At 42.4% G+C, this 72089-nt stretch overlaps 3 protein-coding genes and 2 pseudogenes across 9 annotated transcripts in view; 2 read left to right on the forward strand and 3 right to left on the reverse strand.

The window, feature by feature from the left end:
- The window catches only part of LOC103719511 (heat shock protein 90-5, chloroplastic-like), a 7160-nt gene extending 3944 nt beyond the window's left edge, over positions 1-3216 (reverse strand). For both annotated transcript variants that reach the window (XR_016397910.1, XM_008808791.5), the window contains exons 1-5: positions 2751-3216; positions 2391-2464; positions 453-578; positions 287-380; positions 55-138 (exon numbers count right to left, since the gene is read on the reverse strand). Coding sequence is in view for 1 of the 2 variants with exons in the window: in XM_008808791.5 (XP_008807013.3) it covers positions 55-138; positions 287-380; positions 453-578; positions 2391-2464; positions 2751-3023 (651 nt within the window). In the remaining variant the exon portion in view is untranslated. The remainder of the gene's footprint in view (positions 1-54; positions 139-286; positions 381-452; positions 579-2390; positions 2465-2750) is intronic.
- A 4976-nt stretch (positions 3217-8192) lies between these two features.
- Positions 8193-14417, reverse strand: LOC103719510 (uncharacterized). Of its 6 annotated transcripts, none has more exons than XR_015971219.2 (7): positions 13808-14417; positions 11496-11862; positions 11359-11406; positions 9084-9643; positions 8850-8933; positions 8574-8619; positions 8194-8491 (listed from the first exon to the last, which is right to left on the reverse strand). XR_015971219.2 is itself a non-coding variant. In XM_008808789.6 (7 exons), the coding sequence occupies exons 1-6, from the start codon at positions 14110-14112 to the stop codon at positions 8861-8863; spliced, it is 1260 nt and encodes a 419-aa protein (XP_008807011.2). In that variant the 5' UTR covers positions 14113-14409; the 3' UTR covers positions 8196-8646; positions 8850-8860. The 6 variants fall into 6 exon arrangements, 3 of the variants coding, with proteins under 3 accessions (XP_088563163.1, XP_088563162.1, XP_008807011.2); XR_015971218.2 differs by having other exon boundaries at positions 8194-8487; positions 8574-8646; positions 13808-14416; XR_015971217.2 differs by having other exon boundaries at positions 8574-8646; positions 13808-14416.
- A 10149-nt stretch (positions 14418-24566) lies between these two features.
- On the forward strand, positions 24567-26001 carry LOC120111426 (uncharacterized). Its single transcript, XM_039128483.2, has 3 exons — positions 24567-24710; positions 24796-24842; positions 24928-26001. Exons 1-3 carry the CDS (start codon positions 24620-24622, stop codon positions 25216-25218), a joined length of 429 nt encoding a protein of 142 aa, XP_038984411.1. The 5' UTR covers positions 24567-24619; the 3' UTR covers positions 25219-26001.
- Positions 26002-35897: 9896 nt separating this feature from the next.
- Positions 35898-38083, forward strand: LOC120107832 (UDP-glycosyltransferase 89B2 pseudogene; annotated as a pseudogene).
- Positions 38084-52155: 14072 nt separating this feature from the next.
- On the reverse strand, positions 52156-52521 carry LOC120107827 (outer envelope pore protein 24B, chloroplastic pseudogene; annotated as a pseudogene).
- Positions 52522-72089: the final 19568 nt, after the last annotated feature.

Consider the following 72089-nt stretch of genomic DNA (forward strand, 5'->3'; position numbering starts at 1 on the left):
CTAAGCGCCATCAACTACAGATCAAATATTATTCAGAAGAGAGAAGTTCTAAACCTTGTCTGCAACAAGGAAGGCCGAATAGAATCCAACACCAAACTGACCAATTAGGCCATTGTCTGCCCCAACATCCTTGTTCTCCTACACATATCCAGATACTATATTAGTGATCTAAAGATTGATGCAATAGTCAGATAAGTCTATGCATTACTAAAGTAACAAAAAAGCAATATAATACGATATCCGTGTTATAATGTTAAGTTAGATGTCATAAAGAACAAAATAGTACCTTGAGAGCCTTTAAGAATTTGGAAGTTCCACTCTGGGCAATGGTCCCAAGGCAATCGATAAGTTCTTCTTTGGTCATTCCAATACCAGTGTCACTGAAATCTCAAACATTTTAAATATGAACTTTGAATTAGAAGAAAAGGAAAACAAGGTCTTTAGCAACCTACATGATTGTAATTGTCCCGTTATCTGGATCAGGCTTTATGCGTATCTCCAACTCACCACCATCACCAAGTAGAGAAGGATCAGTCACGCTAAAAAATCTCAGCTTATCCAGTGCGTCGCTTGCATTACTAAAAGAAATGACATCAGTCAGCAGTAGTATTCAACAGCGCAAAATGTATTTTATGTAGGACGTGCCAAAGAAGAAATTCTCATCTACAGAAAGAAAATGAAGTGCTATTACACATCCTATAAAAGATAAACCGAGTGTAAAATCATAACAGCAGTATTCACTCCTGCATATGAGCAAGGTATCAGATTATGATCTGTGTTGGGTGTTGGATTTGGGAGGAGCAAAGGGAAATTCAACCATATAAAAACATTATGAACACATAAATGTGAAAAATATAAACAGAGAGATAAAGAGCCCTCCTGTCTACAAACTGCAATCTCTGCCTGAAATACTAGAACACAGAAAATAGAACGTCTTGAGCCAGTTCCATAGAGGTGAGGCATGTTGGTTTGTCATAATTTAGAGAATAATCCATGTCATCTTTTAATCCTGCAAAAACTGGTGAAATGATCATACCTTCATGAACAATGCTACAAGGATCTAGCCAGTGGGGTTGTTTACCACAAAGATTTTAGGATTTTACAGAGGTGCCTGCTCATATTAGAACAAAATGTGCATGAAAAGATATGGTACCAGTATCTGGGATCATGCATATTTACAAGGACACCCTTGCAGGAGCTTTCGGTACCTGCTCATCAGCCATTACTTTTACCTTAGCAAGTTACTTGCAGTCTTTCATACTTCTATGATCAACTTCTGTAGGGTAATTTCTAAATACTGGCAATCTACTAAACAAACCTCTGTTTGTTTAAGCATTTAGAGATGGGCAATCCACTAAAACCTTCACCGTTTCTAGTCTATTGGAGTACTATTACTTAATAGTGCATATTGCATCTCTTTGTATTTACAAGAATTTTTTGTTGCAAAGCTCTACATCTTCCTTTGGTATCAGTTTGGTTTAAGCAATAACATCTTATATGCCAATATTCCATCTTCCTCAATGAACTAATAAAACTGATAGCATTGTTTTGATCCCTTATAGTCCTTATTCTGTTTTTAGCATGTCTCATAGCACTGTTTGTCTTCTCAGAAAGCTAATTTGATTTGTCATTAATTTGTATTACAAATTTCTGAACACTGAATATGCAGACAAGATTTTACACTAGCTGGTACATTGCATGAGATGATATATATATATATATATATTTTCCTTGTGTAGGCTTGATTATCCAAATAACAATAGCTAGCATTCAGCCAAGAATTTTAACACATTTTTAACGGACAAGTGGGTGGTAGTTGCCCATGCCTTTAAGATTACAGGAATTTATGATCTGCAAAGAGTTGCCCACAACAAGATCACACTCAATATAATTTTCTGCTAAAAGAAGAAAAAAGAAAAAAAAAGATAGACAAGGAAACTGTCATCGAGAATATATTATTTCACACCGCATTTCAACCCTTTAAAGCCATCCCTTTGCTTGCATATGCAGAAAGGAAACATAGAAACAAACATTTATTTGCTTAATTCATCTACATCAGTAAGTATTCAAATTTCACTCAATTATAACCGCAAATTTTAGAAATGAAATAGACATTTAAAACATGCTTGGAAAATGTGAGAAATAGATCAAGAGTAAGTTCAAAATTATAGAGCAATTCAGCTTCTTGGAATCCACCTACGGAACAAACAATTGGGAATACCCCTTGACTGGCCTGGGATTACTGGATGCAAAGGATGCACAGAAATATATGAATGATGCTGGGCCAACTCAACTACAAAAATCAGATGAATGAAACCATATATCCCCCATACCGTCCATGCCAGATTTATGAACTACAGAAAAGACAACTGCAATTACCAATTACCAACCTTACAAGTTCGCGAAGAAATACTTCCTTGTGGCTGTACAAACTATGAACTATCAAATCCATTAGGCGGCTGACCTGCAACCACAAGAAGCGGAACCAGACGCTTGTCAAAAAATAGCATTGCGGGATAATAAGAGCCCAGCATGAACAGACAGGTCGGATTTCTTGGGAAAAAGGCCAAAACTTTTTCATTTGACAATAGAAAATATAAAAATGGAGAGAAGATGCAAACAAGATAAACGCATCCTGGAGAAGCAAAGGACCAAGAGGGAATCCAGCAAAAAAAGTCTCATCTTTCACCAATAAAACTTATCTAACAGCATGCAGGCAACTGAATATAAGAAGATAAACCAAACCGCACCTCGGCCTGGTACTCAAACTTCTCGCCAGACGCCTCCTCCGCTTCCTTCTCCGCAACCGCCGCCTCACATCGGACCACCATTCGGCACTCCCTCTTCTCCAGTTTCCATTTCAGGCCAGCAGAAGGAAACCCCTTCCTTGGGATCAGGGATTTGGGCGAAAACGAACTTCTAAACGGCACAGCTCTCCGGCCATTGGAGACCAAGGGGGGAGAAGAGAGACCGAAGGCCGAGACGGAGCAGGTGCCCAGGCTCCGGCTCGAGACGGAAGCCATGGATGCCGTGGCGACTGCGAAACCCTGGAGTTCTGGAAAGGGGCGCAGTCGAAACCCCGGATGTCTGGAAAGAAACCGATAGGGTTAGGGTTTGGGTATACGGGTTGGGAGCACCAATCCTGAGACTGAAGGGTTTAACGGGGCAAGAATGGAGAGAAAAGGGCAAAAAGAGAGGGTTCTAGAATGCGAGCACGAGTTAGGGATGCACGATCCATTTCAAATTGTACCGCGTAGAAATTTTGATGCGACAGTCCCATCTACCGTTACCCCCGGTACGTAAAAAGATCTGGTCCGTTGAATTGTGCGTCACAGCATTTTTCGGGCGGAAATTTCTATGCGCATTAACGCTAGAGGTAAGAATGAGTTTCTCCATGAATACAGGAATCAGTTCGAGGTAGATGGGACAGCTAGGGTTCAATTTAGTCAAGCTAGACCTAGCTTTAGTTCAATTTTTTTCCATCCTAAAGTCTAAGATTAAGCCTAATTTGATCTTAATTTTTTTTTGATGATCCTTATTTGTGATGAAAGACATAGATTAAACTTTATGCAACATCAATTATCTTCAAATTTCTTACCTATTTGGAGCTAATTTCAAGTGCTCGGATCAATTTATAGCCTTATGCAGCTTAGCTTGTTAAGAGAATAAAAAGAGATTATAAAAACAAAGCTTAACGGTAATATGTCACAGCCAAAGGAAGAGGCAAAGAAATAAGGAAAAACAGACCTACACTAAGACAATTTTTGGGCAAGTCTAATAGGGAGCAAGGAGTTAATTTTCTGAATGCAAACCTTCAACCATAGGTTTGATTCAGATTATGTTGTCTAGCTATCACTCGTGGTTGCCATCCCTACCTAACTCTTAGAGTTTCACGTCATTTTGTAATAACTCGAAGCATTCAAAGAAAATATTATCTTTATTAAGAAAAAATGACAAGATAGCCAGATCAGCATGTACAATTCTTCTATAAAAAAAAAAAAAATCTAATATCCGTGCCATGAAATGAAAACCTATTTGAAGTGTCATCACATATTAGATCTCCAAAGTAGAAAAGACTAAATCATTTGTGTTCGGGCATTAAAATCATCATCTAGCCCTCAAACATGGCAAAAATCACTTAGCTTACAGGGAGCAAAAATCATCCATGATCTGCTACAATTTCATATAAATTGTTACAAAATTTTTCTACAAGCATGACCAGAGAGGTTTCCTCCACTTAATAACACTAGTGTTGTACTATCTGGATTACTCCTTGCAGGTGACATTTCTACTTTGCATCATGATATTTTGATATCTCCTTCTCATTTTCTTCTACTTCTTTGTCTTAACAAAAAAAATAAACCTCTTCAAAGATAATTCCACTAATTTTGTAGCCCTCTTTTATTTGAAATAAAACCTCTTGACAGTTAAAGCAACATATGAAGCAAAGTATGCCATATCGGCTCGAATTAGACGGTACAGAGCATACGGTACCGTATCGATTTGGTACCGTTATCCGACATAGAGGGCGTACCGAATGTCGGTGCCAAAAATTTCACACCATACTGTTATTGTGCTAATGTGGCACCGGTACAAGGTCCGGTATCGAAATAGCCAACTTTGATATGAAACAAAAAAAATACTATAAAACCTAATCAATGCAGAAGATAGATCAAATAGCAATATTTACTTGAAGAAAATGGAATATTAATAGGTGCTTCAATGAAGACACAAAACTAAAATATCAAGCAAATATAAGATAAAGAGAGAGAGAGAGAGAGAAGAAACATTTGATACAATAGCTATCCAGTTTAGAGATGTGGAAGAAATATGTTCATCTAAGGATAAAGAGAAGGGTTTAAAGGGGCAGAAAATAAGGTCAATTTTGACTGGTCGGTTCTGGATGGAGGTACGCGGGGAGGTGCGGACTTTGTTATACGGGACCTGTACTCCATGGTGGTGGCAGCAGGCAGCTGCCAGTTGTTCAACACGTCGGTTCCTGAGGCAAAGCTGTAGACTGTCTGCGCGAGCCTTCGACATGCGAGGCGAGTGTTGTAGGCCAGTTCGGTTATCTTCGAGGATGATTCAGCCACAATGATCTGGGGGGTTTAGGGGGGCCTGAGGGGTGAGAGCACGGACCACCCCTTGATCCAGAATATTGGGATGATGACTAAGGATGGAATGGCCTTTCAAGCCAAGCATGTATTGAGAGAAGCCAACGGGCGGTCGACTGGGTAACTGCCTATGCGGCTCACCACTCAGGTTTTACATCTTGTGGTCAGAAGAGGGAGAGCTGCCATAGGCACTCTATGAGCTTGTATTTTTAAATTTTATTGAGTGTATTCGTACACGCACTATATGATGAACCCGCCAAAGCAAAAAAAAAAAGGGGCAAGAAAGGAGAGAAGAGGCAGAGTAAGAGAGTAATGGAATTCGAGCACGGGATGGGGATGCAAAGTCCGATCTGCCGTTACCCCTAATACGTAAAAAAATCTAGCCCATCGATATGCGCGTTCCAACATTGATCGATTATTTACACAAAAAGTTCTATCCGCATAACAGTAGATTTAAGCACAGGTTTAATATTATTATTATTATTATTATTATTATTATTATTATTATTATTATTATTATTATTATTGCTGAAACGAATGATTCATACAATTCGAGTATGGATACACCAATAAAATGAGAAAACAGCAAGTCTCGGAGTGCTCTAGGCAGCTTTCCTTTTCCGATCCACAGGGTAACTCCCAAATGACTGGCAATATAAGAGGCCACCCAGTTTGCAGCCCATTAGCCTCTTTGAACATATGCTTAGCATGAAAAACTACATTGTCACTCACCATAGCCCGAATATTCAAAAGCAGGGGTGTCCCCCTCCATCGCCACTAGGGTCATCCTAGATCCAGCTAATCATGGTGGACAAGTCGCCCTCCAATATGACTAAGCTGGCATGTAGCGCGCGCCGAGCATGTCTCAAGCCTTCCTGCACCTCTGTTTCAGAAGTTGAGGTATCAAAAATCTAGTGGCCACCAGCAGCCACTATCTCAGAATTCGGATAATAATTTTATTATTTGTCTGAAAGGAGTTTCCTATGTAAGGTTATGGCTGCCACGTCACCGAGTACAGTATCCGTGAACCAGCCATCGGAATCTTTCCAAGATACGGAGGAAAGGCGGGAGGCTGGTGCCAATTTGGAAGTTTAGCGTGGACCATGTCGGAGGTAGAGTGAAACAATTGCGTTGTTTTTATTTATTTATTTACTTTATACTGCTTGGGTGACAGATGCAGTTATGGGGAGATGAAATATAAACATATCACACATTGCATATTTATGGCTGAAGATGTTAAGAGCTTGTTTGGATTTTTCTATAAAATCAGTCTGAAAATTATATAAATTTTTTTGATTGGGCCAATACAACTAACAAAATCATAAACTAAGGACGGAGCTAAACAAAATATTCAAATAACTTTAGAGTGAACTAGCCCGAATTCCATAGCAAAAAAAAAAAATCTGCTGAGAACTCTTTTTTTCTTATGGAATTGAAGCCGACCCATTTCGAAGCTATTTTTTTGGATATTTTATGAATAGATGCATAGCCTAGCATGCCCAATTCACAAATCCTATTGAATTTTCAGTCCAATCCTATAAAAAAATCCTAATAGGCTCTAAGTATTTATTTAGCATAAATCATACAATTTTAATAAATTATTTGGGCACACCATTCTTACTTCATTAAGCAAGCCTTCTAATGGCATTTTTTTATTTTTTTAATCAAAATTTGCAATTAACATGTTGGTGATAATTTGATATGTATATAGTAGCCATGCTTACCATGTTTGGATGAGCCTTTTTTTTCAACAACTAGTAATTTTTTTATGAAGACTTGACTTGTGAAATATAATGACTCAGACTTTCACGAAGCCAGCAATGAACTGGGGCATGCTCCCAAAAAACGCACCTCTCTACTTGACCACAAGAGATCGTAAGCAACTATTACAAGTGAGCTCAAATAATTTAGTCTAAGCCTTTATACTTCCAATAGTATACTAGGTAGCTCCAACATATCTATGAATGTCAGCGAGTCACTTTTTCCCCTCAAGGCTTCTACATTGCTGAGCTATCAATCTTTCGCACTCTACTGTTGGATAGGACGAGTAGGTTTCTCTTTTCCATCCTGCTTTAGAATGGGAAGCTATATTTCCAGATTAATGGGGTAACTTTAATCAGGTGAAGCTTTTTTTTATTTCTTTTCACCATCGAACATGTCAAGTCCCCTGATGATAGTGCCATAATAATCTACATTTGCACAATAGGGCGGCATTTGATGACCTAAATAGGATCACCAGAGTGATCTTAAATCACTGGAGATTCTTACCCCAGATAATCTGATCACGATTGATCAAAGATCACCATGTTTTGTATGCTATATTCAAATATTTAAAAAACTGAGTTCCACAAGTAACAAATTGGCACTATGAATACGTTTAGCTCTCTCTCATTAGGTGCAGTATGGAATAGTATTTTGGTCCATGTAATGGTTTGCTGGCATTATACAGCAATGAGAACAAGCAACCACCGTATATCTTAGAGGACAAAGCTCTGTGGATCAGCATCAGGAAACAGTTACACGACCTGTTAAAGAGAGAATTCTGCAGGTGCTTATAATTCTATCGATCATGTTTGTTTAAAGTTAAAACAAACAACGAGGCATGCAAGGGAAAATCCCAGTCTGAATTCCACTGTAAAATTGCTGTCAATGAATCATTCATAACCGAATCCAGGAGCAATGGCATGAATCTTACCAAAAAGGAAGAAAAAACGACATGATGGAAAAAAAGCAGAAAACCAGGTGGTGAGATTGCACCCGGCACGAAAATTTTTAATTTTCAACATCTTTTACATTCTTTTGCTGCCGCCTCGTTAGAATGCCGAAGTTTTCCCAAGTGATGTTGCATATATTCTACTACTTGATGTTGAGATTAGCATACTTTACCAAGAATTGATTAACCTGGGAAATCATACTCTATCAACCTTGAATTTGGCAGACTAAGAAATGGCACCGGTTTACTTTTCAGAAAAGAGCATGGTCAAGCTCACAAAAAGGACGTGGATCTTAGTTTCCAGTGGTTTAAGCCTTTCAGGCTGTAGCTATGCATCAAACAAACATTGTTCAGCTTATTCCAACAAATTAATATTCTCTCATGTACACAAGGCTGATATAAGCAGCATGCGAAGTTTGGCCAGGAATGCTACTGGTTTCTCGCAATGGTTGCCTTTCTAGATGAGAAAGTGTGTATACACTGATAAATTAATCAGCAAGTTGATGACATAGTTACAACACAAACGAGCATTGAGATTAAAAGACAGAAAATCTACTATAAGAAATTATCATGAATGATTTGTAATTCTGATTCCCAATGTTGATGAACATGTACATGCCCGTCATAAAACAGCCACAGCTTTAAAAAATAACCTCAGGCCTGGCTGAAAACATGAAAATTTTGAAACAGACTCATCCAAAAATAGTATAAAATCAGGTTTTTGGTCCAGCTTTTAACAGCCTCACCTGCAAATAGCACTGCTGGATGCCATAACTTGTAGATATTATTTGCCTGCAGCTCACCGGCCGAATAAGTTATCTGACCAAATGGCCAGTGCATAGAATAAGAATAATCGATTGAAAATTGTTGCATGAGAAAAGAACCACCAACAAATTTATATAATGCTCGAGTTTGACCAAGTAGTAAAATTTATATGAATTTTCCACCACCAAGACAATCCACCAACCCATATATAAATTAATCAAAAAGAAAGGAAAAACAACCCAAAAACAAGCACTAACCTCTGAATGCCTCAGGGCCCGGAAGCTTTGTCTTTGAAACAGTCGATATTGCACAACCCCACCGATCTCATCATATCTCCAAAGCTGCCACCGTTGGATTACAACAGTCAAGACAGAACCAGACAACACAAAGACCACAGAACACAAGAGATGAATACATGCATATATGTATAACAGAATAGAAATTAAAAAAATGGAAGAAAATATTAGGCAGTCATTGAAGTTTTATCTGACCGATCTATGCTTTTCCTTGGTTTCTCTGGCTGGTCTGGGTTATCGTTCACCTTGTCAGCATGATCAACACTCTTTCTTGATTTTTCTCTCCTATCAGTGCTGGTTCTTGACTTTTCCCTCCGATCTGTGCTTTGCCTAGGTTTCTCTGTACGGTCAATGCTTGGCCTAGACTTCTGCTCTGTGCTCTTCCTTGGAAGATCTGAACTGTTGGTACTTGGCCTAGACATCTCCTTCTGGTCTGATCTCTTCCTGGGAAACTCTGAATTGTCAGTACTAAGCCTAGACTTCTCCCACTGGTCTATGCTTTTCCTTGAAAACTCAGAAAAGTCAGAGCTTGTCCGAGGAGCATCAGAGAAATCTGAGCTCTCAGCTGATTCATTTTTTATTGCTGGCGACTTCTCTATGGCTGATATAAATTTTCTGAGATGCCTTATGAAATCAGGATAAAGCTCCAAGTTACAATGGTTTCCTCCCTGAATCCACAGAGGCTCATACTTTTCTTTGCACAGTTCCCAAAGCTGCTTCCCATGGTAGATTTTTACAACATTATCATCAGTTCCCTGCAAAAAAAAAACACGTACTTCACAATCCTAAAGATGGGGAGAACTTCTTGGGAAGACAATTCTCTTATAGAAGAAATCTTTGCACAGAGACAACCTAAAGAAGCATGCATGCTTTATTTATTTATGTCAAAACTAATGAAGTTCCCTTTTCCCAATATGTTTCAAAGTATGCCATGCCAATGTTGCACCAAACATAGATAAATGCATATTAACATCATCTTTTGACCGAAAACCTTAATTTAAATCTGTATTTTTCATTTGCCTATTCATGTAAAAACATCAGTGTCATCATATGATGCAGAAATGACAAATATCAAAGCACTTTGTTTTTCCAAGACTCCTTTTTCCAGGCACTGCAGTTATTTTACATTAATTACCATTATGCTTCCGGGCTGGTCAATGCACATCAGAGAGTTTATAGTGAACATCCTTTTTTTAATGCAGCAAGAGTTTTAACCAAACATCATCTTTCACCGACATCATGCACCTTGCTTGGACTTGATTGATAACTTGCACTCAACGACAAAAAAGATATAATTTTTTCCACTGTTGAATGCAATTATATGATACATGACTTGAAAGTATGCCATCAAAATTTTTCTGCCAATGCACGATATGAATAGTAAATACATTAACTGTAGTGCCAGATATACAAATAAATTTTCTTTCATCTACTCCACTACCAGATAGTGAGTGTAACTACAATACCACAAAATGCAACTATAATGCTCTGATGGAAGGAACATTCACTACTATCAAGGTTAGATGGAGGCACCTCTTATCAGTCAAGAGTGAGTTGTGAATTCACCAAATAGCTGTTGCAATCACTTGGTCATAAGTATCAGACTCTCATAAACATAGTGTAATGTTAGTATGCTTTTTTTTGTCCTCATCTGAATGACACATCCAGTAAACTTCAAACTTACAAGTGATGTTGGAATTCCAATATTGGTCCAAAAAAAGAAAATTATTAGCAGAAATTTTTTTCAGTAAATTGAGAGGTGCGAGTAATACCTAAAAAATGCTTGGGCAAAAACTTGCACAATCAAAGAATATAAGTATTAATAAACATCTTCTAATGGGTAATACCGAGTTTAACTCAATGTACACCCAAAAAAAAAGAGTTTAAGACTTAGATAAGTATGTAGGCAACAAAGAACAAAATAAGAGATAGATACAAGCAAGTTGAGCTATTCAATAGCTTTCTATACTTATAACAAATGATTCATATATAATCATCCACTAGAGAATCAACATGTGCATATTACAAGTGCAAGCTCCAATCTACACGTATATGAAGCGCCATTAAAGAAAGAATAAAGTTACAAAAGCATAGCTACTATATGGAATGATAATATTAGATAATTGGAAGGAAAAATTAAGTACACATTCACACGATGAGGTTCCTCTACTTTGGTTAGGAAAGCCCAACCCAGATCAATGTGCAGTTATAGCAAAACCATGACAATTCATAAGAATCCAAGTAATCCAATAACTAACTTAGCCAAACTCCTGTAACATTGATGACATGGGGAGTAGAAGAATGACTCCAATTTACAAAGAAAGCATGTAGAGAACCCAAACTACCAAGAGAACAAAAGATTTGTAATTATTTAAATACAATGGCTAACTGAATAAACCTAAAATGTGATACGATACAATATCAATACTTTCAGATTAAATCAAGAGAAGCATCAATATAATATACTCACGTGAATAACTAAAACAGGACAATTGACATGTGGAATTTTCTCAATGTTCTGCAAACACAACAAGAGTTCACGTCAATCTACTAAAAGCAAAAAATACCATAAATTCTTTAAAACTAAGTGAAGAAAGAAATGGGAACCTTGTATATGTCAAAACAATATGTATCCTTCACAGGATACATTACTCGTAGCCCAGACAAAATGGGACTATGTAGAACAACTGCTCTTAAATGAGGCAAGCGAGTGGCTAAATCCAAAGTAGGACCACTGCCAACTGATTGTCCATATAAAATGATATCTTCTTCATGAGTTCCATATGTCTCCTTAAGGCATCTATAAGCAGCCTCAACATCTGCATAAGTATTTTGCTCGCTCGCCTGCCAGTAAAAATAATAAAAGAATAAGGTGAACTTTAGACAGGTCAGCAACAAATAAGCAAAACAAAAGGTAGATAAAGAAGTATTTCCAACCTTTCCCGATGATTGTCCATAGCCAGAGTAGTCATACCTGCAGAAAATAGACGTCTATGTTAAGAAGAATATCATACACCAAACGCACAGGATGAATTAATAGGAGAGACCAAAAAGCATTGAAGATCTCATGTAATTGGAGGCAAGTCAAAGGAAAAGAAACACCAACTTGGACATCCATAGGGCACCAAGAGCTGGGTCTCAACACCAAATTCAATTAGGGCTGTCAAATGAGTAAGTTATTCACGAGCCAGCACATATTTGGTTGAGGTCCAGCTTGTTCAATTAGCAAATGAGCCGAGATAGTATCAAATTGGCTTGCTCGAGCTTGGCTAAATTAAGATCGAATATATAAATAATTTATACATTAATTGTTTTAGTAATTATTTCTAGAAAAAATATTTATATTTATTATTATAAATTAACATAATTTATGAAAGAAAAGAAAATGTGATATATCTAGGATATTTAGCTTGAAGTATACAAAAGCACCTCACTCAGGAGAAGACTTCCATGTTATTAACGAATAAGAACAACTTAGATTCATATAAGCATCAACAAAAATCAATCTAAATTCCAAGATACCATACAACAATCAAACAAATGGACTGCCAAACACTGTAGTCAAATGCAAATGACACAAACTAAATTGAGCTCTCTAGTTAAAATTGTTCATCATATCATCAAGAAAATCATTGTTAATGTTCCTGCTGAATTTAGATGCATAAGATTCAACGAAGTATTTTTTTATTTTTGAAACATAATCATGTACTTACAATTGTGTCTATCTGATGTTGTTTTTCTTTCTTCAACAGCAAATGTTTTGACTAGTTTTCTATAATCAAAAAAAGAAGGAAAGAAAGCAAGAAATTGGATGCTGATAACCAGAAAAAAAAATCACCCAGCGAAACTTTTCAATCATGAGATTATGTGCAAGGAAATGTATAATAATTGAGATTGATGTGGACGGGCTTCCAGTTCCAGGATCCAAAGAGCATCTCGCCACCCACTCATAAGCAAGAAAACTACCAATTCATTGGTGCCACTTCATGGCTAAAACAGATTCTTCCCTCAAAACCAACACTTCCCAGTTCCTTAAGAAAGATGAAAGAAAGTAACCTGACCATGTAACCATGTGTTTGTAATCACCTTCGATTTTTGCAAAAGAATGTGCCACGCACCAGTGTAAAGGATAAAGTTAATATCCACTCTGCTGGCAAAGTTATAAACCGAGAAGCTTCTTTATCTACTCCAAATCTGCAGCTAGATTCTCACTAGTAATGACACCAACACTCTTGGAAACAAAAGAAACTCCAATCGGAAAAAAAATCTCATTAATGAATGTGTTAATATTTTTGGAACAAAGAATCCCAAATCTATCAACATCTATAGATTAATAGCAATCAAGGGTGTCCTTCCTTCCTACGAATTTCAAGAGGAGAAAAAGAAATAGAAAGAAGCACAGATGAGCACACTATTCACACCTTATTACAAAGACAACTCTTGCTCAAACTACTCAAACAAGTTCAGACAACTGCCCGACCCATAGTTTTCCCATCAGTAGCTTAAGAGTTCAAAATTGAATACAGCTATCTCAGGCAATTCTATGCTCACCGGGAAGAAATAGCACTCTAGTCTATAAGGCCTCCAAAGAGGTTTAAAGAATTTTAAGTTGAACTGGCTGCTCCCTAACAAACCAAAAAAAAACATCCGAAAAGCCTGTACCGAACTCTACAAACATCAACTTTCCGATTAGTTTTTTAGATCAATCCTACCAAAAGTTCAAACTTGAACTAAACCAAGAACCTGGAGGCTCATTCACACTCCATCAAAGATGTTATCAGAACTACCCGCTGGCTTCCTCGCGATGTTTCGACAGGCATCAAATCCGTCCTCCTTTGCATCAAAATACAAACTTTAAACCAAAAAAGCCACCCACAAAGAACGTTCAGCAAAAGAAAAGATACGAGAATACTCCTCACCCCATCAAGTTGACCCTGAGGCAACGGCTGAGCTCGACGAAGAGCTCATACATCTGTCCCAGGTCCGCCGCGTTGCCATGGGAGTAGAGGACGGTGAACTTGGCCCCAGGGTTCCTTACGTGCATGGCCACGATCTCTGTCCCCCGATTGGTCCGCAGCCTCCGGACCTCCACACCCTGCAGGCGCGGCACCTCCGTCATCACCAGCCGCCCCGTCGCCTCGTCCTCCACCGCCACCCCGTACGACGGCGGGTCTGGCGGGAAGAAGGCGAATTTTGCCGCCATCTTCGACTTCACCCCTCCCATTTCCGACCAAACCACCACCCAGCCCTTACCTCCCCTGCTCTCCTTCCGTCCAATTGGATCACGTCGCCGGGTGGAAGCCCCGCCGGAGCCCCACCGCCGGCATCGGAGCGACGGTTTGCGATGAAAGTTTCAGGGTTCGAATCTAGGGTCTAGGATTTTGATTTTGGGGGCTGGAGGAGAGGGGGCGGCGGAGGAGGAGGAGAGGAGATGGACGGAGGGAGAACTAAAGGCATTTTTTTCTTTAATTTTTGAAAAAAAAATTGAGAGAAATATTAAAAAAAAAGGAAATAATTAAAAAGGAAATTCAAAAGGGGAAAGAAAGGGAGGGAGATGACAGCGGGACGAGCTGCCGCGTAAGGAAAGGGGATCACGTGATGGGATCCGTGGATCACGTGTGCTGAGAAAATTACGGCAGCGAGGTCTGGTGGGCCTGATGAATTTCTTAGAGATAACAGGTTCCAGCAGGACCTTGGGCGTTCTGGCGATCAAAAATCTGGAAAATGGAATGTTCCGATTTTTTAACGGCTATGATAGGATTTGATGTTTTGTACCGAACAGCATTCTCCCTGATAGAGTAAATATAAAGTAGATTTTCACGGAGTCATTCACCAGAAAAAGGATGTAGTTTAATTAGGTCTATTAACAGCTAAAAAGTAGGAACAAAAAGCTTCCACCTTGGTGTTATACATTATGATTACCAAAAAGAAAGGGTGTTATACATTATAATGCTTTAGTATAACTCCAGTGTACCAAATAATAATAATAATAATAATAATAATAATACTTTAGTAAGGTGTTGTAGATGTGAATGTCTTGCTTGTATGAATCTCATGTGAAGCTACAGATGATAACGACTAATTCTTTTTGCATGATAAGTTCAAAATGCATGACGCATGAAGATAATGTTTTCAAAAATTATGCGAGGGAGACTCTCCTTGTCATATATGAAGTAATTCGCATACGAGTATGTCTTCAAAACAAAACTTAAATAGATTGAGCACAGAATGTGGCTTTGAATGGTACATAACACACACATGATGCATATATTGCAGACATTATTTCTTCTGAAAATACTAGTATATGGACAAGTTTAATGCAGATGCTAGGAAATTATTCTATACATGGTTGATGCACAAAAGATACTGTTTTAAATAAACAAATTATTGTACTTTTTACTTCCAATACACTTTCTAGCAGGGTGGGCAGAACTGTTCCGGACCGGCCGGTTCCAACTATTTCGAGACGTACCAATAGCTCATCAGTACGATTCTGGCCACGAAAACGAGACCTGTTACTAGAGCCGGAGAAGGAGAAGAAAAGAAAGAGTAGGGGTGAAGGAGAGGAAGAGTTCTGAATATTAGCAGGACCATCCCGAACCGGGTGGTTTCGACTGTTTCGAGCCATACTAGTAGCTCACCAGTACGATTTTAGCAATGGAAATGAGATCTGTTGCTGGAGCCGGAGAAGAAGAAGAAAAAAGGAGCCGGAGGGGGGGGGGGGGAGGAAGAGTTTTGGACATCGGCGGAGGCCATGATCTTGCCGATTTCACTTAAAAATTGCAAAATAAGCCACGGCTGGACCCCTATTTCATTTCATTCGAAACAGGAGAACCGACTGTGGCCTTGACTGTCGCACCTCTGCTGGCCCTCTGCCACCCTCCGCCGACCTCCTTCTCTCTCTCCCCTTCTCTTTCTTTTTCTCTCTCCGACGGTGTCGTGCCCTCTCCTCTGTTGGTATAGGCTTAGCACGTTCTGTACCAACTCATGCCGCCAGAGAATCAGTATGGTGTACGGTACCATTTTTCTGACTTTGCTTTCTAGAGAGGGATAATAAAAGTGAACCAGGAGAAATATATTTGCTAAATAAGGGAGTATCCTTATGCACGATTAAGGCTACATTGATGTAAAGCAATAAATGTGTGGTATTAAGATGAAAACTTTGAAACAATTAACTATTGGTTTGGAAAAGGATGGCGAAACCTTTTAGGCCTGACATGTTTTCAGAGAGGCCAATAAAGCCGTGGATTGAGTAGTTGCTTATCTGGCTAACCATTCGGGTAGTACTCTATGGATCCAAGAGGGAGAACTGTTTAGGGCAGTCCACAATGTTTTGTTTTCAAATTTTATTAGGTATATATATACTCATGTAGTATGATGCGTCTGTGCTAGCAGGATTTTTGTCTCCGAGAGAGTTCGATGGAGGGAGGTGGGAGGGGAGGAACAGTTGGCTGTAGGTTTTTACGTTGGTCCAGAATAGCTGGCTAGCCCTGCAGGGCAGGCATGGGACCCCCATCACCGGCTCCCTTGGTATGGGCTTGTACAGCCAAAATCAGTGCATGTTATAGACATTCCAAAATTGTCACAATCTTGTTCTAATTTTTAACCAAACATATTTATAACTATTAATAATCTATCGAGCCAAATTTAAACAATAAAAAATATAGGATGTGAAACCACAATCCGATCAGAAGAAGGAAGAATTTTCCCAACTTGCTTAACTGGAATCTCTCAAAAATTATAAAAAAATAGAAAAATTGACAAAAGTAAGATTTATGCTCCTTTTTCTTTCTTTAATGATTCCTAAACTGAGATATAGCCTTTATATATAATAGTGAACTCTGTAGTTGAATTCCTTTTGTAGTTCGACTAGGATCTGCTTTTCGAAAATAGACAGACTACTGGAAATAAGCACTAAAAAGCTAAAAATCTCATAGGTGTAGATCTCTACTCCTATATTGATCTTTTCTTCTATTGCTCCACCTGATTTTTTTTTGTAGATTTGGAGATACGTCCGGTCAATATATTTTTCAATTTTTTTTTTTAATTTAACCAACTCATCTTTGAGCCTAAATGATAGAAATTGGCCCTGATCGCTAGCTATACGCGCATCCTTTACAAGGTAGTGCCATATCATAAAGCTCAAAAGGGTACATGATTAAAAAAATTATCACAATTAAACATTATATGGTCAAGTTATGACTTCCAGAAATTCGGCATGCAATTTGGCTTTCCGATATGGTGGATTTCGCTTCTGAACCATATCTAGTTCTATCTGTAGTGGTCAAAGTGATTCACACTAGACTCTTCTTAGATCAAGTCAGGTTTCATTAATAAGAGATGTAACATCTAGACCTATATAAGTGTTTTGCAACCTTGAGAAAATTGCTTGCTTTTTTATAATTTTCTTCAAAATTTGTGCTCCATGTCAAACTTTTTTATATCTTTATCCTAATTTAATTATGCCAAAGAGTTATCCATTGTGTTTTGTATGATTGAATGATAAGAATTCTCCATTGTGTAAAGTTATCTTTGGTTGTAAATTTCTAATATGTTGTCATTTTTTTCCTTTTTCATATACTTGTTTAACTTTTTACCTGTTACTGTATTCATATTATTTCCAGTAGATTAGTCTCATAGTTTTTTGAAAAATCATTAGAAAAAGGTACTTGTTTGGCTGTGATGGTTAACGCATACCAATACTTTTGATTCATTTTGTGCATAGGAAGATTTTAAGTAGATGGCAGAGGTATGAAGATCCATGCAAATATGGAATCCAGAAAGTAACATCTAGCTAGTCTTTTTGGATAAGGTCCGGATCACTGCAACATGGGCCCATATATTTTATTTTATTCACCGCCATGGTGGCTAAACCTCTCATAAATAGAGGATAACCAAATGCACCAAAGAATAACTCCAAAGGCCATGGTCAAATGTTCCATTCATCCAGAAACCAAAAAGAGCATAACCATATACCTAAAAAAAAAGAGGAGGACAGCCATGTAACTCCTAAGGCTGTACTCATATTTTCCATATAATCAGAAACCAAAAAGAAAATTGAAGTCTTTTGTTTATAGCCTAGGATTTGAGCTTAAGAGGGTGGATTGAATTACTATTAGCTGCCAAGAGGTTGGTTTGAGCTTAAGAGGTTGGAGTTAGGAACAGGCCTCCTCAGAAATAGGAGTGGTAATTGTAGCCTCACTGCCTTGGCAAACAGTTCTATGAGATGTGACCCTGCTTGCTTGCCCAATAAAAAAAAAGAAGACATTATTGGCTGTAATAGCAAGCATTAACACATTAGAATCAAATAGGGAAAATATACATTAGATATATAATTGAGATGTTGAGCAATGTTCTGTCACCACCAGTCCCTAATAGTCAATACTAGTTGTAGAATTCTCATCCTGTTTCTATCAGGAGTAGGATGGTGATTTTGCATCTATTCACCAATTTGATTTGGATGGAGATAACTCTACAATGTTTATTTGGTTCATTTTATTTGATAAAATATATTAGAAATGCATTGTTTGTGTATTTAACCCAATTTTTGTGTTTTGTGACAACAAATGTTCAAGTCCTCTTGGTAGATTGTGCCAAAAAATCCTTGTTAATTATGTCTTCCAGCAATACTATTCCTGTCCGCCAGTAGTTGCTAATTTAGATTTTGTTGTAATTGGAATGTACTAAAGAAAAGTTTGGTATAGCATTTATTTGATTATATTTAGTATAGGAGTCATTTCTAATTGGATTTTTTTGTGGTAAAAATAATGCAATAGAAAGTTAAGTACCTTAAATCCTCCTCACAGCATCAAAGAGGATACGTACTTCCATCTTGGAGATCAGCAAAGATATTTATGTGTGGAACTCTAACGGCATTGTGAATGATGAGAAGGGTCAGAGCAGCATCTAAATATGAGACTTGGCAAAAGTTAAGCGAGACATGAAGTTAATTTAGTAGTTCTTCGTGTATACAATTTTAAGAGAAATCTATAGTGAAAATGCACTTTGCATTCATTGTTTGACTTAAAGATGGCAATTTATGATATGACCTGCCAAATTAACCTACAACTATCGTGAACTAAGCAAGTTCAAGTATGGCATAAGCAGATCTAGATTATAAGCAGGTCGACCTGACTTTATCTATTTATCAAATGGGTAGAGTTCAAGTCTTGATTCCTGACTTGTTTAACCTATTTTGTTAAGTTTAATAGTTAGGTTAGATTGAAATATTTATGACCCATTTATGATCATTTAATCCATTAAATTGTTGTCAACCCACTTATTTTGTTAAAAACCTATTTAACCTAATCTGACCGGTTTATTAAACAGGTTATAAGTGTGGGTTAGGTTATTTATTTAATAAAGAGGTCAAGTTTAGTTTTGGATATGTAACCTTTTACATTGATGAGTTAGCTTTGGGTTTTTGATCATTCCAGTCCCAACCCGACTCGTATCAGACCCAACTTTATCCATTTTCTAGCACTAGTTTAAGTCAAATATCAAATATAGGGGCATTCCAGGTCTATTCCCCTAGACTTTTGTATTTTGGTAAAATATTCTGCTACTCTTTACCAATGAAAGTGTGGATCTCATTTAGTAACTCAAGATACCAAAGAAAGAGAAAATTTTAGTTGGACTAGGTCCACCACTTATGGAGAAAGAGGTGTCCTAGCTCTCTTTTTCTTCATTTTTTTTGTTTTTTCGTGATTGCTCAGCAGTGGATCTAGTCCAACCAATAATTTTTCCCAAAGGAAGGCCTCTGCTCCAAGCCACCTCATAAATGTGATATAGTTTAGCGATCACACCCCTAACTCCTAAGTCCTAAGCAAAGGATCAAGGGTTCAAGCCTCGAGTGACCAGGCTATTCCTAAAAATTTCAAATCCTAAGGATAAGATTTCTCTTCTCTATATGAATTAAATAATAATATATAATAAAATAGAAATATTAATGGTATTGGTTTTCTCATATAAGATGCTGAGAAGGCCCTTCTTCGTGAACCAATAAGGCCGTTAAAAAGGGCATCAAGCAAGCAAGCACATTCTTACTGAGATAAGTAAAGGCTGAATTGGTTAATGAATTGTAAAGGTTTTCCCAACTGCCATGAAGAGGCCTTGATGGAAGATTATCGAAGGAAGTTAAGAATTTCTTCTTCGATGCACGCCTAGACTTCTCATGGAGCATGTTGATAGATTAGTGAAAATGGAGTCTTTTTCTTCTTCTTCTTCAAACTTTTAACCACCATCATCGTCTGCCATATCAGTTGTATTTAGATTTTTCTTAAAAAAATTGTATCTAGATCAACGTTGATGCTAGTGAAACCATGGCTCATGATCCTTCTTTAAGTATAATATTTTAGGGGCACAAATAACCTGCATCCAAATCTCTAACAAATACTTGCCTTCCTTTCCTCCCATCCTCTCCAAATATCTTATATTTCCCCCCAAACTACAAAATTACCTTCCATCCAAGAAGCTTTTCTACATGGAATTAAATACTATTTGTACATGTAAGAACTCCGCACTAGCATATAATGTATACTAAATACATTAGATTAGATACATGATATTATTATAGAAAAGGGCTATATTCCAGATTCGCCATCTCGGTACTGAATCTCGTACCGGTACTATATTAGCACTAAATCGATACGGTACGGTATGAAATTTTTACAGTGTATCGAAATGTACCGAGTGTTGATACATTTTTTGTACCGAATATTCATATTGAATCAGTATGGTATGATATAAGGTGTACTGTTTGGTTCGACCTGGGGAGCTTTGGCTGCATTAGATGGGCTGCACCAGTTACAAGTTTTGTGGTCACATTAGGGAGGAGCACGGTCCAAAAGTGGACCACCCACTTGCGTGACTCAGTTTTTCACACTCACACCTCTCAAGAAGTCTCCCACCGATGGCAGGTTGGGCAGCGCGCCCTCGTGCTCTAAACCCCTACCCCTAAATTCTAAGCTCCGGTCCCGATCACGGTTTTCTCACCTACTATTGTTAATGATACGAAGGTTGGTGATTCCAGGAGCCCAAGTCCCTTGAGCATGTTCCTCTTGTTCTTGATTTGATGATCCTGCAACTTTGGGAACTACAATCCCTTGGCGACACTAAAATTTGCAGTGAAAAGGGATACTGTATCCAATCTTGCCATTTCATTTGGCTTGTGCTGTGATTAGAATTGAATTATGTGGTTTACATGTGTAAGGTGGTGATTTAATTAAAAAGAACGTTCTTTTATTCATTGGAAGAGGTTTCCTTAGGCATCCACAGTTGATTTTGTTTAACATCCTCTTGGAAAACGTCAATTTCACAAATAAGATTTAGTTTTTAAGAGGTTTGGTTTGTAAAATTAAGTTAAGAAAACGCTAATATGCCTTACCATTAGCATCTAAGCCCCTGCATTTAATGGTAGTATATATGCTTTTATTACTGAATAAAGGTTGTCCAATTCTTAGTTTGATGTTGAGCGCGATTAAATGGTAGGCTTATTGAAACTTGCCGTGACAACTACCAATTGATTGCAGCAGCAGGCTGATTTGCTGTTTAAAATTTAAATTTGAAAATTCAAAATATGAATTAGGTGGGGGTACTTTGATTTTTAACTTTAGGATCTTTGTTGGATGATTGCATGAGAATTTAGAATTTTACCTTTTTTTATATCCTATTGTACTCTTTTTCTTTCTTGTATTTTTCATCTTTATTAAAGTTCAAATGGGTTCTTCCTCTCCTTTTTTTTTTCTTACTAAAAAAAAAATATTTAGATATTTCGCCGTCTTTTCTGTTTTCTTTTCTTTAAAAAAATAACAAGAATATCAGTAATTACTTCAAAATTTTATCTATGTCGGATACTACGGTGAAAGACCTCTCAATATAAAAAAAACATAATTTTTTTTCCATTAGAGAGCAATGCTATTAGTGGGCCTAATTTGCGCATCTTCTAAGGGTCTTTACTTCATCCCAGTGTGTTCCTTTTTATTTTTTCTTCTAGACTGGATGGTTCATATAATTCTAAAATATCCTAAAAGGTTAGAAAACAAAAATATCCTAAAAGCCAATCAGAAAGGCACTGGTATATAGGATGTTGTCCAGTCAGCTGCAATGCTCACCTCATGATAAACATGGGCCGCTTGGAAGCCATCAAAGCTTCTAGTCATACTCTAAATATTCCTGAGTTCATGGACAGCTGGTCTAGCCACCCACCAAATAACACCTGCAGAATCTCCCTCCAAGAAGATGAGGCTTGCCCCAAGCATGGGAGTGTGCTCTTTCTTTCTATTAACATTTCACAATAAAACACTTAGCTGGTCGAGCAATTACTCACCAATGGTAAGGCAATAGCAGTTAACCTATGATGCTTGGTGGTCAAATTTTGCAGAGCATTAGCTCAAGTCACGATTCATTGGCAAGCAAAACAGTGGGAAGGAAGACAAGATGAAGGTGCTGCTAAAACCGTGAAGTATCGACTGGTGACTCTAATTGACCATTGATGACCCCAAGCTTTTTAAAGTCACATTAGTCATATATTGTAGCAGTAAAAAAATACAAATCATTCATCAATACATTTTGGTAGGACCGGATCAGATGCAGAGCCTATGAATGAGTGGAAATCAATGAGAAGTCACTGAAAGTAGAAGCCCTTGAGATGACAATTTTCAAGCCAGATAATTACTTAAATCTTCTTTTCAAATAAGCCTTTGTGTAAATTTAGAATTCGAATGTGTCCGTAAATATGGGAATTTGTCAGAAATTGTACAAAGAAATCGATCCTTATAAACATTTTATCCACGTTTTCGTGATGCAAGTACCAACTACTAGATAAAATACACCTCTCTCCGCGGTACACAGCGCGAGCACCTCGAGGCCATGCTTCAAAACGAGCCCAACCAAACCCAGGATTAGTGCCGGAACATACACTGAATTATTCTTCCACTGGTCTCATGTTACCACGGCAACAATAAAGTTGATTGCATCAATTCCCAAATTAAATGTCTGGATTGCAATTCAGAGTCATAGGTGATGGCCATTACCATCTTATATTCACTTTTTAGTGAGACAACAAACACTTCGTTCCTTACCAAAGCATTCGGAATTTATTTGGTTCATAAAAAAAATTTCTTCTCATTAAAATATTTTTTTAAAAAAATTAATGTCTGGATATATGATGTATAGAAAAATAATTTTTACGTATTTGGTTGACCATAGAACGCTAAATATTCCATGATAGTTTATATTTACTTGAGCAACAATTTTTTTTAAAAATTTAATAAAATATATATCATTTTTTTATAAAAAAGAAAATTTTATCTCATTCTATCTAAAAATTTAAAGACATTTTTGGGAAAAAAAATTTAATTTTCTATATCTGATATATTTTTTTATAAAATATAAAAATTTTATTCTTATAAGAAGCTATTCTTTAAAATTTGTAATCAAATATTAGATTTTTTTTATTTTTTTATTGACCACACTTTCTTCATGTGCTCTTTGTGAATCAACCGAGTTTTCGGTCCAAGAAATCTCTAGGAGCCTATGTTCCAGTTTAGGTCTCCTTAGTCCTAATTTTAGGTGCTAGGCTTCACAAGTTTTGATATCTTCGAATCAGAGATAAATGTTTATATATTCTCTGCCTATTTCTATAGCATATCTCAATTTCACACTAATAAGTTCATCAATTTCTTAGTACACAGAAACTAATTAATTTATTGATCGCGTATATTGGATCCCGACAACATCTGACATGAAATCACGTTGCTCGTTGCTTAAAAGGATATTTATGAATCACTTCTCTCGAGGTGCAAACCAGGAGCGAATCCATGACCAAGAGTTGAAATCCTTACGTCCTAATTGCTCGGCACGAGTCTTGGGCCTGTTGATATAACTACTTCACAAAACTTTAAGCTAACGCTACATCAGAAGCTTAGTATTTCAGACTCCAGACAATTTGACTGTTCAAGAAAAAGAAGAAGAAAATAATGACTAAATTTGAACTGAGCCAATGGTATCTGGACATGTGTCAGAGTCAAAGTCAGACGAAGGTCAGGCGCTAGTTGGTCAATATGAAAGTGTACAATAATGTGCACTCTTTCTTCGCACTATAGAACAAACTAGGCAGCCAGGGTAGCCCCAGTAGTATTAGGAGTTGTGCCTAAAGAGAAGCTTGGCTTTGTTATTTTAGTTCTCTTGCACTCGCCTCAAGCCACTTGCACCCCCTCATGGCGACTAATGCAAAGAAAGGAACCCTAGACCCTGCCTTAAAGATGTGCTCAACTTATGGGGATTTGGGTCCAACAGTATGAAAGTAAAGGGTGTCCAAAACCCTAGGTTTGGCGGAATGGCAAATGCCTCTCGGCCACCAAATTCCAACGCCCTCCTCGTTGCATGCATGGCGGCAGATCAACAGGCGCAAAGTACACGTATCTTCCATTCCAAGCAATGCTAAGGACCGCATTCAACCTTTTTTCTCTGTCAAAACTTTGTAGTTTGATCCTTCCGAGTACCAAGTTTGGACCAAGGCAGAGAAAAGCGACAAGGACTAGTTTTTTTTCTCTTCTTGATGAATAAAAAAACTATATTGGAAAGGGGTAGTGTTGGAATCCTAGCTTTGACTTGCCTTTTGGAGTCTCTCCTATATAAAACCTCAGCTGCCCCCTCTCCCCTCCCTTCTCTCTTCTAATTTTTTTGTTGCTATACAAGAAACCTAGCTACCTGAAGGTTAGTAAAACGACATGGGGTGCTGTATAAGGTTCAGAAGCCTTCTTCTTGGGCTTTTGCTCTCTTTGGTTGCTCTTGGAGACTCGATTGCTGACAACCACCATGGTAAACTCTCTTCTACCTTTTATTTCCACATGAAGCAATGATAAAGCTTTTGGAAGATTAAACTAACTTCAGTTAATCCCTTTAGAGATCAGGATGGGAGCCAGCAACAATCAGGCAACTGGTGGCGAAAAGGTTGGTTTTTTGATATTATAACTCATTTAAGTATGAGTTTTTATGTTCACTTTGGGTTGGTTTCATAAGCTAAACTTGTCGACAGGTACTCCATGACAAGGTCAGGACAGTTGCCACAACCAGAAGCAAATGGCTAAGAGGAAGGAAGATGGGTGCAAAAGAGGTGGAGAAGAAACATGTGGTGGAAGCGAAGGGCCCGATGAAAACAGGTGCAAACCTTTCTGCTGGAAAATGTGATCATGGAGGGAAGAGGAAGGTGAAGTTAGAGAGTGGGTTGAGTGCTGGAAGCATCCCTTCCAGGGTCAAATTGGTTGATATGATACCTCTCAGTTCTGATTATCATGCCCCCAAAACCCACCCCCCAAAGAACAACTGAAGCCTGAAGGACAAGGCTCTTATGCCACTGACTTACAGATGAGGCTTTTTTAAGTTTTATTTTCTTTTTTTTTTCTTTTCTTAATGACAACAGGAGAGAACCCTCATAGTGTATTGTTATGAAACGGGCTTTTGATGTTTAAATGAATCTTTTTTATATATATACTGAAGTGCCTTGAAGCTTATATGATGCATTGTAGCATTCTGATATTAGTTCTGAAAAATGGAAAGCGTTAGAATTAAGATTGGAGAAACCAATTTTTATTTATTTATTTTTTGATAAAGAGAGGCTAAAAGGAGCCAGCCAGCTTTTATTGATAGAGATAAAAGAATTTGCATCTCGGAAAAGAGAACAAAATCAGTTAGAGACCCAAAGGGATGAATAACAAGAACCCCAATAGGAAGAGAGTAAGAAATATTCTTGATTTTATCTCAAATTCTCCCGCAAGCTGGTAGCTTTTTTCGGATTGCAAAGTATAGGCTACTTATTTAAAATTTTGAAGGCCAGAATAAGCAATAGATGTGATGGAGGATTGCTTGTTAAGAAAAATCTGAGCATTTCTCTCCTTCCAAACAACCACAAAAAATATACTAATTAATCATTTAAGGGGCATAGCCTATGAGAAATAATGATGCACACACACAATAGCATGGATGGTTGATTTATATTTTCCCACGAAATGGAAAGAAGTGTAATATGGGTATAATGCTTTCTAGAAATGTGGGGCATAGAGAAGGATGGTTCTCATTCTATTTGAAATATATGGTTGATTTTTTGGATGCAGGAAAGGTTAGGAACTCTTCAAAGAAGTCATTAAGGTCATCAAGAATGAACATGCATGACAACGTAGCTCACTCTCACTCACTCACAAACAACGACATATTTCAATTACATAGAATGTGATCCTCTCCCAAGCAATCTGGGGACAAAAAAATGTCACATGAACTATTTTGGCTAATACAAGTAATTAAACCTATTACATTGCCATCCAATTTATTAGGGATAGTATATGGAAAGGCATAGGTAACTTTTTACTACTACAAAATATTTTTTTATTCATAATTTCCCTTTTTTTAATCTCTAATTAGTACTCTCTCTCTCTCTCTCTCTCTCTCTCTCTCTGGGGAAAAACTCCAATCAATAATCAATAATGCATATATACTTCGACATTTTGTTACATCAATCTACTTCTTAATACCACCATTACTTAGACATAAAGGCCCTGGATTAGAGATTTTTCTTCTTTTGCTCCTCAATGATAGAAACTTGCGCATGAGCTGTGCAATAATGCCTCTAAGCCTCCTGTCCAGTCTTGGTTATATTGAAGCATCCTTAATTTGAGAATTGCGCAATTTTGGCCATAATCAAGCTTGAGGTTTGTAGCAAGTCTCCAGCTTTAGACTTGAAATGTTAGATAAGTCAGAATATATATCTCTATGAGCTAATTCTTCATCCTTCTTTCATAGCAGAACAAATAATTTACCTATATTTAGGCAGTGCAAGTTTAACATGGATTTAGGATTCATAGAACATAGATATGTATTGGAAATGAATTTAGGATTCATAAACATTGATATCTTACACAGGGTGATACTTATGGTTCTTACCTTTATGTTCAAGCCTTTTAGTCCAGTCCATTTTTCTTCTTCTTTTCCATTTTTCATGCTTGATGCTAAAGATGCTCAAGAATGATGTTTCTTTTATTTTTAACAAATTTTGCTTTTCTGAGCAGTGTAAATATAATTGGTAAATACAATTGGGTTGTGATTGCTCCTCAAAAATCAGAATAAACTGCTTGGATACAAAGGTGGTGGATAGCAGTATTGAAACAGGCGAAAAGAATGTGGGTTCCTGCTATCAAGGAAACATGTGGTCAACTATATACTACTGCTTCAAGAAGTTCTTGGAGCATCATATTGATTTAGGCTTAAAAGATCAAATGTCAGATTTGTTTGAATGAAGATTTGATACTCTTTCCCCTTTCAACTCTTTCTAAAATACTAAGTAGTATGTTTGTGCAATTATCAAGAGTATGAATTCGGGGAATTTAATCTAGCCTTTGGTTCAAAAGAACAGTAGCATCCCTATTTACAGAAATTAATTGTTGGGGATATTTAATCAATGATTCTTTTTCTTTTTTTTTTCTTCCTTTTTTGAGAGAATAATGTGGGAGAACAAATAATCATTTCGTAAAAATGATAGAAGAAGTATCTATGTCAAACACTTGATGAAACATTGTCCGAACAAGTAAGTCTTCTCTCTAGTTACAACGGGTGTGCAACAATTGGGTCACATCTCTATTTTGTGAGATCAATCACTTATATGTTGGAAAGATAAGAAGAAAAATTTATACTAATTGTGATCTTTGCATGATTGGATCTTCCGGTGTCCGAAATATATGGTGGGGATGCAAATCTTCTTATCAAGCTTCAGCCATTAAGCAGTGAGGAATGCTGCTATGCCAAGCAACAATAACAATGTATCTTTTAACATTGTAAACAAGCAAAGTAATTCAAATGACTACTTAAATAAAGCATGTTCATGACACTTTATCCTCCAAGGTGAATTTTCTATCATGTTTTTATTTCAATATACGGCTGTTAACTGGGTCAAGACTAGGCTAAACAAGTCCAAGATTTTAACAGGTCCAGCGTGGAGTGCATCCAACCCATCTCTCCAAGAAAAGCAGAGGAATTGTATAGCAATTTACACCCCCATATGATCAAAATAATTTGCTTCATGCTTGTGATTATTTGTTCATATATTTCACTCAACCCATGGAATGAGTGGTGGGTGGTTCGTTTGCAAAGTCTGCCTCCTATTTTAGACTTTGTTTTTGTTTTGTAACAAAGTCTAAAAGAGGAGGCAGACTACTTTGTACATCATTCTCTTTTAGACTTCCACTCCTGAATTTTTCAAAGTAACAAAGTCTAGAAGAGTAGGCAGACTACTTTGTACATCATTCTCTTTTATACTTCCACTCCTTTTGAATTTTATCCAAGTAACTAGAAGCTCTTCTCTCTTATTATAAGGAAAAAAAATGTCTTTGTTTAGGTACTAGTTCTCAAAAGTTGACTAATAATTCTCTTTTGAGAAGAAATTGGCCAGAGCCCAAATTCATTGAGAGCATGAAAAATTATATCCTCCTGAAAGGGAGAGAAAAGAGACGAAAAGAAAGAAAAAAAGATAAAAGCAGAGAAAGAGAGAACAAACATGACAGAGCCAACTGTGAATCACAAAACTATTACATAAAACTCTGCCAATGGAAAATACTACTTAGCCAATCCTTGTTTCCTAGGAAGCTAATTTCATCCAATCCTTCATTAAAAACAAAGAGTTTAGTCCATAATCTCCCCTTGTTGCCAAACATTATCTTAAAAAATCACCATAAAAAAAAACATTATCTTAAAAAAATCTTGCACTTTTCCCTAACGAGATGCACCAAGAGAGGGTAGCAACAATAACATCCCATCCATCTGTATCTTCCTTTCTAAGCCTTTTGTATCTCCAATCTAACCAGAAGTCTAAAAGAGAAGATGGTAGAGAGCCGACCCCAATCCTTCTACAAGGAGTTAACCACGGGGTACTTACGAATGGAGGCAAAACCAACAAATTGTAGGACCTAAAAGCTTCTCTTTTTTGAATTGTCAGCCGCTAGGATCCTGTCCTTGTGAATGACCAATAATTCTTGGATTTCACCATTTGGATGCATGCACTGAAGCTATCAAAATGTTTCAATGCCAATTACCAAAAAACTTATATTTTGCTATGCTGTAAAGCAAATAACCAAATTAATGCCAGAGACACCAAATTGAGCATTCCATCATAAGTGGAAAATTGTGAATATGTACCTCTTTAATAAATACACTTATATTTATTTACATATCTCTTTTCTATCTTTGTTGAAGAGAGAAACAAGAACAATGCACCTTGTCACGCCCCTGCCTCCGCGGAGCACGTGAGGCACCTAGTGCCCACGTGGGGGCCACATGAGGGGGGAGACACAGAGCTCCCCTATCAGATATTGTCCGGTTCCGAGGTTTCACGCAAGCGTTCTTCACTCCTTCCCGATTTTATTTTCCACTCAAAACACGTATGCAGGATTTGGAGACACCCGCCTCATATGCCAAGGCTCTGGAACGAGTCTTTCCGATGTGGGACTATTGAGCCTCATACGCTTCCCATCATCGGACAAGAGCCGTCCTCGGCTCTGATACCAAATGTCACGCCTCCGCCTCCGTGGGGCACGTGCGGCACCTAGTGCCCACGTGGGGGCCACATAGGGGGGAACACGGGACTCCCCTACCAGATATTGTCCGGTTCTGGGGCTTCACGCAAGCGTCCTTCACTCCTCCCCGGTTTTGTTTTCCTCCCAAAACATATCTGTAGGATTTGGAGACATCCGCCTTATATGTCCAGGCTCTGAAACTAGTCTTTCCGATGTGGGACTATTGGGCCTCACACCCTTCCCACCATCGGAGAAGAGCCGTCCTCGGCTCTAATACCAAATATCACGCCCCCGCCTCTGTGAAGCAGGTGAGGCACCCAGTGCCTACATGGGGGCCACATGAGGGGGAGACACAGAGCTCCCCTGCTAGATATTGTCCGGTTCCGGGATTTCATGCAAGCGTCCTTTACCCCTCCTCGATTTTGTTTTCCACCCAAAACGCGTCTGCAGGATTTGGGGACTATTGGGCCTCACACCCTTCCTACCATCGGACAACAGTCGTCCTCAGCTTTGATACCACTAAATGTCACGCCCCAAATTCGGATCATGACACGGCCATGCTATTGCAATCTTATGCACATAATAACATGAAGCCACTTAAAATCTCATAATGAAAATAAATAGTTTCATTTACTAATGTCATAACATTATTCATGAAGTTGGAATAGTACAAAGCTTCTAAAATTTGATTATTATATAACATTTTCAGTTACCCCAACCCTGAATAACACTAAGCTCCCTGCTCCTAGTAGTCTTATTCATCTGTAGAAAAAAAAATAGATGAAAAGATATGAGCTACACAGCTCAGTAAGTAACCAAGTACTATCTTATTGGATCAAGTACAATTATGTCAATGCAGTGACTAAAAAGTCAACAGTTGTAGCAAAATAAAACATTTTATAGATGATATACATAAATCAGGTCATAAAGCATGCATGTTCCATCCATGAAAGTTCATAATCATGATAATGCAAGTCATACAAAAATATTGCCATTTATCCATACTTTATTAGAACATACTCTCAGATGGATGTGCTGCTATGGTCACTGTAATCCCGTGACAGAGCCTGTTAATCTTAGTCGACTAATTCTGTTATTCGTTACCAACTTTAACCTATTGGCAGAGGGCCTGTTATTCTTTCAATGTTAGCTCCAGGGTGTCAACTGGCTTCTATTTCTAGAGGTGGTCATAGCTATCTGAGAGTTCATAAATCATATTCTTTTTCTTTCATAAATATAATCATCATAAATAGGTTGAAAAATGATAAATGACATCAAATAATTTAAAATGTATAAATATGCCTCAAATATCATTTTTCATGCAGTCTAATATAATCATAATTTCATAACTCATACCCACATCGGAAAGACTTGTTCCAGAGCCTGGGCATATGAGGTGGGTGTCTCCAAATCCTGCAGAAGCGTTTTGGGTGGAAAACAAAATCGGAGAGGGGTGAAGGACGCTTGCATGAAACCCAGAAACCGAACAATATCTGGCAGGGAAGCTCCGTGTCTCCCCCCTCATGTGGCCCCCACGTGGGCACTGGGTGCCTCACATGCTCCGCGGAGGCGGGGGGGTATCAGAGCCAAGGACGGCTCTTGTTCAATGGTGGAAAGGGTGTGAGGCCCAATAGTCCCACATCGAAAAGACTCGTTCTAGAGCCTAGACATATGAGGCGGGTGTCTCCAAATTCTGCAGACGCATTTTGGGAGGAAAACAAAATCGGAAAAGGGTGAAGGATGCTTGCATGAAGCCCCGAAATCGGATAATATCTGGCAGGGGAGCTTCGTGTCTCCCCCCTCATGTGGCCCCCACGTGGGCACTGGGTGCCTCACGTGCTCCGCGGAGGTGGGGGCGTGACATTTGGTATCAAAGCCGAGGACGACTCTTGTCCGATGGTGGAAAGGGTGTGAGGCTCAATAGTTCCACATCGGAAAGACTCGTTCCAGAGCCTGGGCATATGAGGCGGGTGTCTCCAAATCCTGCAGACGCGTTTTGGGTGAAAAACAAAACCGGAGAGGGGTGAAGGATGCTTGCGTGAAGCTCCGAAATCGGATAATATCTGGCAGGGGAGCCCCATATTCCCTCCTCATGTGGCTCCCACGTGGGCACTAGGTGCCTCACGTGCCCCGCACAGGCGGGGGCGTGAAATTTGGTATCAGAGCCGAGGATGGCTCTTGTCCGATGATGGGAAGAGTGTGAGGCCTAATAGTCTCACATTGGAAAGACTCGTTTCAGAGCCTGGGCATATGAGGCGGATATCTCCAAATCCTGTAGATGCGTTTTTAGAGAAAAACAAGCCGGAGAGGGGTGAAGAACGCTTGCGTGAAACTCCGGAACCGGACAATATCTGGTAGAAGAGCTCCGTGTTCCCCCCTCATATGGCCCCCACGTGGGCACTAGGTGCTGCACGTGCCCTGCGAAAGCGGTGGCGTGACACACCTACAATCCAAAGTGAAAGAGTATTTATCATTCAGGGTAAATTAAGTAACATAGTTTTGGCATTACTTTCTTCGCAGAGTGCATATACAAAGTGCTAGAAAAGGAAAAGCCTTAAATTTCTTTGGTTGTCAAAATCTTTGACTTGCAGATGCATTAAATTGCAAGCTAATTGGATTTTTGCATTTTATTATAGCACGCATCCTTTTGTTAAAAAGTCATCTATGAATTTTAAAAATCTTAATTGAGGATACTAATTGGTTGAGTTATAAAACTCGCTAGATATTAGATTCTAATAACTTAGGTTCTATCTTGCCCGCACTCCGATTCCAGCTGAAATTTCTTCCATGCTAATATTCCAAAAAAATCTGAAGTTCAAATTTAACAGTCTTTTTTTCATGTTATTTCGAGCAATTAACCTTCTAAAATATTTTATTATTATTATTATAATTTTAAATATTTATCGAGGAGTGTCATCGGACGTCAATTTGGTGCATATGCAAAAATTATTTTTTGGCCACAGGATAGGAGAGGATTGGTATAACTCACAAGATCCCATGTAATTTATGGGGTGGTTGAATATGTAATTGCCAAGGTGGCATTAGTTAGGATTGGAGAATCTTGCCCTTAAAGACATCAAAGAGCATTTTCCTTGCCTTTGTCTTTTAAAGTTTGACTATATATGGATATAAAATCTTGGATCTTGGTTCGTATTTGAATTGGAGAAACCTAGTTTCAAATAATCTATTTTTTATGTATTGCAGAACAACTAGTGATTAAACAAGACATCAAGGTACCGTTTCAAACTTGTCAAATCACGTGCTATCCAAAGATATGTGGATGGGAAGGGCCGGACCTGTCCGATTCAAGCACGGCTTTATAATTTAAATTTTTTTTTCAAAAAAAAATTGAAACTATGTACATTGAATTAGAAATATTTTAGTGGATGAATTTGGTTCAAAAAAAACATCAAATTTAATGTAGACCACTTTAGCTAGTATGGAAAGAACTGAATAGGATCCGGCATCACCAAATCTGACGTGGATCGCTTTGGCCGCTATGATAGGGATGGATAAAGTTTAGGAGCGTTATCCACCGTATATTAGAAAATCGAATAGCGAGCCAAATTTTCGGAAGCCAAAATTTGGTCATATGATGTTCGATTGAAATATTCTTTTGTTTAAATCGGTAACTTTTCGAGATCTACAACATGGTACTTAGCTAAGAGAGAGGTACATCTCAAGTGATCATACCCAAATTCCATCATTTGAGCTCCAAAACTGACCAGTCAAACTGAATTTTTTTAAAAAAGATTTTGACCAAATATATTTTTGAGAAAAATTTAGTAAAGCAACAGAAGGCAAAATTAATGTAAAAATTGAGATCTTCCTTATGCAGAATTTTAGTCTTTTGATTTATTTTTACTAGTCATATCTGTTTTAGAAAAGTAAGTTCAATTAGAACTATAAAACAATTTCAACCCGAATATGTAAGGACGGATCTCACCACTATAAATAGAAACTATATTCTCAATTTCATCATCATCAATTAAAAGAAAAAACATAGATTCTACTTTTAAAATTTCTCTACCTTTTTTTAAATCTATTTTTGAGAGATTTGGATTGAATGGGTTGAGATAATTCTTCTATCTTTCCAATCAAATCACAATTGCTATCCTTGCAATAAAAATCTTGGCTTTATTAATGCCCTAAAAGGATTTTATTATGTTCTTTAACTATTTGGAGATGATAGTTGGTAAGCATACCAATGCTCAAAAATGGATGTAATGAGTGTCAAACCAAAATATAGCAAGTAATTTTTAGTGACCAAGCACAACTTACATGAATTACTTTATTTTTTTTCAGAAAAGGAGATAACCAACCTCCATCCACTCCATCAAGCAAATGGGGTACCGGGAGCAAAAGCAAGATGCAAATGCCCAAATCTACAAACAGACGATGAAAAGGAAAAATTTCTAGAAGTAGTTGTGATACCTATCCTCTTCTCTTGGATGCTAAAGTAAGAAGCTATAGTATAATATATTGCTTTGAAATCCATGCCTAGTAGCAAATTTGTTGTCTAAACTTTCCCAAACCATTCTGTCATTAAATACAATGAGGCTTCATGTATAGCCTAAAACTATTGAAATGGATCTTAAAGAGTGCCAATAGCAATTAATTAGACATCATGATCTAAAGCAGTGTTATTTTGTGAATCACATGATGCCTGACAAATAAAACTTTCAGGAAGTAGTAATCTAGCATCCGATTGTCCAACATATCTTCTGATAGAGTAAAACTTGGGAGAGAACCTATACAATAATCCCTCAAAAACCTTTTTTTTTATTTTAATTGCATTCCATTTCTTCAATATCTTCGTCACACCTTACTCCTTATATATATATAATTATATAATATTAAAATATAGTATGTATCATATATATATTATTTTATTTTAAATTAAAAAATGTTTATATAAAATAATAAATGAATACTAAAAATATTTGAAATTTTTGATCTCTAATAAATTATAAATAAAATAACAAAAAAATGCTAGAAGAAAGATCTGCCTCTCTGATCTTACGTTAAGACGTAAAACAGGGGATGGGGAAAGGAAACACCAAGATTGGAAAAAGCATGAGAGAGAAATATAGATCGTTAAATATGTGTCAACCACGGATTTGGATTTATTTTTTTTAGTAAAAATAGTAATTTATATAGCTCTAACGTAAGTATATCCTGCCAAATCACTAGAAAGTAAATAGTACAGAGGGATAGGGACCATCTCCCGTACATCTTGGTTTTATTCTTCAAATCTCCTTTCTTTGCATCATTTCTTTCGGCTCCCCGTTTGTGCCAAGACATTCCCATGGTATCCTGATACGGCCGTTACTGATCCCCGTTAAGGTCCCCAATTTGTTCCCTATCTATGTGGCAGACCGGCAATTGATGATTCCTTTCAGTACGTGAGATCCAGGGCAATCACTCGTTGCCACATTTGAGAGGGCCCAAGCGGTGACTACGACGTTTTCCATTCTTACGTCCAGCGTACCAACCGTTTTTCCTCAGTCACAAATCTTCCTTTTTATTTATTTATTTATTTATTTAATTTTAATCAGATAATTTATATAACTTTAGTACAAATATGTAAAAAAAAATCAAAAACAGTAAAGAACTCTTTAGACAACTCCTTCTCCTCAATCCACGGAACAATTCTGGAGTGATTAGCTATATACGAAATCATCTAATTTAGCTCTATCTTACTACACCATGGAAACCATCTTGAATCTGACAAAAAATTTCAAAAATTTTCATTTCTCACCCTCCTTGAAAGAATAAATTAAATAAGATCTAAAAAAAACAGCGTGATAGAATTTACTTTCTTAGGAAGCACCCTCTCAACTCTCCTTCATCAGACTTTGACCAACGACTTTGAACGCTAGCAACTGCTCGTAGTTGCCGGGCAGGTAGATATATCATGTTGCTATTGATGACTTCCAGCCTATGGCCTCTTGGCAAGTTCGGGTTTGGGTTTAGTTTGGATGGTTAAAGCAGGCCTTCAGCAATTACGTTAACGATATTCAAACGGCAGTTTTCAGCATATCAATTTGGCTGGAAGTCGACTTCCATCCGACAAACTACTAATGCTCGGTTTAACTCCATCATCGTTTAGGAAGATAATAAAATAACACTGGTTCTTCTCACGTCATGCAACCTATAAAATAATAGTAAGGAAATAGTAATTAAAAAACTCTAATAAATTAATTTTAAAGATTTAAATTCAAATACAAAGTCGACTATCTTTTAAAAAAAAAACAAAATTGCCGGCCGCTTTGACTGTACTCATCTCCTTCACACTTCCCCAGTTCCAACCCCAAAACCATCGCCCAATGAAGCCATATAGATAACGCACCCTTCACCTCACAGAGAAGACGACGAGAGAAAGGTAGTGACCATCCATGGCGATCGCAGAGTCCGTTGGGTTACATGTTCTGGTCATCCCGTACCACGGCGATCGCAGAGTCCGTTGGGTTACATGTTCTGGTCATCCCGTACCCGGCCCAAGGCCACATGCTCTCCCTCCTCGACCTTGCTCACCTCCTCTCCTCCCGCGCCCGCCTCGCCGTCACCGTCGCCGTCACCACCAAGAACCGCCCCCTCCTCGACCCCCTCCTCTCCCGTTCCCCGGACGTTGTCCCCCTGGTCCTCCCCTTTCCCGATTACCCCGCCCTCCCCCCGGGTCTCGAGAACTCCAAGGACCTCCGTCCCGCCTTCTTCCGTCACCTCATCCACGCCCTCGCCGGCCTCCGCGAACCCCTCCTCCGCTGGGCCCGATCCACTCCTCACCCACCCACCGCCATCATCTCCGACATGTTCCTTGGCTGGACCACCGACCTCGCCGCCGAGTTGGGCGTCCCCCGCCTCGTCTTCTCGCCCTCTGGGGCCCTCGCCGTCGCCATTACCAACGTCCTCTGGCGCCGGATGCCCCAAAGATCCAATCTTGACGACCACGATTGCCCCATCTCCTTTCCGGAAATCCCCGGTTCCCCTGTTTTCCCCTGGCGCCATCTCTCCATGCTCTACCGGACCTACAAACAAGGGGACCCGATCTCGGAGTTCATAAAGGAGGGACTTTTGTCCAACAACACGAGCTGGGGATTCGTCTTCAACACCTTCTCCGACCTGGAGATGGTCTATCTGGACCGCCTCCGGAAAGATCTGGGGAACCCGCGGGTCTGGGCGGTGGGGCCCCTCGCGCAGCCGGACGGCCCCGCTGAGCGCGGTGGGGTGAGCTCCGCCGTCGCCGGCGAGATCATGGAATGGCTGGACGGGTGCCCGGAGGATTCCGTGGTGCTGGTGTGCTTCGGGAGCCAGAAAGTCCTGGCGCCGCCGCAGGCGGAGGCGCTGGCGGCGGGGCTGGAGCGGAGCGGGGCGAGGTTCGTCTGGTGCGCGAGGGGGGCGACGGCGGTGCCGGTGGGGTTCGAGGGGCGTGTGGCGGGGCGGGGGCTGGTGGTGCGGGAATGGGCCCCACAGGTGGCGATCCTGGGGCACCCGGCGGTGGCGGCGTTTTTGACTCACTGCGGGTGGAACTCGGTGCTGGAAGCGGTGGCGGCCGGGGTGGCGGTGCTGACGTGGCCGATGGGGGCGGACCAGTTCGCGAACGCAAAGCTGGTGGTGGAGGAGGCCGGCGTCGGAGTGGCGCTATGCGACGGCGGGGACGCGGTGCCGGACCCGGACGAGGTAGCCCGAGTCGTGGCGGAATCGCTGGGCCAGTCGGGGAAGGAGTTGAGCAACCGAGCGAAAGAGCTGAGTCGGAAAGCTTTGGCGGCGGTAAAAAAGGGGGGAAACTCGTTCAAGGAACTGGACGAGATGGTGGCCGAGCTTTCTAAGCTTCGGGTGAAATGAATATTTTTGCTGCCGTTGGGAAACATCTCCGGCTTAGCACCGGTTTGGATTGGATCCGGCGGCGTGGCTACCAACGCCGGGGATGCTTGTCCTCTAGGAAGCTTTACAACATGTACTACCGACAAAAAAGATCTCGTCTTTTTGTTTCTCATTATTTTTGTTCTCATTTTCAGCCGATCACTGTCCCCGTTCGTGTCCTCACTTCTGTATCACGGGCCATGCATGGATATTATTCATTTTTAATGCTTCTTGAAAAATAAATTTTTCCTTGGCTTGCAACTTTGGAACCTCAACATACTGATTCTCATATTGGGGTGGCAAGCAGGTAGTAAATTGCTAAGGCCCAGCTGGTCACGTAAAAACAAGCTGCCCGAGCTCGGTTCAAACTCGAGCTGAGTTCAAGAAAATCTGCTCGAGCTTGGCCTGTCTTCTAAACAAGCTGCTGGATCCCGGCTTGTCCAAGTCCAGCGTTGAGCTTTAGTCAAGGGGAGTAGAATCTATCAGAGCTCGACTCATGTTTATAACCGAGCTACTCATAAGTAGCTCTAATTGGTTGCAGCTCCGCACTCGCCACCAGACAATACTTGACAGAGGAAAACAGAGGAAAAGAAATACAGTGACCTTGATTGTTAGGATGGGAGACAATCTAATTAACCTTGATAGTCTCACAGGTTCTTGATACTTTATCTACTTGTAGAGATGATGATCATGATGCCATCGGCCCCTAATACCTCATAGACTATTTATTTAGTTTTATATGTATATTTTTATATTTTCGAAGTACATTGTAAATGTAAATTGATAATGTAAATGTAATCATATTTGACAATATGAATATTTTGAATGATCCGTTTAATTGTAACACGTGACTTTTGTTAATAACATATTTGATAAATTCATATAGAAATTTAAAATTTTTTAAATAATCTTTTTTAAAAAATTACTATGGCAACGCTATAAAGCGCCGTTAAAAGAATAAATGCCGACGTATTTAAACGTCGGCGAAAGCCATAGCGGAAGCCAAAATGGAAGCCATGGATAACCCAACACTAAATAGCATCGATAAAGCATCGATTTTTTTTTTAAAAAAAATTACTTTAACAATGCTTTAAAGTATCGTTAAAAGACCCAAGACGATGTTTTTAAACGTTGACGGAAGACAAAGATAACCTGATGCTTATTAGCATCGGCAACTATCGACGCTAAATATGGCGATAAGCGTCGGCAATTAATCATCGGCTGTAAAAATACTAACGCTTATAAGCGTTGGTATACGGATTAAAAAGCATCGAGAATATTTTTTTTTCCTACAGTGGAAGGTTTGTCTCCTTCAAGCAAGAAGGTATTTTTTTTTTTTATTTTAAGACTTGTTTGACGTTGCTTTTGTTTTATAAAATTATTACTAAAAATTGAATTAATTTAATTTCTAATTATAATTTTTTGATATATTTTAATACTTGATGTTTTATAGTTATGTTTTACAACTATTTTTTATGGATGATTTACTATATTAACATAAAACAATCTTACAAAAGAAAAACTAGAAGTTAGTTTTAATATTTTTTCTAACTTTTTTGCCCTCTGCATCTTGTAAAAACATTTTTCAAATGATAACAAAAAGTTTTAAGAAGATGTATTTTATTTTAAAAGTTACAAATAGCTTTTGTAAGCAAACCCAAAAACATCCTTAGACAGCAATATAAAACTCTGGTGGCTATTGTAATCCCCCAACTAGCATAGACAATTGCCAGGGATGATAGTTTATGACCCGGAAGGTTTAAATACAGCGGATCTGGGCTCTAAAGGAGTTGACCCGACTTAACCTATTATTAAACAAGTTGAATTTAGAATTAAAGTCTACCCATTTAACCTGCTTCATGACATAACCTGTTTAATCTATTTAGTTTGTTTAAAAACTGTTTAACCCATTTATGACCTGCTAAACCAAATCCAGTTTGTTTATTGAATGGGTTACGTGTGACAGTTACTTGTTCAATAAAATATTCGAGTTTGATATTTGACTTTTAACATGTTTACTAGATAAATTGGGTCTGGGTTGATGAATATCTGACCCGACTCGATCCAATTACCAACCGTAACAGCTACTAACTGTGGTAAATGATAAAAAGCACGTAAAAAAAATTGGCTACATGTTGTGAAAGGACTCAGCGATCATTTGGTTTGTGTTATGTGAGCTAACTGGGAGCCTACTTGAAGCTACTTTGGGCCATTTCTCTTTTGGCAAATGTAAGCTCACTTTAAACTCCTTATAGGGCCAAATGCTCAAAATGGCTTCTCGGCAGGCTGAACTAAGTTAGGATAACCAATTACGGGCAACCAATTAGTGGTTTTAGTTCAACCCTGATGATGTAGATAGGAAGTCTATTTCAACTCCCTATCTTTTTTGTTTAGTCAGACCTAAAACATCACTTTGTGCCCTTCTTTCTATTTGTATAATTTCCTCATTTTAAGATAGTGTCATAAGAGCATAAGATCATCAGGAATAGAGTCTTATGGCAACCAAACACCATTTGCAAAATGGGCATATACATGGAATACTTATGTTCATCTTTTGAGCATTGACTTTTTTATGTCAATTCTAGAACAGCTTATACCCATTCTTTATGTCTATTTCACTCTTTTTAGATCGATGCATAGTTTTTAGTTTTATATTATCAATTATATTATATAAATATTATAATATAATAATCAATATTATAATGATAATATTATAATTATTATAGTATATAATAATATTTATTATATTAATTATTAATATTATTATAAGCTATTTACTATTTTGATAATTTTGAATAAAATATTATCATTGCATATATAATTTATACGTAATATATTATTTTTTAAAAAAAATCTAAAATTTTTATTATTGCTTAATGCATATAGATTAGATATTAAGATATTATTAAAACTAGACATATTCATAAGTCAGGAAGCATACTAGTGTCATTGTTCCATATTGACTAATAAAAAGAATGTCGTACGAGTTTATTAGTCTGGGTCGGGCCTCGTCCCAACAACTTAAGATTTTGGGCTCTGAGTTAATAACAAGTGATATTAGAGTTAGGCTTATTATGCATCCCAACCTTTATTAGTCATGTGTAAAGAATGACCCGAACTATGGGCAAGCCCTCTTTTTGAGAAGGAGCCAACCGTGATGAGGGCATCATGAGATTGGGTAGGAAAAAATTTTTTCAGCCCCATAATGACTAATAAAAGGGTTTATTAGCTTGAGTTGATCCTCCTCCCAACAATTTGAGCTTTTAGATTGTAAGTTCGTGACACTAACCTGCTTATTACGCCTGAGCCTTTTCGATGGGCTCCAACTGACGGTTGTAGGCCTGGCGGCTTGGGCCAGCCTTGGAAGATAGACCATTTTAATAAATGGGTAGAGCTCGGGATTGGAGTTTAAAGGCGGGCATGAGCGGCCAGGTCATTTTTATTTTTTTCTTGTATTGTTTGTTTATATTTGATGTTTTTATAAATTTAATTTGTAAATTATTGTTTATATACAAACTTAATGGGATTAGACTTGTTGTAAGGTCTCGCTATATTTTTTTATTCATATTAGCAGTTTAAAATATTTTTAGTAATTTATAAAAATTAAAAAAAAGATTGAAATATGAAATTTGGTTTGATGCTCGAACCTGAATATGAGTCGGGCTTCGACCTGAAAAGTAGGCCCAAAAGTTGAATGTGGTTGAGTCCGGATCTAAATAAATTGTGCTGATCTTTGGACAAGGTCCAGTCAGCCTAACAAACTCGAAAGCGCTCTCTCTCTCTCTCTCTCCCTCTCTCCCTCCTTACTAGGCCTTGATCCTGAAGGCATTTGCGGACCCTCCCTTCACCTCCACTGCAAGCTGGCTACTGTCTCCGAGCGCTGGTGTTTCGTTCTTACTGCACCACTGCCCGCCCTCCAGGTATTCTTTGGCAACTTTGTTCTCAATCGCTCCTTTGGCTGAAAAACGAAATAACAGAATTTTATTTTTCTTTTAAGGTGGGTGGACTGCCTGTTATTTCTCCAAAAAGAAGAATGAGAGAAGAGAATTGTATTTCTGCCGTCTTTACAATGTATAGGAGCAACCTTTATATAGTACTAGGAGGCTAACGAAGTTTGGTAAGGCAGACTATGTTTAGCACAATCAATCACAAATCAATTAAGGTGAAGTTTGATAAGACCAACTAAGTTTGGCACAATCAGCCTTTATGGAGGCCGACTATGTTTGGCACAATTAATCACAAATCAATCAATGTTCCTATAATTATTCTAACATCCTTCCTCAAACTTTAGGTAGTAAAGTGGACACCAACTCAAGTTTGGAAACAAGAGATCGAAAGATATCAGGAGGTGAGCTTTGGTGAAGACATTCGCAGCGAGGACAGATCTTAGAGAGAAGGCAATCGAGGCTCAACGATGCTCGTAGACGAAAGCATCATAGAAGAAGAGCAAGATACCTTGAACTGGATGATGAAGAAGCCCGGGGCAGCAAATAAAATCGGAGATTGAGGACTGAGGTGGCACCATGCAGATGTATGCTTGCTAAGTTTACCTTCGCCAAGCTTCTAACGAAACGGTGTGGCGCGTTGCTGCTGGAATTTGGAGTGGGACCACGCCTGTCGAGTCTACTTTCCGCAAGCTTCTAACGAGATGGTGTGGTGCGTTGTTGCTGGAGTTTGGAGTGGGACTGTGCTTGCTGAGTTTACCTTCACCAAGCTTCTGATGTGATGGTGTAATGCACTGTTGGGGTTTGGAGCGAGACCGCGCCTACCGATTTTATCTTCGCCAAGCTTTTGACAAGACGGTGTGGCGTGTAGCTGCTGAAGTTTGGAGCGGGACCATGCCTGCCGAGTTTACCTTCGCCAAGCTTCTTATAGACGGTGTAGCGCTCTACTACTAGGGTTTGAAGCGAGACCACACCTGCTGAGTTTACCTTCGCCAAGCTTCTTGTTGCCCAAAGTGACAAGCCAAGAGGGGGGTGAATTGGTTTCTCTTGATTTTAACTATCTTACTTATGTTAATTGATGAGTTAGTGGAATTAAACAAATCACAATACAAACAATAAGAAGTATAGTGGTTCGGTGCTCTCCTAAGCACCTACGTCCACTCCCCAAGCGACCCCTTGGGAATTCACTATAATTCCGCGGATTACAGTTGGATTGTTTTCCGGGCTCACAATCCAAAAACCTTTACACTTTGGTTTTTCGGGTTCACCAAAAACCTATGTTGGTTTTACGGGCTCACCAACGAACCTATGTTGGTTTTCCGGGCTCACCAACGAACCTTTACAATTGGTTTTACGGGTTCACCAATCAATCTATTCCGTTGGTTTTGCAGGCTTACCAACTAACCTTTACAATGAGTTTAATAAACAAAGAAAGAAGATTTAAACTCCTAGATGAGCAAATATAACAATATAATCTACAAAGAAGAGTTTAGAGAATAGTTATCGCTTGATGTGACTCCTCTCTTCTTTGTCAAGGATGCTTCACTCTTCAAGGGTGGATGGAGCTCTTAATGACTCTTGGAATCTGCTCAACCACTTTCTTTTGACTCTTGAATGAAGCACTTGGATGAAGAAGATTAGGGCACTTTGTCTTTCTTGTGTACTCTTTGATGTTCTTGCAAAAAGGATGTTCTCTCTGATGAATAGTGCCACTTTAAATAGTTTTCTTCATCCATTGGACAAGCCCCAATGGTTAGAATTCAAAAACTAGCCGTTACTCACTGTTGGAAGGACAAAAAGTACTTCTGCAGAACTAGCCGTTATGCTTCTGCCCGTGTTTGGTTCGGCTCAACCTGTCCTTGGGTCGACCCAACTTTCACTTGGGTCGACTCAACCTTTCCTTGGGTCGACCCTCTCAGAACCACAGAAACTTGCAATTCAGCCTTCCTTCACTTGGGTCGACCCAACATTTCTTTGGGTCGACTCAAGGTTCAGTTGGGTCGACTCTCTCAGGGTTTCCAGAGAACCTTTTCTGTCATCTGTTCTGTCTTGCCTTTGGGTCGACCCTCTCAGGGTTTGGGTCGACTCAAGCTTGGGTCGACCCTCTCAGTATTTCCAGAGAACCATTTTCTGAGTTGTTGAGAAGTTTGAAGTTTGGGTCGACTCATGCTTTCCTTGGGTCAACCCAACTTACTGTTCATCTGTGCCATTTTTGCAGAAGTGTGCCAGATGCTTTCTTGATGTGCCGGGGTCGACCCAATCAACCTTGGGGTCGACTCAATCCACACTTTGCTGCAACTCAAGGTTAGATTCATCCAAGTAAACAATAAAATGCATCTTTAACTTGTTATACAAATATACTGAGAGTAACAGACTTATAAATGAAGTATCGAATTAACTTATAACATACTCTCGATTATTGCTTGTTAATCATCAAAATAACACTATCATCCTCAATCTCCCCCTTTTTGATGATTACAAAATATAGAGTATGAGCCTATTGATACTTGTCTTAAAATCAGTTTTAAAAGGGTTCAAGTTGCTGAATTTCAGCTTTTCAAATATGAGAGTGAAGTCTCCCCCTATATTATTCAAATGTTTCCAATTTGACTTTTTGAATTGCTCCTCCTTACATTTATATTTCATTAAAGATGAAACTCTAAAAATTTGAGATAAAGCATGAGTTTCAGGTTATGTATCGAGGTGTGAAAGGTGCTGCCAAATTCTGAAATTCTATGTGCCAAATTCTGAAATTTGATAGAAATTTTTGATTTGATCATTTTCATTGTTACAAATTGCTCCTCCTTAAATGTATATGCTTTCCCATTATAATTTTCAATTTGTTTTACAAGTTATTTCTCTTTTCTTACACAACTTATTTCTCTTTCTTTACTTCTCCCCCTTTTTGTTATCATCAAATAGGTGCATGGGAATAGACACAATAAATAACAACCATTTAAACTTCATTGATCAAAATAGGAACATTTTAGTACAATAATGCCAAAAACAAAAATAAATACAATGTTCCTCAATCAAAGTTTAAAATACATGATCAACACAAAATACATATGAGAACTAGATACCCATCCTAGGCTCTAAACAGAAATACTAATATCAGCCTAGGGAGTATCTAATGGCTGGGATCTAGTCCTCATCCTCCTAGTGTACGTGGCGAGGGGAGGTCGAGCCTGATGAGACTGAGTCTGGCGTGGAGCACGATGAGCTGGATGACTCTGTGCCGAAATCTCTGACTCAGCAGCCTGTGGCACAGATGGTCCATGAGTCTCTCTCTCTCCGTAGAGCTCCTATCTGCTCCCTCAGATCACTGATCTCAGCAGACATGATGTCTAATCTGCTCGTCAGCCCATCAGTGATAGTCCTCGCCTGAGCTGACATAAGCTCTGTCATCCTACTCTAGAACTCATCTGTATCTCCCGCAGGAACAGATGACGATGGTCCAGCATCTGAAGGTGCAGTAGGATGATCCATATGCTCCTCATCCTCAGGGATAGGGTCTCCAATATCTGGTGCATCACCTTCTGGTGCATCACCCTGAATCCCTGCTCCAGTATGAGCCCACTGCCCGTTCACTTTCTCATAGCCCATGCGAATAAGTGATCGTGCAGTGTATGTATCAGTATGAAGCAGATGCCTGGAGATCTCCCCCTCGACAGATATGTCGTGCTGTCGGAAGATCAAGGTGAGTATCATACCATAAGGCAGGGATACTCTGGAGTTGCAGATCACCTTCCTCATCTGCCTCAGTATCATGGCCGGGAGATTCAGGAGAATACCCTGAATAATATGCTCCATCACTACTAGATCTCGCTCTGTAATGAGATCGAATCTCCCGCTCTTCGGAAATAGAATCCTATTTATGATGCTGAGCAACAACCTCATTTCTGCAGAAAGAGAGCTCGCTATTACCTTCTCCGAAAAGTCGAAGTCTTCATTCTCAAGTATCAACTGCAGGGCTCTCATCTTGTTTTCTGGCTTTTCTGGAGTTGCTCCTTCGCAGGGGAGATGAAGCACTCACTCAAACTCTCCTCGGAAACTCGAACCCTAACTCCTTGAACTTCCGAAATGAGCCCTCCCATCCCAATTTTGAGGAAGGCATAGAACTCCCGAACTAGTCCGGGGTAGATCACCACATCTAGGGAGCAAAGATACTCCCAACCTTGCCTTCGGATCCATTCCCCCAAACGGAACCCTTCTTGATCAAAGAACTCGGAATGGATCCTTCTCTCCGTTGTAACCGGTCTCCCCGCAAACTTTGCAAGTTGTACTGAGGGGGAGGGAGGAGGAGGTGGCTCTGCACGTGTCTCACGTTGTGGAGACACTGTAGATGGCTCCGTAGCATCTCTTTCCTCACGTTGGATCCATGAGACTCTCCCGGATCTCTTGGCTACGGCTCTTTTGGGTCCCATTTCTCCAAGATCTTGAAGTAATCTAGTGTTTGGAGATGATTGGAGGAGATTGGAGAGTGGGGAATAAGGTTTTCGGAAGAGGACAAAGGGTAAACAGTGCCCTAGAAGCTCACGGGTCCCCCTTGTAACAGTGGGGTCCCGACGTTGGGTCGACTCAAGAATTTTCTTGGGTCGACTCAACGTTGGGTCGACCCTATTCTGGGTTGGGTCGACCCAAGTTCAGAAATTTTTCCTTTCTCTTCCTTTTCGCTTCAAATAATTTTTCTTGCTTCCAATCCTTACAAATTCTTTCTGGGACAATGATACATGAGTAAGGAATCTATAGATGACAAGTTTGACTCATGTTTCATGGATTTTTAGAAATGGGAGGAGTGTATCATGAGACTGCTTGTTCCCTTTTATATCTCTTCAATAAAAAGGATCACATATGCCTAATTTCCTCCTTAGCGTGCAGAATCTATCTTCACTCAAGGGTTTTGTGAATATGTCAGCTAATTATTTTTTCAGTACATATATGCTCAATACATATGTTTCCATTTTGCACATGATCCCTAATAAAATAATATCTTATTTCTATGTGTTTGGCTTTAGAATGCTGAACCGAATTTCTAGTGAGGTTGATGGCACTAGTATTATCACACTTAATAGGAATGTTATCTAGCTTAACTCCATAGTCCTCTAGTTGTTGCTTAAGCCATAGTACTTGAGCACAACAACTGCCAGCAGCTATATTATTTAGCTTCAGCTGTTGATAGTGCCACTGAATTCTGCTTTTTGCTAAACCATGATACTAAGTTGTTTTCTAAGAATTGACATGTTCCAGTAGTGCTCTTCCTATCTAATTTGCATCCAGCAAAATTAGCATCTGAGTATGCAAGCAAATCTAGACAAGAGTCTCTTGAGTACCATAATCCTATGTTCGTAGTTCCTCTTAAATATCTAAGGATTCTTTTAACAGTACTTAAATGTGACTCCTTAGAATCTGATTGGTATCTAGCACATATTCCTACACTAAACACGATGTCTGGTCTACTAGTAGTAAGGTAGAGCAAGGATCCAATTAGTCCTCTATAAAGCTTAATATCAATACTCTTTCCTTTCTCATCTTTGTCTAGCTTACTAGTAGGATTCATTGGAGTGCCTACTCCCTTATGATTTTCATTCCCAAACTTGTTTAGTATTTCCTTTGTATACTTAGTTTGATGAATGAAGATACCTTCTTTAGTTTGTTTGATTTGTAATCCTAGAAAGAAACTTAGTTCTCCCATCAAACTCATTTCAAATTCTCCGTGCATTAAATCAGCAAATTCTTTGCAAAGAGTATCATTTGTGGCACCAAAGATTATGTCATCCACATATATTTGTACCACTAATAGATTTTCGTCCTTTCTTTTGAGAAATAGTGTTTTATCTACATTTCCTCTACTAAAGTATTTTTTAGTAGAAATTTGCTTAATCGATCATACCAAGCCCTATGTGCTTGTTTCAATCCATATAATGCCTTATGTAATCTAAACACATGATTTGGCAATTCATGATTCTCAAAACCAGGAGGTTGCTCTACATATACTTCTTCCTCTATAAAACCGTTTAAGAATGCACTTTTTATATCCATTTGATACAATTTGAAATCCATGAAACATGCAAAAGCTAGAAGTAATCTAATAGCCTCTAATCTAGCTACAGGAGCAAATGTTTCATCAAAATCTATCCCTTCTTCTTGATTGTATCCCTTAGCTACAAGTCTAGCTTTATTTCTTATAACTAACCCATTTTCATCTAATTTATTTCTAAAGATCCATTTTGTTCCAATTATAGAGTTATGCTTTGGTCTTTCAGTTAATATCCATACATTACTTCTTTTGAATTGATTTAATTCTTCTTGCATGGCATTTATCCAATTGGTATCTTTTTCAGCTTCTTCATAAGTCTTAGGTTCTAACTGTGAAACAAAAGCAAGATAATCATTTAAATTTCTAAGAGAGGATCGAGTTCTTACCCCTTGAGATGGATCACCAATGATTAAGTCTTTAGGGTGTCCATATGCATACCTCCATTCCTTTGGCAAGTTTTGAGATTGTGGTGGCACGCAATCATCTCCCTTATCTTGAATTGGCACGTCATCAATATTCAACTTTTCAAAGTTAATAATTTCTGTATCATCATCAAGAATATTTTCTTTCCTAGCAGACTCACTATCAGACTCATCAAATATGAGATTAACTGACTCTTTGACTACAAGAGTTCTTTTATTGAATACTCTGTATGCCTTGCTTAAAGAGTAATATCCAAAGAAGCACTTGTTTTATCAGATTTGGCATATATTTCATTCTTGAGAACATAATATGTATAACTGAAAAACATGAAGGTATGCACCATTTGATTTTCTGTTTTTCATTAGTTCATATAGGGTTTTCTTCAAAAATAGATTTAATAGAAACCTTATAATATGACAAGTTGTGATGATAGCATTAATCAACTGCTATCACAAGGCATTGTCCTTACACAACCAAGGTTCTATTTTTATAACCCCTATATGCAATAGTGTTCTTGGTGCAAAAATAATTGTATTTAATATTATTTTCTATGCAAACCTTATTAACAAATTGCAAACCTTTTTCATTTGAAATCTTTTGTAAGTTTGTGCTAATGCAGAAAATATTTCAATTTAAGTGCCAAGAACAAAACCAATATTAGCTTTGAGAAATTTTCCACAATTACAAAATCAGAAAGCTTATCTCCTAGGTTCACAATCCTAGAGATTCAAATAAGTTCTTATGGAGAATTTTCAAAGGCTAAAGGTGAAGACAATATTTTCAGATTTAGAAATGATTCTAGTTTGTTTTTCTAGATGACATACATAGCAAACTTTGACCTTGCAAAAATTAATCTAAGTGAACCAATGACAAGGTCTTTTGAGATTAAGTCCATACTAGTATGAGTTGATTTTATATGCCAAAACTAGTCTATTTAATCTTGGTATTCTTAATGTATATATTAAAAAAAAATATACCAAGTAGACATTCTTGTGTTTATGATCAATAGAAGATAATGCCGAGGATAAGAACTCTCAATCAAGTATATAGAGAATTCAAAGAGTTATTCTAAGAGTATTGATTAAGTAAATTATCCATCAATAACTGAAGCATAATATAGGAAGATGGAGTGATTTGGATATATTTTCTTTTCATACCAAAAATATCACTTATATCACAGAAATGATTAATACTAGCTACAATTTCAATATGCAAGGATTACTAATTTCATTATTTCTTCCATTTTGGTCACTCTTCTTAATTATATTTTAAGTTCCATTCTTTAACACGTGTCTAGAGAACCCATTGTCTAGATAACATCTTTCATTAGAATCTTGGGTAGCTAGACACATTTGCTAAAAATGATCATGTTTTCAACTTAGAAACCCAAGCTCTTTTGGGTCCTTGCAGGTTAGTTATAATTGTTTCTTTTGGAACCCATATTCTCTTAATTACCATTTTGTCTCTTAGTTTGCAGGTTTTAGGATTACAAGTAATATACTTCTGCATACTCTTGCTAAATTTAAACAACATAGATTTAGCAAAAACAGATAATGAATTTTCAGTTTTCTGTTTCTGTTTATTAGTTTCACCAGATTTGTGAAAAATTGTTTTAGGATGAATAGTGGAGGATTTAAGAAATATATTCTCGAAAGATTTTTGAGTGTACCAAGGTTGATATCCCAATCCAGCTTTGTCATATACAGCTCTTGAATTTTCTATCATTAAATTCAATTTTTCAGAGCTGAGAGTGAATCTTTCAACAGTAGGTTTCAAATTATCAACTTCTTTAGTTAATTTTTCATTATCTTCTGAAAGCAGTTCATTATTTTTCTTAAGTTTATCATGGCTTTCAGTGAGAAGTTGATTTCTCTGATTTAGTTCTTTATTTTTTTTAATTAAGATTTTAATTTCATTAGTCAGTTTTAGTTTTTCATCTATTAGAATTTGATTTTCATTATTCATGTTCTTGTTCCTACAAATAAGTTTCTTATGTTCTAAATACAAATCAGAAAAAACATCATGAAGTTCATCAAATGTAAAATCATTTTTAGTTTTAGCATGTACCTCATATATCTCATCTTCATGTGCCATTAAGCATGAATTTGCAATATGATGCTGCTCTTCTTCTACACATGATGTTTCAGATTTGTTAGTGCATTCATATTTAACTTCAAGCATATTCCATATTTCCTAGCAGTTGTGCAAAAAGATATGCAATTAAGTTCACTATCATCTAATGCACAAAATAGCACATTCATGGCTTTTGCATTTTGCTGATCCATTTTCTTATCATGATTAGTGCTTGTGTGTGGTCCATTGACTATGATACTCCATAAATCATAGTCATGTGCTTGAATGAAAATGCGCATGCGTACTTTCCAATATGTATAGTTTATGCCATTAAAAAGTAGAGGTCTATCAATTAATTGTCCCTCTCCTAGAAAACTATCTATTTGAGTTGTCATGATCTTTGGCTCTTGATCTTGAGATCAATAATTAATATTAGAGCACCTGCTCTGATACCACTTGTTGCCCAAGGTGACAAGCCAAGAGGGGGGGGGGGGGGGTGAATTGGTTTCTCTTGATTTTAACTATCTTACTTATGTTAATTGATGAGTTAGTGGAATTAAACAAATCACAATACAAACAATAAGAAGTATAGTGGTTCGGTGCTCTCCTAAGCACCTACGTCCACTCCCCAAGCGACCCCTTGGGAATTTACTATAATCCCGCGGATTACAGTTGGATTGTTTTTCGGGCTCACAATCCAAAAACCTTTATACTTTGGTTTTTCGGGTTCACCAAAAATCTATGTTGGTTTTATGGGCTCACCAACGAACCTATGTTGGTTTTTCGGGCTCACCAACGAACCTTTACAATTGGTTTTACGGGTTCACCAATCAACCTATTCCGTTGGTTTTGTGGGCTTACCAACTAACCTTTACAATGAGTTTAATAAACAAAGAAAGAAGATTTAAACTCCTAGATGAGCAAATATAACAATATAATCTACAAAGAAGAGTTTAGAGAATAGTTATCGCTTGATGTGACTCCTCTCTTCTTTGTCAAGGATGCTTCACTCTTCAAGGGTGGATGGAGCTCTTAATGACTCTTGGAATCTGCTCAACCACTTTCTTTTGACTCTTGAATGAAGCACTTGGATGAAGAAGATTAGGGCACTTTGTCTTTCTTGTGTACTCTTTGATGTTCTTGCAAAAAGGATGTTCTCTCTGATGAATAGTGCCACTTTAAATAGTTTTCTTCATCCATTGGACAAGCCCCAATGGTTAGAATTCAAAAACTAGCCGTTACTCACTGTTGGAAGGACAAAAAGTACTTCTGCAGAACTAGCCGTTATGCTTCTGCCCGTGTTTGGGTCGGCTCAAACTGTCCTTGGGTCGACCCAACTTTCACTTGGGTCGACTCAACCTTTTCTTGGGTCGATCCTCTCAGAACCACAGAAACTTGCAATTCAGCCTTCCTTCACTTGGGTCGACCCAACATTTCTTTGGGTCGACTCAAGGTTCAGTTGGGTCGACTCAACTTATTCTTGGGTCGACCCTCTTAGGGTTTCCAGAGAACCTTTTCTGTCATCTTTCTGTCTTGCCTTTGGGTCGACCCTCTCAGGGTTTGGGTCGACTCAAGCTTGGGTCGACTCAACTTCATCTTTGGTCGACCCTCTCAGTATTTCCAGAGAACCATTTTCTGAGTTGTTGAGAAGCTTGAAGTTTGGGTCGACTCATGCTTTCCTTGGGTCGACCCAACTTACTGTTCATCTGTGCCATTTTTGCAGAAGTGTGCCAAATGCTTTCTTGATGTGCCGGGGTCGACCCAATCAACCTTGGGGTCGACTCAATCCACACTTTGCTGCAACTCAAGGTTAGATTCATCCAAGTAAACAATGAAATGCATCTTTAACTTGTTATACAAATATACTGAGAGTAACAGACTTATAAATGAAGTATCGAATTAACTTATAACATACTCTCGATTATTGCTTGTTAATCATCAAAATAACACTATCATCCTCACTTCTTATAGACGGTGTGGCGCTCTGTTGCTAGGGTTTGGAGAGAGACCACAACTGCTAAGTTTACCTTCGCCAAGTTTCTGACGATACGGTGTGGCGTGTTGCTTCATGCTCACCTGGTCCTCTGAGGTTTGAAGCGGGACCGCACCTACCAAGTTTACCTTTGCCAAGCTTCTGACGAGATGGTATGGCGTGCGCCGCCCCCGCCGCCATGGAGGATGCAAGAGCACCGGAAGCAGGTGCTCAAAGAGCTTAACTCCCTCATCTCTAGTGGCACTGGCATGTCCTTGCCCAATTAGGTTCTCCATGAAGATCTCCTAAATTTCTACATAACCACGGGACGACATGCCAACCAAACTAGGAGGGATGAGACGCAGAGAAGAACCCACGCCAGTGTTTCCATAACCTACCAATTCCCCGATCCCAGAGCATGGTTGACCGACACCTTGTTCGCCAGATCGAATGACATCGAGCCATCGAGGTCCACGTGGTTGTCCACACGGGCATGAGTGTATGTCAAATTCACCGTCTCGTCGAAAGCCCTCACCGAGTTCATGAACTGAAACCTAACATCCTTCTTGGGGACGTTGTAGTCGATGATGAAGGAGCCAAGCTTCTCCACGGAGAGAGCGAGGCCGTTGAGGGAGGGGCCGTGGATGAAGGTGGCATCAGTCATGGAGGCCTCGAGCTTGAGGTCGCCGGTGTTGACGGCGAAGGTGGTGCTGGTGGAGCTCCTGTCCACCTTGTATCTCCTCTTCACCGTAGCCTTCATCTTGCCCTTTCACGCTCTCGCACTCTTGACGCTCCCCCTCGTGCCTTACAAGCGACGGACTCCGCCGAGGATGGAGGGGAAAAGGAGAGAGGAAGCAGCGGCAGGAGGACGCGGGCACGGGCGGGGCCGCCAACTCCTCTGGAGAACGGCTATCAACAATGACATGCCGTGTATAGCTCGTAGACTATCTTATTTGATAGCCGTTTATCTCCTGATGGCAGCCATCTAACACTGCACAACATTCTATTTTGCAAATTGTACACCATAAAAGATCCGTGCTTTAATTGATGACTGATCTAATAATGCATCTCCAACTATTTAGACTTCAATAATGTAACATTGGGTGGGCCTCTCTCTTCTATCTGAAAATAATAATAATAATAATAAAAAGTAAACCTTTATGCAATGGCAAAATTAATCTATTATAATCTAGGTATCATGAGTGCGAAATATGGGCAGCCTCTCCATACATAAAAAAAAAAATGCTACATACATCCATCTTTAGACTCATGTTGTCACGCTCCGGATCCGGGTCTGTGACACGGCCGTGCTATTGCCAACTATTGCCCACAATAACACGCAGCCTCATACAAGGGTAACAAGTAGCCAAAAGTAATCAAACTTTCATTTATATTAAAATGAGTGCAGTACAACCTTTAAGGCTGATACAAAATATAGAACTTCTATACTGTTTAGATATACAAAAGTGTGTATATTCCACCCAAAAATAAAAGAAGCCTTGTTACAAAAGTAAACGCCCCTGATGGCGGTCACTGGTGAGGATCTGAAAAAAAAGACAAATAAACGGGTATGAGCTATGCGGCTCAGTAAGTAATCCTGCATAATATTATCGGATCAACTAAAAGGCTAACATGTTTATCAGGGTTTGAGAAGCTGACATGCGTATTATCTAACAATTTACCATGGCAAAATATGTATGTTGGGTAAATAAAGCAGTATTTTAAATCAAACAATAATTTTCGTAAAATATACTTATGAAACGTGCCCCGGCATGCCGTGGTCCATTCTCTCGGATGCTACTATGAAGTCATTCTCGGCCACTGGCGGGGCCAGCTCAAGTATTAGTCAGCCACTGGCGGGGCCGACTCAGTCATTCTCGGCCACTAGCAAGGCTAGCTCAGTTACATTCGATCAGTAGCATCTTTGAGCCCATTTATAGTGTCTCTTGGCTAAATAGGATTTTGCTATACTAACTTGCATGCATGATTTAAAATATCAGCATAATCATGATGCACACATGTCCATAATTTATGAAATCAGGCAAGTTACTTACTTATCATAACATATCATCCATGAAGTATGTACTTGAATAACACTTAGAAAATATTAATAAACATGACATGATCCATAATAGGATTGGAATAGGTTACTTACAATAACTTGTTATCCGCTTCCTTAGGTCCAGATAACATATCTTTGATTTCTAAGACCACATTATAAGAATCAGTTCATGGACTTGTTTGGATCCCAATCAAGAATTTTAGCCCAATTTAATTTACTTAATTTGAAGCCTTTGGGGTTCAATTAAAGCCAATTTGGGTTGTATGGTTTAATTGGGCCTTCAATAAAAGGGTTGGGTCTAATTTATGATTAGGTCCACCCTTTTCTAGTCAATTTGGCCTTTTGCCAATTTAATCAGACTTGATCTGGGCCTGATTTAACACTAATTGGGCCTGCTGAGATTAACAGGGCATGAATGGGGTTCAGACCCAGCTCAATTGAACTTAAATAGGTTTGTTCAGGCTCAGTCAGGTTCAGACCCGACGTTATTTGGGCTTAATTAACCCATTTCATTCAATTGGGCTCGGTTCAACCTTTTATCGGGTTTACCTAAACCAATTCAAGCTATTTGGGCCTAACGGGTTTCAGACTCGAACTCGGATCCGACACGTTAGGCAGACTCGTTTAAGGGTCTTCTGGGGGTTTCCAGAGGCTTCAGCCTCTTCCGTCCATGCCTCTTCCTCTCCCCCTCCCTCCGGTCCCCTTCCTCTTCTCCTCGCCGCCTTCCGACTCCTCCCTCTCCTCTCGCAGGCGACCGGGGAGATGAAGCTCCCCCGATCCACCGGCCGAGGCGGTGCTTCCCTCCTTGGGGCAGCGGCGGCGGGAGGCTGGCCCTTTCCCCTTCTCCGAAGTGATGCCGGAGAAGAGGAGGAGAGCCGGAAGGTGGGATCGAGGCCGGATCTCCTCCGGGGGTCCTCACCGGCTCCGACCACGGCGAGGTAAGGCCGTGGTCCGAGGTAAGTATCTATATTTTTTTTTCTTTCTTCTTCCTCCGGCTTCTGTTTCCCCTGTTCTCCCTTTTTCTTTTTCTTTTCAAGAAATAGCGCCACCAGCGAAGAGGTGGGGCTCGGTTGAGGCTGGCGGCCTTGTGGCCGCGTCTGTCGCCGGCTCGGCCAGTCCCGGCGGCCCTTGGTTGCCCCTCAGCCCTAAGGCAGCCGCGGCCGGGGGAGGGGCTGCGGTGCCCTGTCACCCGCAGGCCGAGTTCGGTTGGGCTCGGCCCGAGTGGACATCGGGCCTGGGCTTAGGCCGTCCTCAGGCCGGCCCGCGGCCCTTCTCCCGTTTTCCTCAGTGCTGATTTTTCTTCTTTGTGCCGGTCTTCCTCTCTGTTTGATGAAACAAAGGGGAGAACACCCCACAGAGGGGTTTCTCCACCTTTTTCTGACCTAGGCCTTACTCACAATGGCCCTTACCTTGCTTTGGCTGGTCGTAGCTGCGCAGTATCACCTCGGCACGCTCCCTCCTTCCTCTCCTAGGGCTGCGAGATTCATTCTGCCTCCAGCTCCAAAGCTTAACTCTATGGTGCAGTAAATCCAGAGGGTTAGAGGTTTAGGAGGGTATATCAAAACCGGGGGTTAGCAAATCTTAGGGGTTATAAATATTGGGATTAGGATTTGACCCCAAGGAGAGGTGGCATCCTCTCCTTCCTCACTCCTCCGGGAGCCACCAGCTGCCCTCCCTCTTGAGGCCAGCTCAGTGCTCGGCTACCGAAGGGGAGGAAGTGGCGGGATCCCGTTTTGCATGTCTGTGGGGGTCTCTCTGTTGGCCAGCTGGTGGTCCTGTCCTTTCAGCCCTCGGGCGGAAGATGGCAGTCCTCCATGGCTACTCTTCATGGGTCAGCGTGGCCCGCTAACCCCTAGCCCAATACTGTTCTACTGGGCCCTACAGTATTGGGCCCGGATATTACACATGTATTGGGTCATTCTTCTTTTTAATTAGTATTCAAAGTAGTCCTATTAATTTGCGCATGAGTATTTGTGTTTTTTTATGTTCACCTTTTTTTTTTGCTAAAACCGATGTTTCATACTATATGGGTACGAATACATCTAGAAGAGTCTATATACAAAATATTCCGGAATGCACCAGGCAAATCATCCTCACCAACCCATAAAGAGCCACCTGAGTGGTTCGCAACATACGCCGCCACCCAGTCCGCCGCCCCATTGGCCTCCCGATATACATGCACAGCTCGAAAGAGTACCCCCTCCCTCACCATCAACCATATGTCTCAGAGCAATGGTTGAACTCCCCTATTGCTATAAGGGCCCTTCCGGACCCAGCTGATCACAGTGGCCGAGTCTCCCTCCAAGAGGATGGAGCTCGCCCGAAGAACGGATCGCGCATATCGCAACCCCATCTAAGCCGCTCACAGCTCTGCCCCTGGGACCGAGATGTCGAAGATCTGACAGCCTCCTGCTGCCACCGTGTTGGAATCCGGGCCCCTGATGACAAACCCAGCTCCTCCCCTCCTACCTCCATCCTGGACTAAGCCATCAAAATTGACCTTGAGGAAGCTCGGAGGTAGGGGCTCCCAGGTGAAAAACGCCACATGAGGAGCTGCCGAAGTAGAGTGGGGGCCCCAGGTGTCCCGAGCTGTCAAAGGTCCATAGTCTGAATCTACGTGAAAGAACTCCGCTGCCTGTGCCCGAGCCCGCTCCATCACAAACCACGGGGACAGACTGATATCACCAAAAATGCAACCGTTTCTGGCCAACCAAACTTGATAAGCTATGCATGATGCTCTAATGGCCGCAAAACGCATCGATGGGGATCTAGACCAGCCCCGAACCTCCTCCAGGAAGCAATCCCTCCGGCTCCAAGAGCCCTCCGGGAGCCCTGACAGCCTCCAAGTCCTCCTCGCCCAACCACATTGGAAGAGTACATGATCCACTGACTCGTCCACCTTGCAGAGCGTGCACAAGGGAGAAATGCTAACCCCCCGTCGGCTCAACTCTGAGCTAGTCGGCAGGCGATCCCAGGCCACCTTTCAGAGGAATAGTGCCACCCTCTGGTGTAGGCCAAACCTCCATACCCAACCACAGTCCCTACCCAGCTCAGACTCCTGCAGAAGAACCCGAGAAACATCACCAACGCTGACTCTGGTCCTGCAAGTGGTACTCCAGATCCTAACATCCGGACCTGCTGATCCCGGGATGGGAAGAGCCCGAATGCGCTTTGCTAAGTGCTCCCCAAATAACTGGCCCAGTCTGTCCTCATCCCACTCTATCTCCCCTGGTACGAGGAGATCGCATACCCGGAGTCCCGTAGCCCTCTCAACTCTGATCATCGTCGGCCACAAGCTCAACGGGAGAGCGTCCACCCATGGATCCTCCATCACGTCAATGGTCCGGCCATCATCAGTCAACCACCTGGAATGTGCCTGGTGATGCAAAAATAAAATTGTTCTCCCAAGGGCAGGAGAATCGCACAAGTAGTAAATTCTCGGAAGTCCGAGGTCGAATCCTCAGGAAACGAAATATATATGAGATTATTTAATATAATTTTAGATTAATTAATTCAATAAATTTGTGGATTAAAATTATATTTTGATTTTTAGAAATTAAAATCGGAGAACAATATACAACAAAGAAAGTTCAATAAAATAAAGATGGTAGGGATCTGAAATCCCCCTTGACGATATTGCATCCAAGAAATAAACTTTATGGTTCTTGATTAAAAATGAATGGTAGGATAGATCTAATCATGGTATATATTTCATGAACATATGAACTCAATTTCTAAGCATTCGTCGTGCTTTCTACGTCTACGACGAATCAAATACTAAAGCAATCCATATATCAATAATCATAATCCATTAAAGAGCTATCTACGAAATAACTATGCATGGATCAAAAACATATCAGTAAATATAATTCATTCAAGGCAAAAGTTTAGAGTTTACTTCAAAGAGCAATACATCAGGTTCCTCCATCTCCCTCCCTAAGAAATCAGTCCTCCATTAACATAAAAGAAAACTCCCTTTTTTTCTTTTCTTTTTTTCTATTTTATTTGGAAACAGAGCATGCTCTGTTTCCCTTTTTTTTTTCTTCTTTGAATGGGGACTGAGGCTCTGTTTCACCGAATGAACTCGCCCTTCCCAGCCGAGAGAGCCCTCTTATTGCTGCGATAGGTCCCTGATGCCAGCTGCAAGATACCTGGATGCGGAATCATGGGAGCTTGGACGTGGACGGCTGGATGTGGGATCGACGCTCGGATGAGGCTGTGATTGGGGGAGAATTGGATGCGGAATCCTGATATCTGGGACTCGGATTATCACGAATCCTGGAGGCTGCTGGGATGTGTTGTGATCGTAGATGCTAGGGATCGGTTATGATGCATGGGAGCTTGATCGCCGATGCTGAAATCACGGGATGCCGACCTACTCGCGGACGCTGGGAGCTGATGTGGCTGGAACTCAGGTGACTGGATGGCTTCACAAGCGGAAGATTTGCACGCGGAAATGCTGGGATTCTAGCGAACGACTGGATGAACGCGTGTACTCGTGAGGATCTGGATGGCATGCGGAGATACTCGCGGATGATGGCTGCATGCGGACGCTAAGATTCGTATGCTCGAAGATGCGGACACGACTGGGAGATGTTTCATGGGATGCTGAATGGCTGGGCTTCATCGTTGGAGCTGGGAGGAGATGAAATCCTTGGGAAGCGAGTTGCTCGGGAGATGATGAATGCTGAGAGCTGATCACATGCAGACGCTGACCGATGGTGTGAACTGGGACTCGGATGCAGGATATGGGAGATGAACCGTGGACGGCTGGATGCTTCATGGACGCACGGGAGAAAGTCCTGATCGCGGTGTGATTCGATCACGGATCCTGAAATGCAGGCGGATCTTGAGAGGGCTGATGTGGTTCACGGACGCGGCAAGGATGCTGAGGTGCTTGCGAACGGCTGAATCTGGGCTCTGTTCTGTAGCTGGAAAGATATGACTTTATATAATGATAAAAATTATAATAAGTGCTAAGGATAAAATATTTAATCATGTAAATGTTAACACCTATTATTTATCATTATTTTGCTAGCATTAGGCTAAGTTAATTGGTACTTAGATCGCACTTTTGTGCTCTCATCACACCCCCCCAACTAGCTTATTGCTAGTCTCTAGCAATTCAGAGTAAACAATAATATGAGAGTACAAAAAGTGTTGGTTGATCCTTTGATGTTTTATTAGAACTAATTGCATAAAATTAAGATAAATACTCACTTTCGTAGGAATCACGATTGTACTTAGCACGTGCAACAAGCCGTTAAACCCCCAGGTTATCCTAGTGGACAAGTGTTGTCTCGTGAGGGTTTTTAGGGATGTTACCCACAAACATCATGAATGATATGACATGAGATTCTAATAAAAATATGAAATTAATCCTAAGCTAATACACATGTAATTAATTGATATATATTTTCAAGCATGGCAACTGTCAAAGCAAGGAAATATAAAAGTGTAGTGTGCATCAAATCGCATGACTTTCTCAGAGTACTAATACCTCCACCACAATCGGGCACCGCCTGAGTTTTAGGTGCACTACTCAAGTTCACAAATGTTTTCTACAATTTGTTAGAACCTGATCCATCAAATTTTCAGAATATCACATGTTGTCTAAATTTGTCAAGAATGGTTCGCATGTAAAGAAAGAGCTATCAATCCCAACTAAACAACCCGGGTACATAGAGGTCCAACACAATGGAGTCAAACCAGTCATTACCACATGTCACTAGGTTTAGCCTAACCAACTCATTCATGCTTATTTTTATTTCATTTCATATATATATATATATATATATATATTCAATACACATGACAACTATAGCTATCCAACCCCATTAGGCTCTAGTAAGGTCCATGTAGCGAGCTTTCAGTCAATGACCCCCGATCCAGTTGGCTCAAGACATTAGGTGAAACTCCCCTCGGACTTAATTACTTGAACCAGACTATGCCACGAGGCCAGACTTGTCATCATAAGTATTTATTTATTTTTTTTTATTTTTTTATTTTTTTTATCAGTAAATAATAATTATGCAAGAAAAGAGATGGTAGACTGAACCATATAAATATTTTTATTATATATGTGACTGCATCGTGACTATAGGTCAACCAAGGTCGGATCATAAGGCACCTAAGTAATCTAGTCGGGATATTCAACCTCTATCTTTATGTGAAAACCAAATCCTGAACCTTATGGTACGAACAAGGATACTCATACTTCTTTTATGGATAAGGCTAACAAAAATGCAGTTAACAAATATGAACTCTTGAGGCCTTCCTATTGTCATTAAGTACATGTGTGGGGATCTAATAATAGGTCTCTGATCAGTCATAGTATGCATGTGTTCCTTGCCTTAATAGTTGCACAAGCTTAATATGAAAATACACGTGCATTTGCTCAGAAAAGAGAGTAATGGAATAAATCAAATGCAAAAATAAGTTTTTTTTTTTTTGATCAAAATATTTTCCTCCCTCCAACTTAAACATTGCATTGTCCTCAATGTAAAAAAAATGCAAGAAAACTATATATGAGAGACAATAGAGAAAATAATAGAGAGAAGAAGAATACCTTGAGCTGTTGATTTCCAAAAAAGAAGACCTACAAAATAAGAAGAAAACTAGAAATAAAAGAAAAAATTTAATTCTAACTAATATACACATACCTTGGCCGTCATGTTCAGTCATAAGAAGGCTCCTCCAAGGGACAGGAGTCCTCTTCATCTGCAAAATTTTCAAGAAAAGGTTTTAATCTGTGTCCATTAACCTTAAAAATTTTGCCATCCTGTGGATTCTCAATTTCAATTGCCCCGTGTGGAAAAACAGTTTTTACAATGAAAGGACCTGTCCATCTTGATCGTAACTTTCCAGAAAACAGATGTAAGCGGAGTCATAACAAAGAACTTTTTGTGTAGGTTCAAAAGATTTTCTTAGAATTGATTTATCATGCCTAATTTTCATTCATTCTTTACAAAGTCTAGCATTGTCATATGCATCCCGACGAATTTCATTCAACTCACTTAGTTGTATTTTTCTAGCTAAACCAGCATCTGACAGTTCAAAGTTTAATTTTCTAATGGCCCAATACGATTTATGCTCTATTTCAACAGGTAGATGACATGCTTTTCCATAGACTAGCCGATACGGGGACATACCAAGAATAGTTTTATAAGCAGTACGGTAAGCCCATAATGCGTCAGAAAGTTTTAAAGACCAGTCTTTGCATGATGGATTCACCGTTTTCTCTAAAATTCGTTTAATCTCCCGATAGGCTAACTCCACTTGGCCACTAGTCTGCGGGTGATAAGGGGTTGCAATTCTATGGGTGATACCGTACTTTCGTAACAGGATCTCAAAAGGCTTATTACAAAAATGTTTTCTCCCATCACTAATTATAACCTTGGGCATACCAAACCTAGAAAATATGTTTTCTTTAAGAAATTTTAAAACTGGTTTGTGGTCATTTGTTCGACAAGGCACAGCTTCTACCCATTTTGACACATACTCAACACCAACTAAAATATACTCATGGCCAAAAGATGGTGGAAACGGACCCATGAAATCAATGCCCCACATGTCAAAAATTTCAATAGCAGTAATGGGCTGAAGAGGCATCATTTGCCTATGAGTTAGACTTCCAACACGTTGACATGGGTCACATGTCCTACAGAACTCGTGGGCATCTTTAAATAGTGTAGGCCAATAAAAACCACATTGTAACACCTTAGCTGCCGTTTTCTTAGATGCAAAGTGTCCTCCGCAAGCATTGGCATGACAAAAAGAGAGTACACTTTGTATCTCATGATCCGGAATGCATCTTCTAAAGATTTGATCATTGCAATACTTGAACAAATAGGGGGCATCATAATAATAACTTCTTACTTCACGCAAGAAATTATTCTTATCATTCGATCCCCAATGCTTCGGCGTCCGGTTCGTGACAAGAAAGTTTACGATATCAGCATACCATGGCATAGTAGAAAGTGCAAACAATTGCTCTTCAGAGAATGAGTCCTTGATGGAAAACTGTGGCACCGAATCATTAAAAACTAGCCGTGATAAATGGTCAGCAACTACATTCTCTACTCCCTTTTTATCTTTGATAGTGATGTCAAATTCTTGGAGTAGAAGTATCCATCTTATTAAGCGTGGTTTGGCATCTTTCTTATCCAATAAATATTTTAGCGCTGCATGATCTGTATAGATAACAATAGGAGCACCAAGGATATAAGAGCGAAATTTGTCCAATGCAAATACTACTGCAAGCAATTCCTTCTCGGTGGTGGTGTAATTCATTTGAGCATTGTTACGGGGGAACTTAGCCACCATGCCCCACGTGACCGGCACGCGCGCCCAGGAAGACTACGGCAGCCCCTTGATCCAGCAATCCGACCCCGAGTCGGACATCTTCGGCTCCGCAGCCCGACCCCGAGTCGGCAGCCCCTTGATCCAGCAATCCGACCCCGAGTCGGACATCTTCGGCTCCGCAGCCCGACCCCGAGTCGGCTGCCCCTTGATCCAGCAATCCGACCCCGAGTCGGACATCTTCGTCTCCGCAGCCCGACCCCGAGTCGGACATCTCTCGACAACGACAGGCTATTCCCCAGAGGCACGCCGCAGCCTCCTGCTCCACTACTCCCTGCAACGGTTGTATCTGGCGCTGTTCCACGATCCCCTGTAACAGCCATACAAGGCGGAGCTCCACTACGCCCTGTCATGGCCGTACCCAGCGCTGCCCCACGACGCCCTGTAACGGCCGTGTCAGTGGCAGCTCCATCGTGCCCCACGATGACGAACCCCCCTGAAAGACCCCCCAGCCTGGTATATATGCAGCTGGGGGGAGGAGGGGGGGTAAGCAAGAACTTCCAGTGCATTCTCTTACTTGCTACTATTATCTCTCCTTCTCCTCCAATCTCCTCTGACTTGATCGTCGGAGGGCCCCCACTATCCCAGTGGTGGTGCGAGGCTTGCTTGCAGGTTTTCCGGTGGAAGGTGGAGCGCAATCAACACCAACCAAGGCAACTCAAACGGAACCCCGTTCACACCGCTGTGCCAATCGTTCTCGGTTTGGACCACCAGCAACAGTTGGCGCTAGAGGAAGGGCACCGAATCTCAGAGCGATCGTAATGGCACGGCGAGGTGGTCGTGGAGCTTCCAATGCCTCCGGTCGCGGGGCCTCTCGCGCCTCCGGCCGGGAGGCCGCTGCGTCTCCAACACATTTTCAGCAACACTCCACCGCTCCGCCTCCCATTCAGATGGTCGAAGCCGCTCAGTTCGACCAGTTAGCCCAGCAGGTTCGCACCCTCGTGGAGGCAGTGCAGAACCTGCAGGGTGTGATGTCTCGGGCGCCGCAGCGGGCCCAGGAGCCGCTGCTCCCTGAGCGCTCACCTGTCCTCCTCAACCCGCGCTCCTTCCTGTCCCATGGAGAGGAGCGCCGGCGCGAGGAAGATTCTCGAGCACGGTCCATTCTGCCGGGACCTTCCCATCGGAGCTGCGCGGGGTACGAGAGGCGGGCCCGGGCGCGTTCCCAGACCCCCCAGTCCTTAAGGAACCCGCGCTCCAGTCGGTCCCCCTCTCGGTGCTCCTTGTCTCCCACCCATCGGTCGCGCTCCCTGGACCGGCGGGTGGACGATCTCCACCGACAACTCCAGGTCCTGAAGGGCCACTCCAAAGATCCCTTCGCCGACTTGGAGATCTCCTCCCAGCCGGCGCTTGCCTCGAGGATCCTGCGGACCCCGAATCCGCCGGGGGTTTAAAATGCCGGCGATCGAGCCCTATGACGGGGCGGCGGACCCGCGGGATCACGTCGAGAGTTTCAGGACCCTTATGCTCCTCCACGGAGCATCAGATCCTCTCCTCTGCAAGGCCTTCCCGGCGACCCTCCGTGGCCCGGCAAGGGCGTGGTTCGCCGGCTTGGAGGCTAACTCAATCCAGTCCTTCGACCAGTTTACTCGCTTCTTCATCACCCATTTCGCCGTCAGTAGCCGGCGGCGACTGGTCTCCGACTCCCTCTTTGATGTCCAGCAAAACGAGGGAGAAAGCTTGCGGGATTATCTTACCCGCTTCAACAAGGCTACGTTGGAAGTCCGGAACCTGAGCCAGGAGGTGGCTCTTTCAGCCCTGAAGTGTGGCTTCCGAAAGGGCAGACTCACCTTCTCCCTGGACAAACGCCTGCCGCGGAGCTTTCCGGAGCTGTTGTCCCGGGCGAACCAGTATGCGGACGCCGAGGAGGCGGCCGCCCACCGGAGCAAGGAGGCCGCCGAGATCCCTCCAAAGCTCGGGAAGAAAAGGCGAAAAGAGGCACGCCAGAGGAGGAGCCCGACGCCTCAACGTCGGCGCAGAAGCCTGTCGCCGGCGAGGAACCACGGCGCCCTACGCCCTCGTTCTCCGCCCCGACGTTTCAACCGGTACACTCCTCTCCTGACTCCCCGGGCCCAGATCCTCATGGAAATCAAGGGGCGGGAGGACCTCCCGGTCCCGAGACAGATGAAGAAGATTCCTGGGAGGAGGCCCTCTCGGGCGTACTGTGAGTTCCACCGGGACCACGGCCACGACACCGAAGACTGCTTCCAGCTTCGGGACGAGATCGAGGCTCTCATCTGCCGAGGGCGTCTCGGTCGATATGTGAACGACCGACGTCCCCCCGCAGACTCGCGTCCGGCCGACCCGGCCCCTCAGGAGCCTCGGGAGCAGAATCGACCCGTCGCGGGCGTGATCCACACTATCACTGGGGGCTGCCCCCGGCCCGAGAGGAACGCAGGGGGCTCGACTGAAGCGTCAGGGGCAGCCGTCGCGAAGAGGCAGAGGGTCGGTAATGTAATCACTTTTTGTGATGAAGATGTAAAGGGGGTTCAGACCCCCCACGATGACGCCATGGTGATCTCCCTCACTATGGCAAACTATGATGTAAGGCGTGTTCTTGTGGATAGTGGAAGCTCAGCTGATATTTTGTTTTACGAGGCCTTCCAAAAGATGAGCTTGTCCAGACAATTGTTGCACAAAACATCCACCCCCCTCATAGGATTCACTGGTGACGCTATCTCGGCCGAAGGTGTCGTTGAGCTGCCTGTGACTGCGGGCGTTGCACCCGCAGAAGCCACAGTGCGGCTCGGGTTCTTGGTCGTCCGTGTTCCCTCGGCCTACAACGCTATCCTCGGACGACCCGGACTGAACGCCCTTCGCGCGGTGGTCTCTACGTACCACTTGCTCATGCGGTTCCCCACGGCGGCTGGGATTGGAGAGGTCCGAGGTGACCAACCGACCGCAAGGCAATATTTCCTAGCAACTCTCAAAGGGAAGAAGCCCGTAGAAGCCTTAAGCGTCGAGTCCATCGACGCCAGAGACGAGGTGGCCTTGCGGCGCGGGGAGCCGGCCGAGGGTGTGATCGAAGTTCCCCTCGAGGAAGGTCGCCCGGACAGGACGATCCGGGTCGGCGCCAATCTCGACCTGGGAGCTCGGGCCCGGTTGGTGGAATTCCTCCGAGCCAATGTCGATGTGTTTGCCTGGTCGGCGGCCGATGTACCTGGGATCGACCCGGAGGTCATTTCTCACGCCCTCAACGTCGACCCGACCCACCGATCGGTAAAACAGAAGAAGAGACACTGTGCCCCGGATCGGATCCGAGTGGTCGACCAGGAGGTAGACAAGCTCTTGGAGGCAGGATTCATAAGGGAGGTCAGCTACCCCGAATGGCTGGCAAATGTCGTACTTGTCCGGAAGGCGAGCAGAAAGTGGAGGATGTGCGTCGACTACACCGACCTGAACAAGGCATGCCCCAAGGATAGCTTTCCGCTTCCGCGGATAGACCAACTGGTCGACGCGACTTCCGGATATCAGCTGCTGTCTTTCATAGACGCCTTCTCCGGCTACAACCAGATAATGATGGCTCCACAGGACGAGGAGAAAACTGCCTTTATAACAGACCGGGGGCTGTACTGTTACAAGGTAATGCCCTTCGGTCTGAAGAATGCTGGCGCCACTTACCAGCGCCTCGTCAACAAAATCTTCAAAGAACAAATCGGCCGGAGCATGGAGGTGTACGTGGACGATATGCTGGTGAAGAGCCGCCATGCAGACCAGCACATCGCGGATCTGGAGGAGACTTTCGCCACCTTGCGGAAGTTTCACATGAAGCTGAACCCAGCGAAGTGCGCCTTTGGCGCTTCGGCCGGGAGGTTCCTCGGTTTCATTGTCAACCAGCGGGGGATCGAAGCCAACCCGGACAAAATCAAGGCCATCTAAGATATGTCCCCTCCGACCAAAGTGAAGGAGGTTCAGGAGCTCGCTGGGAGGGTCGCCGCGCTCGGACGATTTGTGGCAAAATCGGCCGAACGCTGCCAACCTTTCTTCAAGGTGTTGAAACGCCCGAAAGACTTCCTCTGGACGGCCGAATGTCAAGCAGCATTCGACCAGCTCAAGGAATACTTGGCGTCTCCTCCCCTGCTGTCCAAGCCGCAAGAAGGGGAGATGCTTTACCTCTATCTGGCGGTCTCCCCAACCGCAGTCAGTGCGGTACTGGTTCGGAAAGAGGCAAAGCTCCAGAAGCCTGTGTACTACATCAGCCGGGTCCTACGGGATGCCGAGACGCGGTATACGAAGGCTGAAAAGATCGCCTTCGCGCTGCTGACCGCGACCAGGAGGCTTCGCCCCTATTTCCAGGCCCATTCTGTCACCCTCTTGACCGATCAACCGCTGCGGCAGATCCTCAGCAATCCTGAGAATGCGGGACGGCTGGTGAAGTGGGCAGTAGAACTTGGTGAGTTCGACATCCGCTACCAGCCCCGACCCGCCATCAAGGCCCAGGCGCTCGCGGATTTCCTCGCTGAGTGCACGGTGCAGGAGGCGGAACCTAGGTCGCCGGAAACACCCAGCCTCGACCTCCCGATTTGGACGCTTCACATCGATGGGTCGTCGAACCCCGAAGGTGGAGGGGCCGGGCTGGTCCTTACCAGTCCTGATGGAGTGATAGCCGAGTATGCCTTGAGGTTCGGATTTCCAGTGACCAACAACGAGGCGGAGTACGAGGCCCTAGTCACGGGACTCAAACTCACCAAGGAGCTCGGCATCCGGCGCCTGAAGGTCTTCACCGACTCCCAGCTGGTGGTCGGGCAGGTCCGTGGGGAGTTCGAAGCCCGGAACCCGACCATGCAGAATTACGTCCGGAAGGTGCAAGCACTCATTTCCGACCTCGGCAGTGTCGACATCCAGCAGGTCCCAAGAAGTGAAAATGCCAGGGCCGACAGGTTGTCCCGCTTAGTGGGCGCAGACGCGCACAACTTGTCGAGGGCGATCTACCTGGAGACCCTAGATGCCCCGAGCATCGGCGAGGCTGGAGCGATGATGGCGATTGATCCGGAGCCGTCTTGGATGGACCCGCTTGTCGCCTACCTCGCCGAAGGGATCCTCCCTGAAGACGAAGATCAAGCTCGGCGACTTGTTATGAAGTCCGCCCACTACGTACTCTATGAAGGGAGGCTGTATCGGACCTCGTTCACCGCCCCCCTCTTAAAGTGCCTCCGCCCCTCGGAAGCGGCCTACGTCCTCGGCGAAGTCCACGAAGGCGTTTGCGGATCACACTTGGGGGCTAGGTCCTTGGCGCACAAGATCATGAGGCAAGGCTATTATTGGCCTACCTTGTTGGAGGACTCAAAGGATCATGTACGGAAATGCGACGCCTGCCAGCGCCACGCCAACGTCCAGAGAGTCCCTTCTGTCCCCTTGGCACCAATCACTGCACCCTGGCCCTTCGCCCAGTGGGGAATGGATATCCTCGGACCATTCCCCGTCGCTTCAGCTCAGCGGAAATTTTTGATTGTTGCAATCGACTACTTCACCAAGTGGGTGGAGGCAGAGCCGCTGGCCACTATCACGGAGGCGCAAGTCCGGAAGTTCGTGAAGAAGAACATCATTGTCCGATTTGGGGTACCTCGGGTCCTCATCTCGGATAATGGCCGACAGTTCGACAACAAGCATTTCCGTGACTTCTGCGAGGAGTTCGGGATCGAGCATCGGTTCACATCTGTGTCGCATCCCCAAACCAACAGCGAGGCCGAGGTCACAAATCGGACAATCCTCCAAGGAATCAAAGCGCGAATCGGTCGGACGGGGCAAGCTTGGGTCGAAGAACTCGAGAATGTCCTTTGGGCGTATCGGACCACGCATCGGACCCCTACCGGGGAGACGCCTTTCAGCCTAACCTATGGCACGGAAGCCGTTGTCCCCGTGGAGCTCGGACTCCCCTCACCTCGGGTGGCCGCGCACCGACCCGAGGCCAATTCGGAGCAACTCCGAGGGAACCTGGATCTCTTGGAAGAAGCGAGGAAAATGGCGCAGGTTCGGATGGCGATGTATCAGCGGAGGGTGGCCCGATATTACAACTCCAAGGTCCGACCGAAGCTTTTCAGAATCGGAGATCTGGTGCTAAGGCGAGCTAAAGCATCTCAACCTGCGGAAGGTGGGAAGCTAGCGCCAAATTGGGAAGGCCCGTATAGGGTTCGCTGGGTAAACCGACCTGGCTCCTACCAGTTGGAGGCCCTAGATGGTCGAGAAATTCCAAGGAGCTGGAATTCCGCTAACCTGCGGATGTATTACCAGTAGAACGACAATGCCAGAAAGACAGTTCAAAAATGTATAACACTTTTCATTTCAATAATTTCTGGTTACAACGGCGTGCTCGTGTGATTACAAGGAATTCCCAGAGGGGAATTAGGGTGTAAAGAAAGTAAAGAAGAGGTGGAGACTCCGAGGAGCTGGAGATCTGGGATCCCGAAACCTCCATCCGAAGCGGCTGCAATCCCACCGGAAGTGGGTGCCTCCAACCGGAGGCGCCATCGACGTCTCACGAAAAAGACGAAGAGCCAGCGCGGATGAAGAAGAAGTGGACGAAGGAGAAGTCCACACTGCTCCTACCCAGAGGCGCCATCCACGCCTCACGAAAAAGACGAGGAGCCGCCGCAGACGAAGCTCCCGCTGCCTCCAGGGGAACGCCACCTCCAAGGGATATTCCGGTCCTCCCCAGTGTTAGGGGAGAGAAGGAATACAAGGGAGAAGAGCATATGGAGGCGCGGTCCCGGATCGAGCGCCTGGTGCGGAGCTCAATCGGGAGGCCGAACTTCAAGGAGGGGAGACGTGATCCCGGATGAAACGCCTAGAGCGGAGTTCCGCCGGGGAGAACCTCCTTGTTGATCCCAGATGAAACGGCTAGTTGGCGGAAGTCGCGAAGGGCGCGCCTCCCGTTCCTTCGGTAGGGGTCTCTCAACCATGCGCCGGAGAGGAGTCCCACGATCCATGGCAACCTGAACAGCTCCGGCTTGGCAGGCTCCATCGCACCTGCACCTATATTTATAGCCAAACTGCGGCCCCCCGGTCGTTCCGATGCGGGTGGCTCCAATAAATGCGGGCGCATTGAATCCGGAGCCGATCCGGCTCTCGAGGCGTATCTTCCCGCGATTTCCTAAGCGTTATTCTCCTTAATCGCATTCTTTGTGCAGGACACTCCGGGTGGCCTGTACCCCTAGGTCCACATATCTCCGCTCGCGCCCAGGCCGCATCCGCCTCGAAGAACGCGCGTATCGCGGCCGCTTAACTGACACCCCTCGCAAGCAGCAACTGGCGATCCGATTTCCCAGGTAACCCCTCAATTAGCATTTAATGCCCATCTGGTGTTCCCCAGGCGACGCTTGGAGAGGAGGAGAAACACGATCGCAGCTAGCCACGGAGAAATTCCGTCGGGCGGCAAGCGACAGGCGCACGACCAGCGAGCGGAATTTCCCGAGGCTCGGCCCTCGGATGCCAGGCTAACCCGATGATCATCCCGGGAGCAGACTAGCCTGAAGCCCCGACCGGTCGCCTCGGCTTGCGCCAGCCTTGGCCGACCAACGAGCGGAATTTCCCGAGGCCGGACAACCCTCGGATGCCAGGCTAACCCGATGATCATCCCGGGAGCAGACTAGCCTGAAGCCCCGACCGGTCGCCTCGGCTTGCGCCAGCCTTGGCCGTCCAACGAGTGGAATTTCCCGAGGCTCGGCCCTCGGATGCCAGGCTAACCCGATGATCATCCCGGGAGCAGACTAGCCTGAAGCCCCGACCGGTCGCCTCGGCTTGCGCCAGCCTTAGCCGACCAACGAGCGGAATTTCCCGAGGCTCGGCCCTCGGATGCCAGGCTAACCCAATGATCATCCCGGGAGCAGACTAGCCTGAAGCCCCGACCGGTCGCCTCGGCTTGCGCCAGCCTTGGCCGACCAACTAGCGGAATTTTCCGAGGCTCGGCCCTCGGAAGCCAGGCTACCCGATGATCATCCCGGGAGCAGACTAGCCTGAAGCCCCGACCGGTCGCCTCGGCTTGCGCCAGCCTTGGCCGACCAACGAGCGGAATTTTCCGAGGCCTGACAACCCTCGGATGCCAGGCTAACCCGATGATCATCCCGGGAGCAGACTAGCCTGAAGCCCCGACCGGTCGCCTCGGCTTGCGCCAGCCTTGGCCGACCAACGAGCGGAATTTCCCGAGGCTCGGCCCTCGGATGCCAGGCTACCCGATGATCATCCCGGGAGCAGACTAGCCTGAAGCCCCGACCGGTCGCCTCGGCTGGCGCCAGCCTTGGCCGACCAACGAGCGGAATTTTCCGAGGCTCGGCCCTCGGATGCCAGGCTACCCGATGATCATCCCGGGAGCAGACTAGCCTGAAGCCCCGACCGGTCGCCTCGGCTTGCGCCAGCCTTGGCCGACCAACGAGCGGAATTTCCCGAGGCTCGGCCCTCGGATGCCAGGCTAACCCGATGATCATCCCGGGAGCAGACTAGCCTGAAGCCCCGACCGGTCGCCTTGGCTTGCGCCAGCCTTGGCCGACCAACGAGCGGAATTTCCTGAGGCCTAACCCTCGGATGCCTGGCTTAGCGCCGGAAGAAGTTCCTGAGGCCTAACCCTCGGATGCCTGGCTTAGCGCCGGAAGAAGTTCCTGAGGCCTAACCCTCGGATGCCTGGCCTAGCGCCGGAAGAATTTCCTGAGGCCTAACCCTCGGATGCCTGGCTTAGTGCCGGAAGAAGTTCCTGAGGCCTAACCCTCGGATGCCTGGCCTAGTGCCGGAAGAATTTCCTGAGGCCTAACCCTCGGATGCCCGGCTTAGCGCCGGAAGAAGTTCCTGAGGCCTAACCCTCGGATGCCTGGCTTAGCGCCGGAAGAATTCCCTGAGGCCTAACCCTCAGATACCTGGCCTAGCGCCAGAAGAATTTCAAGAGTCGGGAGTCAGCGAGACGCTACCAAGAGTTAAAAAGAGGAAGGACGAAAGTGAAATGAAGAAACTCTATTTGCATTAACTTTCATTGTTTCAGGGCCGAGACCCATACAACTTGGCAAAACGCCAACACACAAAGAAAAGAACAAAAATACAGAAGGTCAGCTTGGAGGAACCCCCGGGTCGGGAACGCCGGGCACGTCCGCAGGGGGTAGGGAGACGGTTGGAGAATCAGCATGCAATGGCGCCGGAGGGGAGTCGAGAAGGGAGATCCCACTCAGGTCAATTTCGGGGTACTTAGCCGACACCCTTGCCAGGCCTTCCTCGAAGCCTAAGACAAAGGAGTCGGACCCCGCGTCCGACATGTCACGGACGAACTCGTCAGACTGACGATAGGCCTGTACCGCCTCCGACATATCACGGGTGAACTCGGCGGACTGACGATAAGCCTGTACCGCCTGACGCCCGATCTCCGCACTCTTCTCGGCCAGCGCCGCCTCTGCCCGCTCCATAATCTGAGCCTTCGCCTCCAAGACCTTCGCCACAATCCGGTCATCCGCCTCGGAGGAGACCCTCAGCAGATCAGCCTGAGCCTCCTTGTGCTTCGCCTCGGCAGCAATGCGAGCAGCCTCAGCCTCCTCCAGGCGCGAATGAAGCTCCTGGTCGCTCGCGCGGAACTTCTCCAAGGCCGACTCCAATTCGCCCAGCTTGGCTTCAAGAGACCGGGTTCGGTTGCGGGCGTTGTCGGCTGACCGCTGGGCCTTCTCCCACCTCTCCCGGTAGTCGGCAGCCTTCCGGGACTGCTTCTCGGCCCGCTCCTCCGCCTTCTTGATCTCGCCCTCGAGACCCGAGGCAACCTTGAGTTGCTCCTGAGCCTCCAACAGTTGCTTCTCGAGGGTGACGAAGCCGAGTGCCCGCTCTTCGGCCACCTGGAGCCTCGTCTCGAGGTCCCTGGTCGTCCTCCCCGCCGCAGCCTGACCTCCATCCTCTACTGCCTTCAGTTGGCTCTCGGCCCTCGCCAGAAGCCTCGCCTGTTCCTC

This window comes from Phoenix dactylifera, chromosome 11, assembly GCF_051530095.1.
Source record: "Phoenix dactylifera cultivar Ajwa chromosome 11, Ajwa_hap1_PhDact_Kaust_v1.1, whole genome shotgun sequence".
Lineage (NCBI taxonomy): Eukaryota > Viridiplantae > Streptophyta > Magnoliopsida > Arecales > Arecaceae > Phoenix > Phoenix dactylifera.

What these genes read in the sequence shown, in the direction of transcription:
- LOC103719510 (XM_088707037.2), bottom strand. Translation starts at nt 14,112, where the DNA reads ATGGGAGGGGTGAAGTCGAAGATGGCGGCAAAATTCGCCTTCTTCCCG. An exon ending in CTCAGGGTCAACTTGATGGG is followed by an intron (nt 11,863 to 13,807) that starts GTGAGGAGTATT and finishes TATTTTCTGCAG; the next exon opens with GTATGACTACTCTGGCTATG. An exon ending in CCAAGGAAAAGCATAGATCG is followed by an intron (nt 8,934 to 9,083) that starts GTCAGATAAAAC and finishes CAACGGTGGCAG; the next exon opens with CTTTGGAGATATGATGAGAT.
- LOC120111426 (XM_039128483.2), top strand. Translation starts at nt 24,620, where the DNA reads ATGGGGTGCTGTATAAGGTTCAGAAGCCTTCTTCTTGGGCTTTTGCTC. An exon ending in GATTGCTGACAACCACCATG is followed by an intron (nt 24,711 to 24,795) that starts GTAAACTCTCTT and finishes TAATCCCTTTAG; the next exon opens with AGATCAGGATGGGAGCCAGC. An exon ending in AGGCAACTGGTGGCGAAAAG is followed by an intron (nt 24,843 to 24,927) that starts GTTGGTTTTTTG and finishes ACTTGTCGACAG; the next exon opens with GTACTCCATGACAAGGTCAG.